Source organism: Lithobates pipiens, unplaced genomic scaffold (genome assembly GCF_037356315.1).
Source record: "Lithobates pipiens isolate NorthernLeopardFrog02 unplaced genomic scaffold, aLitPip1_a1.2 Scaffold_28, whole genome shotgun sequence".
NCBI classification, from domain to species: domain Eukaryota; kingdom Metazoa; phylum Chordata; class Amphibia; order Anura; family Ranidae; genus Lithobates; species Lithobates pipiens.
This window is the reverse complement of record NW_027507789.1, coordinates 165,105,630-165,177,718: the sequence shown is the minus strand read 5'-3', so window position 1 is coordinate 165,177,718 and position 72,089 is coordinate 165,105,630. Positions and strand designations below refer to the sequence as shown.

Genomic DNA, 72,089 nt, shown 5'->3' with positions numbered 1-72,089 from the left:
AACGGTTGGCGGCTGGCTTGTCAGAACTCATAGCCCGCCAACTACTGCCATATAAACTGGTGGACTCGGAGGCCTTTCGCAAATTTGTGGCCATTGGAACACCACAATGGAAGGTCCCAGGAAGGAAGTATTTCTCAGAGAAGGGCATCCCAGAGCTATATGGCCATGTTCAGCGGCAAGTGAATGTATCTCTGGCACACAGTGTCGGTGCCAAGATACATCTGACCACAGACACGTGGTCTAGCAAACACGGGCAGGGAAGGTATATCAGTTTTACTGCCCACTGGGTGAACCTTCTGACGGCCGTCAAGCATGTAACCCGTGGCACCCGTGTAGATTTGGTTTTACCGCCACGGATTGCATGCAGGCCTGACTCTTCTTCTCCTCCTCCTACTCCATCCTCCTCCCTCTCCTCCTCAGCTGCCTCCTCCTTTTCCGCTGCTAGCGTCTCTTCCACTGCACCGCCCAAGCTCCCCAGAACCTATTCCACATGCCAGGTGAGACGTTGCCATGCCGTGCTGCGTCTGTTGTGCCTGGAAGCAAAGAGCCACACTGGCCCGGCACTCCTTTCAGCTTTGCGTTCACAGGCAGATGAGTGGCTAACACCGCTCAATTTGACAGTTGGTAAAGTGGTGTGTGACAACGGTGCCAATCTGCTTAGCGCATTGAAACAGGGCAAAATCACGCACGTGCCGTGCATGGCACACGTCTTAAACTTGGTCGTGCAGCGATTCCTTGTCAAATACCCTGGGGTCCAGGACATCTTGCGGCAGGCAAGGAAAATCTCGGCCCATTTCAGAAGATCTTACACGGCCATGGCTCGCCTTGCTGACATTCAGCGGCGACACCATCTGCCGGTCAGACGTCTTATTTGCGATTGCCCGACGCGATGGAACTCAACCTTCTATATGCTTGATAGGCTGCTCCAGCAGAAACGTGCAGTTAACGTCTACCTGTATGAACTCTGCGAAAGAAACGGTTCTGGGGAGCTGGGTTTTTTTTCACCGCGCCAGTGGCTGCTCATGCGCGACACATGCAGACTTCTGCGGCCATTTGAGGAGATCACCAAACTGGTCAGTCGCAGCCATGGCGCCATCAGTGACATGGTACCTTATGCCTTCTTTCTGGAGCGTGCATTGCGTCGTGTCATTGATCAGGCTGTGGAGGAGCAGGAGCGGGAAGATGAGGAAGTCGCAATGCTGGATGAATTCCCAGGGGGGGCTACTCTATCTGAGACAAGTCAACAACAGGAGTCTGATGAGGAGTCAGAGGAGGATGGTGCCGGGGCGGATGAGCAGGAGCAAGAAGAGCATGCTTTAAACCTTTCTGGGATCCCTGTTGTGCGAGGATGGGGAGAGGAGAATGAAGAGGACGACATTATCCTGGATGATGAGCAGGAGCCAGGCCACCACACCGCTTCCACTTTAGTGCAAATGGGGGCCTTCATGCTCCAGTGTTTTAATAGGGACCCCCGTATAAAAAGCATGAGGGTCAAGGACCAGTACTGGGTGGCAACGTACTTAGACCCCCGGTACAAACACAAAATGGCGGAAATGTTACCGCCGTCGCAGAGGGCTGTCAGAATGCAGCACTTCCAGGCCTTGCTTCGAGAAATGCTGCATTCTGCTTTTGCGTGCGCTGGCAGAGGAGCAATTCCCACTCCCAGAGAAGGATTTGCGGGTACCAATCCAACAGCGCCTGCAAGAAGAGGCCGGTTTGAAGATGTGTTGGTGACTTCGGATATGAGGTCATTCTTTCAGCCGACCCATCGACAGGTGTCATCCGGATCCAGCATCAGGGAACGCCTAGACCGTCAGGTGTCCGACTACATTGGGTTAACGGCCGATGTGGACGCTCTGAGGAGTGATGAACCCCTAGACTACTGGGTGGGCAGGCTTGACCTCTGGCCAGAGCTTGCCCAATTTGCAATCGAACTGTTGGCTTGCCCCTCATCCAGTGTCCTGTCCGAAAGGACGTTCAGCGCAGCAGGGGGGATTGTGACCGATAAGCGTACTCGCCTAGCTCACCACAGTGTTAACTACCTCACATTTCTAAAAATGAATGAGGCATGGATCTCGGAGGAATTCAACACATGTGATCAGTAGACCATGTATATGTCTATAAACAATTTTTGGAATCAAGCACACAGACCTTCTTAATTCATTTGGCTCACTTCCCTGACCCAAAAAAGCACACCGTACTATATGCCCCTACCCTCCTCTTTGAAGAGGTTGAGCGGTGTCATATTTCTACTGGGGCTGCTTATTATGAGGGGTTCCCACCATCCCTGTGCTGTGCTGACTTCCTCCTGGGTGTTCTTATTATGAGGGGCTCCCACCATCCCTGTGCTGTGCTGACTTCCTCCTGGGGGTTCTTATTATGAGGGGATCACACCATCCCTGTGCTGTGCTGACTTCCTCCTGGGGCTGCTTACGGTGCTGCTGTCAGCGCTGTATGTCACGGAGCTGCTGTCAGCGCTGTATGTCACGGAGCTGCTGTCAGCGCTGTATGTCACGGAGCTGCTGTCAGCGCTGTATGTCACGGAGCTGCTGTCAGCGCTGTATGTCACGGAGCTGCTGTCAGCGCTGTATGTCACGGAGCTGCTGTCAGCGCTGTATGTCACGGAGCTGCTGTCAGCGCTGTATGTCACGGAGCTGCTGTCAGCGCTGTATGTCACGGAGCTGCTGTCAGCGCTGTATGTCACGGAGCTGCTGTCAGCGCTGTATGTCACGGAGCTGCTGTCAGCGCTGTATGTCACGGTGCTGCTGTCAGCGCTGTATGTCACGGAGCTGCTGTCAGCGCTGTATGTCACGGAGCTGCTGTCAGTGCTGTATGTCACGGAGCTGCTGTCAGCGCTGTATGTCACGGAGCTGCTGTCAGCGCTGTATGTCACGGAGCTGCTGTCAGCGCTGTATGTCACGGTGCTGCTGTCAGCGCTGTATGTCACGGAGCTGCTGTCAGCGCTGTATGTCACGGAGCTGCTGTCAGCGCTGTATGTCACGGAGCTGCTGTCAGCGCTGTATGTCACGGAGCTGCTGTCAGCGCTGTATGTCACGGAGCTGCTGTCAGCGCTGTATGTCACGGTGCTGCTGTCAGCGCTGTATGTCACGGAGCTGCTGTCAGCGCTGTATGTCACGGAGCTGCTGTCAGTGCTGTATGTCACGGAGCTGCTGTCAGCGCTGTATGTCACGGAGCTGCTGTCAGCGCTGTATGTCACGGAGCTGCTGTCAGCGCTGTATGTCACGGTGCTGCTGTCAGCGCTGTATGTCACGGAGCTGCTGTCAGCGCTGTATGTCACGGAGCTGCTGTCAGCGCTGTATGTCACGGAGCTGCTGTCAGCGCTGTATGTCACGGAGCTGCTGTCAGCGCTGTATGTCACGGAGCTGCTGTCAGCGCTGTATGTCACGGTGCTGATGTCAGTGCTCTGTATTACGGTGCTGCTGTCAGTGCTCTGTATCTCCTGCACCCTCTTGTTTGCCTACCCTGGTCCCTGACCTTCCCTCTCCTCCATTGCCTTCATTAGCTCCATAGTCCTGAATTGTCAGAACAATTTCCCAAATAAAAAAAAAATGCTTGTAGTTATCGATCCCAAATTCACCTCATACATGTATTATGCTATTGTCCAGGTGGTGGGACTACGTGCTACCCCCTAATAATTACCCCGTGGCCGCAAATTCGACCTAAAGGTTTGCGAAATTCGCCTCCCATTGAAGTCAATGGAGCCCGCGGCGAACGGTCGTTTTCGCGAACGTTTGTGTCCGTTCGCGTTTCGCGTTCGCGAAACGTCCCGTCGGAAGTTCGTCCATCACTAAAGATGACCCGGGTCACATAGCAATGATACATGGGTGAATGCTGCCCCTAGAGGCCAATACAGCAGAACGGACAGAAATACTTTGATTTGTCAAAAACCTAGATAGCCTGGCAATAGGTTTGGGTCTGGACTGTGTATGATTGAAGTTTAAAAGTGCACATAGAAGGGAAATCATTCCGTTTCTGCTCTTGGCTTGCTTGTCTGATGGCTCTCGTGCCGCATGGCTCTCTCTCTTGCCATTTTGAGCCCAGCTGACGAGACAATATCTAGAGGACAGTCTTTACGTTACGAATCTTTGATGTTCTTTTGTTATATGCTCTGTAATATTTTCCTTTAGTGTTTTTATGAGTTAGCATTTCCTATTTTCTTGGGAAATAAATAAGATGTTGTTTCACCAAGCAGTGTATTTTGTTTTCATAGCTAACCTTATATCATTGTACTATCAACAGTAACATTATCAGAGTTCTAATAGACTAGCTAACTATAGGAATAGACAAGTTAATACGTATATGGAATAAATAGAGGAAATCCCTATAAACTCGGGAAATATTTATTTCAAATATTAATTTCACTATGTCATTCATATTTAGATTAAATATACAAGTATATTTTTTTAAATAAAAATAATTCCGATCTACTGCTTATTAAATCAAAATGAAAGCCTTTTTTTATTAAATAACAAACATGTTATACTTACCTGCTTTTTGCAGTGGTTTTGCACAGAACACCTCCGATCCTTTTTTTCTTGGGTCCCCCGTCGGCACTCCTCCTTTCTGCCGGGTGCCCCCACAGCAAGCAGGTTGCTCTGGGGTCACCATATTAGGCATGCTCCCGAGCCACAGCTCTGTGTGTCCATTCACAAACGGAGCCATGGCTCAGCCCTGCCCCCTCCAACTCCTGATTGGCTTTTGGCAGTAGCGAGAGCCAGTGAGCCAATCAGGAGTTGGAGGGGGTAGGGCTGAGCCATGGCTCCGTTTGTGAATTTTGCTTGCTGTGTGGGCACCAGGTAGAAGGGAGGAGGGTTGGAGGAGTACAAGTCCCCAGAGAGGCAAGGCTCTCATGGACATTGCTGGATTGAGAAGGGGCTCAGGTAAGTATTAGGGGGGCTGCTGCACACAAAAGGTTTTTCACATCCAAGTATAGAATGCATGAAAAAACCTTCTGCCTTTACAACCACTTTAATCTTTAGTTATCCCTAACCAGACAAACTATTTCCTTCCGCTTCCGATTATTTTTTATTTCTAGTTTTTTAACCGTTAAAGGGTTTTCAGAAAAAACTGAAAAGGTGAGCTAACACTATACACCAGGGATATGTAATTAGCAGGCCTCCAGCTTTTGAAAAACTACAAGTACCATCATGCCTCTGGGTGTCATGCTTGTAGTTGCCATAGTCTTGCTATGCCTCATGGGACTAGTAGTTCTGCAACAGCTGGAGGTCCGCTAATTGCATATCCCTGCTATACACTATCCTCACTACCTCCTCTTGGTCCTCAGTGTACTTATCTCTGTGGATGATGAGCTGTCAGTAGGTGCAGCGCTCCAGAGATTTGAAACCCACACTCTTTTTCCTCTTCTCTGTGGAACTCTTCTGGGGAGTATCAGAGCGATACTTTGTATCGACGCTGATCAATCAAAATTTCTGATTTATCTTGGAAGCACTGCACAGAGAAGAGCGGGCTTTCGGATCCCCGGACCGCTGCACCGGTTGTGTGGGCAGTGACAGCTCATCACATACAGAGGTAAATACCCAGGTAACGGGATTACACTTACCGATAATCTTGTTTCCCCAACATCCAACCAAGAGACTCCTCCTCCCACCTTATTTGGAATGGGAAACACACAGAGAAGTTTAAGGCTGGGTTCACACTAGAGATTGCAGCGGGCTCACAGCAGGAGTCCGGTGCATCTCCATTCACCATTTCAGGTCCGATTTCTGCCCCAATTTTTGACTGAATTCAGACCTGAAACAGACCAAAAGACGCACCAGAGCTGCTGCAGAGATGTGTGAATCGGCTCCATAGAGAGACTCACAATCTCCTGCTCTGCAAATTGGATGCGGAGAAACACGCATCAAAATCACAATGGTGTGAACCTGGCCTTAAAGCCCAATCTCACAATCACCTCCTCAGCCTAGGTTCACACTGTAACGGTGCGGGAACCAGCGCGTGTCCAGGGCCGGGTCCCCCATCGCATCTCTCCTGCAGGCAGTTCACACTGCCCTCTGAACTGCTGTGGGTGTCAATACAATGTTAAATAACGGCCTCCTAGAATTCCGCTCTCGCGCGCACTCGAGAGTATCCGTGACCGCCGAGTCCTGCGGATCACGGTAAACGGCCGCTCATTGTGGCTGTTTACCACGTGATCACTCCGTCAAATGACGGACCGATCACTTGTAAATAAACCGGTGTCATGTTATGACGCCAGTTCCTCCCTCCCCTCTCTGTACCAATCGGTACAGCGGAGTGGGAAGAGATTGGTGTCAGCAGCGCTGTGGGCTGCATCTGCATTGCCCACATCGGTGCTCACCGAAATTTAACCCCTCAATTCCCTGCCAATACTCTGCAATACCCAATACCCTGCCAATACTCTGCAACACCCTGCCATTTTTTTATTTTATTTCAGGCTTCCCAGCCTAGAGGTGAGATGTGGGATCTTATTGACCCCATATCTCACTGTAAAGAGGACCTGTCATGCCATATCCCTATTACAAGGGATGTGTACATTCCTTGTAATAGGAATAAAAGTGATCAAAAAATTTATTTTTGGGGAAAAAAATGTCAAACTAAAATAAAGTAAAATGAACAATAAAAAAGAAAAAACTAAACTAACTTTAAAGCGCCCCTGTCCCCATGCAGAAGCGACCACATACGTAAGTCCCGCCCACATATGAAAACTGTGTTCAAACCACACGTGAGGTATCGCTGCGAATGTTAGAGTGAGAGCAATCATTTTGGCCCTAGACCTCCTCTGTAACTCAAAACATGTAACCAGTAAAAAAAAATGTAAAGCGCCGCCTATGGGGATTTTTAAGTAGCGACGTTTGGCGCCATTCCACGAGCGTGTGCAATTTTGAAGGGTGACATGTTATGCATCTATTTACTCAGCGTAACTTCATCTTTCACATTATGGAAAAACATTGGGCTAACTTTACTGTTTTTTTTTTTAAGCACAAAACTGTTTTTTTTCCAAAAAAATAAAATAAATGCCTTCGAAAAATTGCTGCGCAAATACCGTGCGGGATAAAAAGTTGCAATGACCACCATTGTATTCTCTAGGGTCTTTGCTAAAAAAAAAAAAAAAAACATATATAATGTTTTGGGGTTCTATGTAATTTTCTAACAAATGATGATTTTTAGGAGAGAAATGTCAGAATTGGCCTGGGTGCTCCAGAACACCTGATGGCGCTCCCTGCATGTTGGGCATGGATGTGGCCACGCTGTGTAAGTCTCACACATGTGGTATCGCCATACTCGGGAGTAATAGCAGAATGTGTTTTGGGGTGTAATTTGTGGTATGTATATGCTGTGTGTGAGAAATAACCTGATAATATGACAATTTTGTGAAAAAAAAAAATCTTGATTTTGCAAAGAATTGTAGGAAAAAATGACAACTTCAAAAAACTCATCATGCCTCTTACTAAATATCGTGGAATGTCTTCTTTCAAAAAAGGGGTAATTTGGGGGGTATTTGTACTTTTCTGGCATGTTAGGGTCTCAAGAAATGAGTCAGTCCTTTGGGTGTGATCGATTTTCAGATATTGGCACCATAGCTTGTGGACTCTATAACTTTCACAAAGACCAAAAAATATCCACCAATTTGTACTTATTTTTACTAAAGATATGTAGTAGTATAAATTTTGGCCAAAATTTATGAAGACAAATTACTAATCTGCTAAATTTTATAACAAACTAAGAAAATGCATTTTTATTTTTTACAGAATTTTCTGTCTTTTACTTTTATAGCACTAAAAATAAAAAAACCAGTGGTGATTAAATACCACCAAAAGAAAGCTCCATTTGTGTGAAAAAAAAAAAAAAAAGGACAAAAATTTCATATGGGTACAGTGTTGCATGACTGAGTAATTGTCATCCAAAATGTGAGAGCACCGAAAGCTGAAAATTGGTCTGGTTATTCAGGGTGTTTAAGTGCCCAGTGGTCAATACACCACTTACCTGGTGGAACTGTTATGACTGGAGGCTGCACTTGCACTTTAATTTAGCACGTTTCATGTTCTAAGCATTTCTTTGCACTTTATTTCTATATGAATAGTCTGTGTATCTATTAATTTTTCCTTCATAAATTGTTATAACATTTCAGAAGAATTTAGCACTAATTTAAATAACTTTATTACTGACACAATTGAGTATCATAATTGCACAGTGTTGTTATTCTTTATACTTGAAATAAGTTTGTCCGAGCGTGCATTTTTTTTACTTTTTGGACACAACTTTTCACAGATTGGTGAACCTCTGCCCATCTTTACTTCTGAGACTTTTGACTCTCTAGGATGCCCTTTTTATACTCAATCATGTTACTGAACTGTTGCAAATTACCCTAATTAGTTGCAAAAATCCTCCAGCTCTTCCTTGGTAGTACCACTTACCAGCCATTTGTTGCTCTGTCCCAACTTTTTTGAGACCTGTTGCTGCCATCAATATCAAAATGATGTTATTTTTATTTTTTTCTTAAAATGGTAAATGTTTTCAGTTTGAACATTTGATATGTTTTCTATTGTGAATAAAATAGGAGTTTGAGATTTGGAAATCATTGTATTCTGTTTTTATTTCGATTTTACACAGCATCCCAACTTTATGGGAATTGGGGTTCTCATGCAACGACCCAAGCCTAGTATAGGTCCCTTCCCACTGAAGACCAACTTAGCCCCTGTACACACAGTCGTAAATTCCGATGGAAAAGGTCCGATCGGACCATGTTGTCGGATAATCCAACCGTGTGTGGGCTATATCTGACTTTTTCCCGTTGGAATGTCCGACCAGCAGAGTTTGAGAGCTGGATATAAAATTTTTCAACAAACTGGATCCGATCAGACTTTGTCTGATCGTTTGTAGAGAATTCCGATCGGACAAAGTGCCACGCATGCTCAGATCAAATTACGAGATCAGAGCTATTGGTTACTAGCCGCAACGTATTCCCGTCGCAACGAATGAACGTCATCACGTTCTGAACGATCGGATTTTCCGACAACTTTGTCCGACCGTGTGTACGCAACACCAGTTTCAGACAAAATCCCTCGGAAAAAATCCGACGGATTTTGTTGTCGGAATGTCCGAACGTGTGTACAAGGGATTAGAGTTAGTAGTGATCCTGACAGCTATGCTATATATAATGTCATCACTCCCTGATCTGAATAGTCAAGTCCTGCGAGGACCAGAAAACACAGCCAACTGCAGGGGGGACACGAGTAATAAAAACTGAGAACTTGCACAGATTAGCTAACTGAAGAGTGGGCCAGAATTTCCATATACAACACAAATTCACCAGTAGTTGTAGAGGACTTGAGAAACTTCTATAAATTCACACCAGGGTAGAATCAGAAAAAACCTGTGCTTTGACTTGACAAACTTCCAGAAATTTAACTTAAGCCCAGTCTAAAAAAATCAGATGAACAATCACCTGCCTTTCCTCAATGTTTCACAGCAGGTTGAAACCAAGGAGGGTACTAACAGTAAGAAAATTTTCATATGTCAAAGTCTTTTTTTATGTTTTTATTTATGGTTAGTGATTATACTCAGTCTTTCCTATCCGATTTTTCATGTAAGAAAATGGTGCGAAAACAGTACATATAAACCAATTAAGGACCAGGCCTATTTTTTTTTAAATTTGGTTTAAAAGTTAAAGTCTTTTTTTTTTGCTAGAAAATTACTTAGAACCTCCAAACATTATATGTTACAAACGTAATTTTTGGGGAAAAAAATACACTTTTTTTTAACCAGTTCCCGACCAGCGCACGCCGATGTACGTTGGCAGAAATGGCACGGGCAGGCATATTGGCATACAGGTACGTCCAATCTTTAATGCCGCCCTGCGTGCTGGTCGGGACCCCCGTGAGTCCGGTCACGGGTTCCAGACTCTATCGCCGTGGGCATACCCGCGATCGTCTCATGGGGCGGCTGAACCGAGAGATGCCGTTTTAAACAGCATCTCCCCGTTCTGCCTAGCAACAAGTGATGCTGATCTCTGCTCCATGTGATTGGAGCAGAGATCAGTGTTCACTAAATGAAAGCCCAGCCCCCAACAGTTAGTAACACACCCCTACACTGCCAACCACTGGTTAACCCCTTCACTGCCAGTGTCATTTACACAGGAATCACTGCATTTGTATAGCAGTGATTGCTGTATAAATGACAATGGTCCCAAAAATGTCCGATGTGTCCGCCATAAAGTTGAAGTCACAATAAAAAATCGCTGATTGCCGCCATTACTAGTAAAAAAAAAAAAAAAAAAAAATTAATAAAAATGCCATAAAACTATCCCCTATTTTGTAAACGCTATAACTTTTGCGCAAACCAATCAATTGCTTATTGCGTTTGTTTTTTTACCAAAAATATGTAGAAGCATACGTATCGACTTAAACTGAGGGAAAAAAAATGTTTTTATATATATTTTTGGGGGATATTTATTATAACAAAAAGTAAAAAAAAAAAAAAATGTGTTTTTTTCTAAATTGACGCTCTATTTTTGTTTATAGCGCAAAAAATAAAAACTGCAGGGGTGATCAAATACCACCAAAAGAAAGCTCTATTTGTGGGAAAAACGGACGTCAATTTTGTTTGGTAGCCACGTCGCATGACCGCGCAATTGTCAGTTAAAGCGACGCAGTGCTGAATCGCAAGTGGTCTGGTGTTTGGCCAGCAAAATGGTCCGGATACAAAATAAAAAAAAAAAAAAAAAAGCTGGGATTTTAACCACTTCAATACCAGACACCTTTCTGCCCAGACCAATTTTCAGCGCTGTCGCACTTTGAATGACAACTGTGCGGTCATGCTACACTGTACCCAAACTAAATTTTTATCATTTTGTTCCCAGAAATAGTTTTCTTTTGGTGGTATTTGATCCCCTCTGGGATTTTTATCTTCTGCTAAACAAATAAAAAGACCGAAAATTTGGAAAAAAATAAGTTTTCTGGTTTCTGTTACAAAACTGTAAATAAGTTTTCTCCTTCACTGATAGGGCTGCAATGACGGGCACTAATGCTGTACAGATGGGCACTGATGTACACTAATGGATGGTAATGATGGGCATCACTGATTGGCAGGCATTATTGTTTGGCACTGAATGGCATCCCAGGTGGCAACTAGCAGTGGCCATCCCTGGTGGTCCAGTGTGGGCATCCTCAGGGGGGCTGCACTGATAATCACGCTCTCCTTCTTGCGTCTGAGAGACGCGAGTGAGGAAAAGCCGATCAACCATGATTGGACACAGCTGATCACGTGGTAAAGAGTCTCCGTCAGAGACTCTTTACCTAGATCGGAGCTGCGGTGTGTCAGACTGACACGATCGCTGCGATGTGCGCCCCGGGGGCGGGCAGCGGCTTGATATCCTGGCGACGTCATACGACGTCCGGTCAGGATATCACAACCACTTTGCAGACATCATATTGCCATATGTCGGGTGGCAAGTGGTTCAATGAAGGATGTGGCACACCACTGGAAACATTATCAGTACATGATCGCCTATTTATTAATCCACTTACAGACCAATCGCCAGTTTTATGGCAGCTGTTTGAAGGAGGATATTGTTATGGCAGCAGCTAGCTATCCATTTCTTCAGTGGGCGGTCCATTACAAGATAAACGTGGTCTCTGCGGCGGATTCGCCGCAAGATCATTTTTATCAGTGGTGGGAGAGGGGCCCTCCGCCACTTACCGGAGCCGTCGGCAGTGGCGGAGGCGATCGTGTCCTCTCAGTTATGGAGACAAGTGAGGGGGAGATGGCCACCCGTCTCTATACAATTGCTGGGTGGAAGCGACGTCAAAACGTCCATGATAACCTGTATATTTATGAATCAATAACCCCCTGGAGAAACTGCTGGGCAAAAACTAGGATATGAAGACAGGAGATTTGTAAAGGAGAGGAGGGTTGGGGGCAGGTCTAGGCATGTCTGTCTTAAAAGGATAGGCGGGATGGGGGTGGGGCTGGGCAAGAAAATGGTGGTTAGAATGAACAGTAGGCATGCCTATATAGAGAAGAGAGGCCCAATGCAGAATTCGGAAGCAAGGTTGTCCCTGAAGAACAGGAAGGAGCCGTTTGCCAAGCTTAGAAAGTCTAATCAAAGCTAGACAATCAACTATACAGAAAATTTATGTCAAAGAAAGATATTTTGCATATAATTACCATATTTATCGGCGTATAACATGCACCCCAAGTTTAGGAGGGAATTTTAAGGAAAAAAAAAAATTACATTAAAATGACCATCAATTCAGCCTCATCAGTGTCCATCATTGTAGCCTTGCCCAGTTTCCATCTGCAGCCTTCGCCCGTCTCTTCACAGCATTTCCCCGTTTTAAATTTGGTGCCGATGGAGAGGAGCGAGCGGAGCCAGGATACAGAAAGCAGAGCGTACTTCGGCTTTACTTGGCTCCTCTCGCAGTCCCGCCCACCTCCACTGATTGCGAGAGGAGCGAGCGCCGCTGACATACAGAAAGCAGAGTGTACTTTGGCTAGACTCAGCTCACAGTCAGGGGCGGGACTGCGAGAGGAGCCGAGACTAGCTGAAGTACATTCGGCTTTCTGTATGCGAGAGGAGCCAAATAAAGCGGTTTTGTGTATCTTGGCTCCGCTCGCTGGTTTCCTTACAATCCACGGGGGATGGCCGTATAACACGCACCTATGATTTTTCCCTGATTTTAAGGGGAAAAAAAAGTGTGTTATACGCTGATAAATACGGTAACTGAAAATTTTTCATTTTTGACTGGACTTCCACTTTAAAAAAAATGCAATCCACTCTCCTCAATAAACTAGCAAAAACAGAGGCATGACAGTAGGCGGGTTTAACGTTGTTGCCAGTGTCCATTTCTCCTGTAGGTGGCAGTGTAACCTGACATTTCAAGAATTCTTGTGTCAAAATGGATGATGAAGGCAAAAAGGTATTCACACCAGTGATAAAATTTGTACAACTCTTGATTATTGGAGAAAACCTCTCCAAACATTTTTATTAACTTGTATTTGCATTTCACAAAAAATACAGATTTCAATTTTTTGTTAAAAGAAAAAACACCTGCACAGAACAAAAATGATAAAAAATAATTATAAAGCCATCACAGTGTGTTTAGGTCAAAAACATTTTCAAGACAAAACTAAGATAAAAACAAAAAATACAATATTTGCTTGCACAGTGGCCTGTAATGCATTTCAGAGCCACAGGCCATGTACACAAGACACTCCAGCGGGGAAGCAGTTAACACTCAACTACAAGGCCACACTGACCCAGGGGGTTTAAAGTCAACCATTTGTTTTTCTTGGTATGGAGTTTGCAGTAGAGAACTGCAAAAAAAAAAATTATAAAAAGAAGTACCCATTTTCTTACACACTGACTGATTAGTGAAAATTGGAGCAAATAACGGAATAGACTAGTCCTAAGTGACCAATCGGGTACTTGCGTCCTTTCTCTAGGCTGCACTAAATGTAGAAAATCTATACTTCTCTCTGCACTATTCCTGTCTAGGAATTTCAGCACTATAGTAATCTTAATGTACTCAGACCACCTTAGAAAGGCTCTTCTAAGAATAACACTAGGCAAAAACACCAAAATGTTTATCTGCATTTTGGATTGAAAAAAACAACAAAAAAAACAAAACAAAATAGAGAACATGTGAAGGCAGATTCCAGGGCTGTCGTCAATATCCTTGCTGTAATACTAAGGGCCCATTCACACTGGTATGCGTGAATGCTTGCACATTGTATTAGTGCAACCTATTCACTAACTGGGCTCTCAACACATGAAATAAAACACCTTCACCGTTTTGACATTCACATCTGCGTGGGGTACACTATAATGTGGGTGCTTTTTTAGATTACCATAGCTGTGCATTGGAAAGCCAATCAAAATATATGGCAAGGCACACTACCATGTATTCAATTAATACACTTAAAAATAAAAGTAGAATTTAGCACTCTTACACTGAATGCATAGATGTAAATCCAGCCTAATATGGCCCATGTCATATCAACAGTCCTAATACTTGCTATACATGTGCTTGTTTTAGGTCTGTCACCACCAAGTCTTGAAAGGAGAGCAATGAGAACAGCCCTGGAGCAAGCACCTCCTAACACATCAGCAGCGGTAGTGCACAACTTTTCTATCACATCAGAACTAAACTCCCAGCTCCACCTTCCAGCATTGTGGCAGTTACATCCGCTGCCAGCCAGTCATCTTTTCCATGGGCTACCTCCAGGTGCTGGGTTTTCAGCCTTTCGATTGGCCAGTGGAGGATAACATCATTTCGAACATGCGCACGGGAGTCAGTCATTGCGGCACAACCAGAGTGTGCCAAGAATGTACATGCATACACAAAAGTATGCAATCAATAGACTGCAAGCAGACAGTAAATGTATAGTCGCACATTAGAGAAATAACATGTCTTCTGCAGTAAAGAACTGCCCGCAGAGTTTTTTTTATTAAAGTTAGGTTTAGTTCTGCTTTAAAGTAAAGGAAACTAAATGGAGAGAATTCCCTTCACTTCCTGTTTCATAGCCAAAACAGGAAGTTAAAGGAAACTGCTCCAAGGTTAGGAAATCCCTGGTTGTCACCAGAACTAGTGTTTCTACCAGAATATTTCCCCTCTGTTCTGGCGACAGCCCAAAATTTGGGAATGTCGGTAATTACAGACAATTAGGGAGGGTGAATCTCCCTAAATGGGACACAGATTGCAACAAAACAACTGACAAGTGTTCTAATCCCTCTTCACTGACCAAAATCAGTTTTGCCTTTAGTTATACTTTAAGGGCCTATGTCAACGGCATAAGTTTGAAAAGGTTCTTGGATTATTCAAAATTTAACAAGCGTATTTTACCCGCAGATGACCTCCCTTTGACCTGCTTCAAGTGGGTTGGCATTCCCATAGACTTGCATGGGAATGCAAAAAGCCATCTGATGCAAGCAAAAGCCATCAATACATTACCTTACAGTGGTGCAGCATTGAGCCAAGGTTTTCAGTAAAGACATTAGCTTTTACACAGAAATCCAGTTCAGTTGCCAGGTCCAGCTCAGGTCTCCAATGCTTCATCACTACCACAAAAGATTCTGTTAGATGGGGAGCAAGCTCAGAGAGGGAGGCAGTAAGTGTGTCTGTCAGGTTGGCTTGTAGCAAATAATATCCAGCATGAGAACCCCACACCTCCAAGCTTCATCTTTGGAGTAAGGTCCAAATGCGAGGTAACAATGTACCAATTGGCACATTGTTACAGATAGAACTTGTTTATTAGATTTCAATGACCCCCTTTCTAAAAGCACTAGCTAAGTCCTTGGACTGTTTCTGAAAACAATCTGAACCATCCATCAATTCTATGTACAGTCACTTTGGAGCAGCATGAGTCTTGCTCACCCTGCAAGGTACAGAACAAAGTATAAACAGCACATTGTTGGAAGTAAACCTTAAAAGGACTTGTTTGCCTTTACAGAAAATCTGTAAGGTGAACCCCCGGGGCCCACTGTGCTGGCGTCCAGCAATCTCCCGCTGTCAGACGCGGGGATGCAGCTTTACTGGTCAGGGGATTTAAAATCCCTGCAGCTTAATCTCCTATCCATACCTCTCAGCGTGTAGTTAGGAACCATTCAAATTGGTCATCACAAACCAATCAGACTCCATCTAGCCCAGTGGTTCTCAAGACCCACTAACAGGCCAGATTTTAAGTATTACCTTGAGGAGATGCAGACTAGAATACTGGAATCACTGAACAGCAAACGAGATCACCTGTCATGTATTTCAGTTATCTTGCAAACCTGGCCTGTTAGTGGGTCCTGAGAACAGGAGTTGAGAACCACTGATCTAGCCCAGCCTTGTCAGTGCTGGAGAAGAGAGAAATCCAGGAGGATTTCAAATCTCCAGACCGATGCAGTGCTGTCCCAGTGCCTGACAGCAGGGGATCACAGGACTCAGGTACAGCGACTACGGAGATGGGGAGAGGGTCCAGTGTAAGTTCACCTTGCAGATTTTCTATAAAAAGGTGAACATGCACTTTAACAGGGAATTATTTCCCCAAATGTGCAGAAACTCAAGAAAACTGGAAAAAAAAAAAAAAAAAGTCCAAAAACTATGAATCCTGTACAAATAGTAATCAGAAGACATAGTTTTTTTTTGTTTTTCAGTTACAGTCCGCTTCTCTTAAGTGCCAATTCACACCAGTGCGTTGATCTGCGTTGTAGCACAGCTGTAAAACAAAGATCAAAAAGGAAGGACATCTGAAAAACAATCATTGCCAATGTGCCTATTCACACCAAAACACTGCGCATGCATGTCAACGGACATTAAAAAGTCAAAAGAACATTAAAATAGATGTCAAAGCACGTTAAAAGATGGATGGCAATGTACATGCATTTTCAATACATTTTAGCGCAAGTCAGTGTGAATTGGCCCTAAATCATACACGGAAATTTTAACCACTTTCAATGAACTTTTGGTTTAAAAGATGGCGGAAAGTGTTAAGACAACCCAATGCCAACAGTGCTGATTTTTAGGAAAACTATTGCTGGTAAGTTGCCTTGACTCATTGGGGAAAACTGATAAAAAGTGTTTGAGGCAAAACTTTATCACAACTGGACTGCAACCAATCAGCTTTTAAAATGTTCATTTTCTAAGCTGTGTGGAAAAAATGAAAAATAGAAGCCGATTGTTTGCTATGGGAAATGGCACCAGCAGAGATGGAACTGGTCTCAGATGCTTTTTATTAATTCCTCCCATTAGGTCAATGCAGCTATTGGAAGCTAGTTGAAATGATTACAAAACGCCTACTGCTTGGCCAGCATTAGCCCACTCAAAAGTGAACTTCAGCATATCATAACAAGTCATCCACTGAGTAAATTCAGCAGCAAAATTTTCTGTACCCAAATTATAATTATAATCTTGGGTCTGGCCCTGAATTGCTCTGGTAGGAGCTTGCACTTGACTAGGGACAATCACCCCGTTCCAATGCTCTGGTGTCTACCCTTAAACAAGTGGAGGACATCATGGTCCAAAAGTGACAGTGGGCCTGTTGATTTGACATTCAGGCCAAAGCACGGTCATATGTGGATGGCCTTGTGCTTCCTCATGCCTGAAAGCCCTTAGTTAGAAAGTGCTCTAGTGGTGCTGGAGCATAGTTTGGCAAATATAAATGCCTTTGTGCTATCTGCAGAGAATATTACTTCGCTCAGAACAGGTAAAGTGACAGTGTCTCTTTAATGAGGTGAGCACCTAGTCATAAACAGGAAATATTTGGTTTTTCACTCAAAATACTTGGAGATTTAGTTTGGTAAAAGAAATACTTTGCCCCCCCTGCATTTATTTTTTTAATCAGCAGCACTTGTTTTCTACATCGCAGAACTGTACAAATTCAACAAGAAGGAGGCTCACAAAAACAAAATGGTTTCCTGTAACCATTCTGTCATGTAACATTATATAGGAAACGGTCTACCAAAGTACAGAAAAGTACACAGTAATATTGGTGAATGGCGAGACATATTCTGATGTACTGTAAAGTTGCATAAATCCGAATGGCCAGAAGGAGTTTTTTTCATAATAAAAACACTGGTCTGAAATCCAAAAGATGGAAAGGTGTGTCTTGTAAAAGGGAGCTCAGGAACTAGCCTTCTCTTGTCATCTTCAAGTTTCTATTTTCCTAGAAACAGCAATGTAAAATGTTGAGGATTACAATTACAGCCAAAACAGGTATACAGGAACAGTTTCATCATACTCCATCCACCCACCCCTGCCAAGCTGTACATTGTGTGATTACATATGTTTTTTTACCTACATGCAAGTTTTCCTGTTATAGTTTTGTTTAAGGCTTCACTGGAGCTCAAAATTAGAGAACAATTTACGAACACTTAATTTTTTCAGAAATAATGTAATCTTCATTGCACAACATTTGATGGAAATTTTGGTTGTGGCTATACCATGCTAATAGAACAGTGTTTTTCAAAATAAAGGCACTGCAAAAAAACAAAACAAAAAACAAACGTATTTTATAGAAAACACAATGATCAAAATTAGAGAACAGCGATGACTGTAGCACAACGAAAATTTCTAGGTTACAACGATCAACAATTAGTAGTAGGAAGTGTGTGTGTGTTTTTCTTGCTTTGAATGACTTCAGCACACCTCCGGCCACAGGACATCCCTAGTCTCTCATTCTGCTCGGATGTGATTTTTGTTCCACTCTTCTTCCAGTCTCTTCCACAGTTCGGTGACTGTAGTGGGTTTCTTGGCCATAACTGTCACCAAGGATTTTCCAGAGGTTTTCTATTGGGATTAGATCAGGACTCTGGGCTGGCCATTTCATTATTTCAATGTTTTCAGCTTCAAGGAACTGCTTTACCCATTTTGCTGTGTGTCAGGGGGCATTGCCGTGCATGAAAATTGCTGGCAGATTGGGTTATGAACACAGGGAAGGAACTACTTGTTGTCAAAGAAGGTTCTGATAAACATTTGCATTCACTCTGCCATGTAGCCATATAAGAGGCCCAACTCCTGCTGCAGAAAAGATCCCCCAAACCATGACACTTCCCCCTCCACCGCTCACTGACTTTACACTTTGGGTTCAGCTTTTCCGCAGTTTGATGAGGAACATAATATTTTCCATCGAACCCAAATAACCTAAACTTGCTTTCATCACTCAAAGTGACCTTTGGACCAGTTCTCCTCTGTCCACACAACATGCTCCCCAGATAAGGTTAGTCTAGCCCAGTGATGGCAAACCTTGGCACTCCAGATGTTTTGGAGCTACATTTCCCATAATGCTCATGCACTCTGCAGTGAGATGCAGTTCTAAAACATCTGGGGTGCCGAGGTTCACCATCAGCCTTTTGATTCTTTCTTCTAATGAGAGGTTCGGTCACTACAGAGTGGGCTTTCAATCCAAATTCCCTTAAACGCAGAGACACTGATGAGACAGATCCTTACTCTGTTCAGCACTGAACTGGCGAGCAATTTTTGCAGCAGCAATGTTGAACCAATTGCCCATTGAGATTATTCGCATTATCCTGTCCTCTCTTGCATTTGTCTTTCCTGGACGACCAGCCTTCTCGGGGGACTTGAATGAGTTTGTGACGTTGTAAATATGCAATATTCTACAAACCACAGATTTGGCACAAGCTTTTCTTGCTATGGCTAAAAGGGTCATCCATTTGGGCTTCATCTGAACAACCTTCTTCTGGAGAGTTAGGCTGCCAGTGAAATGGTATTTGTCAGATCATTAAAGAAATCAGCACAAGGTACCAGATTAACACCAATAACTGGGAGGTATCTAAAAGTGTTCTCTAATTTTGATTAATGTTCTTTTTCAAATATCACTAAAGTTTATTCTGTATTTCAAAACATATGCAACTCATGAAATAGGTTTAACAAAACTGCTCTTTTACTCCTGTTAAGATAATTTCAGATTGGACTATGCAGTGACCTTGAAATTTAGGAAACGGTAGGTTGTTCTCCAATTTTAAGCTCCAGCGTAATAACATTAGAGAAAAAAAAGAGGCGGGACCATGGAAGAAAAACTTGACGTACAAGAGGTATGGATGATCAAATGAAATTACTTTTTTCCAGGGCTACATAAATCTCCCTTTCAGGGCTTTTGAACATGCTGTCTGTAGCTGCTATTCTAGGGTATAGGGCAACTGTGTGCATAATAACAGTTTGCAGATAGGCACAGCAAGAATCAGTAGCTGAACTATGACTAGAGTATCTATGACAGCCTTGTCTCAGAGGAAGTAGGCTGCATGATGTAACCAGAAGACTGGTAACATCTAGTAGGGGAAGAGACTTGCTGAGGGGAACAGCACCAGAAGTATTGCATGCATTGCAGCAAAAACTGCATTTAAAAAAAAAAAATTATATATATATTTTTTTTAAATCAGAAAGAATTTGTTGAAAGAATAGTAAACATGTAGTTCAACAAATCAGGTTTCACATCAGATATTAGCATATAAAAGGTTCAACACATCATTATCACAATCCAGTAGTTCAAGGCAAAGTTGCAGTAGATCTCTACCAGTCCCTGCCTCCCTTCCCATTTTGCCCTTTTACTCTCACCCCCCTTTAACTAGCTTCCAACACTGTTAGATGTAAGGAGAAGTGTACTCAAAAAAACAAATAACAACGCTCATACATTTGAAATAGGGATCACTCATCTCGTCACGTAAACAGTCTGTCTAGTACCAACTCCACTGGGCTCAGGCCAGGAGTATCCAGCCATGGGGACCATAGGGTATTGAATTTTTCAGGACGACCCCGATGCTGGAAGATATATTTCTGCAACAGCAGGGTGTCCCCCATTTGAGTTATCCATTCTTTCAGAATGGGGGGCTCTGTCCCCCTCCAGTGTCTGAGGATGAGCTTACGTGCCTGGAATAGTGCTCTGGCTATTGCTTGCTTAGGGATGTGCTCAATTGAGAGATCGTCCACTATCCCCAAGATGCATGGCTTGGGGTCCATCGGCAAGCATGCTTTATTAATGGTAGTAACAACCCCAGTCCAATAAAGATGCAACTTGTGGCAGCGCCACAAGAGTAGAATAAGGTCGCCATGGTCTCTGGAACACCTAATGCATTCTGAGTTTTCTATGAGACCCATCCTGTGCAGTCTTGCAGGGGTAAAACGTACCCGCAGCACGATGTACAGTTGGGATAAGCGTTGCGCCACATTCAGAGAGCACATCTTAACCGCCTGCAGTGCCTCATCCCACTGTTCTTCCTCAAATACGCCCACGTCTCTTTCCCATAGGGGTGTTACTCTGGCAGGGAAGCTCTCTAGATGTTTAGATGAAAGCATGGCATAGCACTGAGATATGAATCCCTTGAAATGGGAGACCTCCGTCATGTAGTGGAAGATGGGGGCAGGAGATTGTATCCACAGAGTTTCCTCTGACTGGGCCCTAATCGCATGGTGTAATTGCATATATTGGAAGTACATAGACTGGGGAACGTTTAATTTAGCCTGTAAGGATGCAAAGAAATTCAGTTTGCCATCTGAAAAGATGAGTCATAAGTGTAATACCACACGGCAACGGTCGAAGTTCCTCAGAGTCCATTGTCCCATATGGGGCTAAAACCCGTAAATCCATTGACATCTTGCAGCTGCCTAGCCTTATTCCATATCTTCTGCATTAGCACATAGGTGGGAAAGAGTTTATTAGATTTATAAGATTAGGACAGTGCCTCCAGTCCCATAGCCACATTGTTTACTCCCATCACGTGACGCAGCAGTCATGGTTGGGTCTACCTAACCAGTCAGGCTTACCGACTCTACGGGCAAAGCCCGAGCAATGTGTTGCAGCTCAGCTGCCAGGCCAATCCCCCTCTCTCTAAGTTTTTGCAATTGCTCGAGCCTGACCCACGGACTCTTATTGAGCCAGATAAAAGATCTGAAGGGCGAATTCATGATCCGGAAGGTTTTAAGTGGGGCAACCATGGGTGTATTATGCAGGCTATAGAGGAGCTGTGGCATGAAACCCATTTTTATGAGGTTATTTTTCAAAATTTTTAATGATCTGTTAAAGTTCTTTTCCTGGAATTCTACTTTGAACCACTTCCCGGCCATGATTCTTCTATAGGCCGGGCGGGAAATTGTTCGTTATCCTGTGTTTACTACAAAGCTACTACTTGATTTAGCACTTATTACACAGTTATTGTGGCCTGACAGCGCTCTATTATACTGCTATTACAGAAGCAAGCATCCATGGAAGGAGTAGTCATACACAATGAAGATGAGACTCAGAAGCAGGTCCCAGGAGCTGATGAACTGACTGCCGGTAGCACAAAATGGTTTTCCAACAGAGAATTGTGGTGAAGCATGGTCAACGCTTCAGCCTCACACTAAAACTGGATGCTTTTTGATAAAACCCTGAGTGTATAAACTAAACTTCATGCTGGAATTAAACATTACTACAAAAAGTAACTACCCATTTACAAACATGAAGGAAAGTGGAAAGGTGTGTATGGGTTTGGGGAAATGTGGGACTCTTAGTCTGTTTTATTATGTATAATAAAATAATATTTTTATGAAAAATATGGCTTTTAGTGAACAACATGTAATCACAGATTATATTCTATGGTGAGTAAAGAAGTGAAGTAATAGGACCCATCCATCTTACCTCTGGTGGAGGTGGTTTGATAGTGACAGGCTGTGACGTCCGTCGGGGGGGGGAAGGTTTTGGCTGTACTTGCTGTTGTACGACAGGGTTATAATACGTCACTCCTCCATACACCTGTGACTGTGCCTAACACAAGAAAAAAACACCTTAACATAATCAGATCCCACTAAATATCATTACCTCATCTTTCACCTTTCTGAAACTACCTCTCCAAACTTTAGAGAAAGTTGATGTAAAAGCCTTTTTCTATCCACACTAATACAGTAACAAGATCTGAAAACTCTAGAACAGAGACACACACTGTTCACTGCCAGCTGCATCTTCATGTGTCTGAAAATGTTAACCTATATAATACAAAAAAGGGTCATTAGTCATTGACACACTGTTGAAAATAAACTGACTTTAGAAAAAAAAAAATGAATCAAAACCCAAATATAACTGAAACTTTTCTGCACAGTGCAGGGAAGGGCTAAAAGCTCTACCAAGTTTAAAGTGTTACTAAACCCAGGACCCTGCATTCACTATATCTGGTCTGCCACAGTACATGGAAATGCAATCATTTCAGTAAATATAAACTGCTAAATACCTTTTTGCATCAGCAGTATATAGCAGTCTTGTGATTTCTATCAGTGCCTGGTTAAAGCTTGTAGGGGGAGATTTAATACTCCCTGATTGTTCTGAGGCTGCAGGACCCCTGACCCTCTGTCTTGCCAGTGCGGATTGGCCTCGTGTTGATCACATGCACCCTCCCAAGAAAAAAAAAAAAAAAAAACTAGCAATAGAGGGGGGTTTTAGAGAATCAGAGAAGACAGGATCAAACAGCCTTTTTACACAATGCAGAAAATTAACCCCTTAGGTTCCACAGTGCATATAACAAGAATGCTTTACTGCATATACAGACTGATTTTTACTGTTGTGGGTTTAGTAACACTTTAACCTTTGTATGTGTCCCTGTTGGTGAGATTTCCCCTCATTTTAGGGGCTATTACACATGACCTGGAATGGATGTGATTGGAAAGCCCAAAACCTGGCAGAGGTTCTAACCCCCCCCCCATTAACCTACAGTATTGTAACCTATTGGGGAAGATTCCCTTCACTTCCTGTTCTGCAAAAACAAAAAAAGGAAGAGATTTCCTCAAATTGAGGAAATCACCCTTTTAGATCATCACCACCTAAAAAGTACCCACTGGAAGACCTCCCTTTAAATCGGTTCTTGTGACAGCTGTGAAAGTTTGGATCGTCCTTCATTTTTTGCGCTTTTGACCATGTCCACTGGCTAAAGATCTACACTTAGCAGGGATAGAATGGTAACTTTAGTGTCAGTTCAGGAGAAACTCACAAAATATCTAACATCAGAACACTGTCTACTTACTGCCTGAAGACAAAGGGTTGAATAATAAAAAAAAAAAACCCTGAAAATAATCTTTTAGTTCTTTGGGACTGCTAAATATAAAATTGAAAGCAGTTACAGCTGTTTGGTTAAAAAAAAAAAAAAAAAACTGAAAACAAATGCAAGTCACATTAGGCATAAGGCTGCAACATTTTTACACTTTAACCATTTGTACAAACAATTTCCAGTGATAAACACCTTCTCACCTGCGTATTGGGGTAGAGATGAGGTGGTGGTGGTGGGGGTAATGCACCTGGGGGATAAGGGTAGGCTGGGTTGCCAAAATTAATGACTCCAGGGGGAGCAGTGAAGTATGGTGGGGGCAGCAACTGTTGTGGGGGAGGCTGGCCTGGAGGAATGGAGACTGGTGCAGGGTAAAGGCTTGGGGTAGTCATAGGGGCGGGAGACTGGTGCGGGTGTAAACCTGAAATGAAAAATAATAAATAAAATAAACATTTATTTTTAATGTAGGCGTTTCAAAAAATGTATGAATTCTGACATAAGACAATTCTAAAGACTAGTTTTGTATTTTTTGTCTATGCTGGTTTTCTTTGGATATTCTGGTTTCCTCCCACAATTCAAAAATATACTTCATTCACTTATGACCAAATAGGCTTTAATATGTATAAACTGATAGGAACTCATAAGACTTGTAATGGCTCAACAGGGCAGCACAGCAGCTTAGTGGTTAGAACTTCTGCCTGGCAGCAATGGGTTCTCAGTTTGAATCCTGACCAAGACAATGAGGGTCATTTACTAAAGGAAAATCCACTTTGCACTACAAATACAAAGTACACTTGAAATTGCAATTGGAAGTGCAGTCGCTGTAGCTCCAAGGGGGACATGCAAGGAAAAAACAAAAAAACAAAAAAAAAAAAACAGCATTTTAGCTTGCACATGATTGGATAATAAAATCAGCAGAGTTTCTCCTCATTTCAGATCTACCCCTCAGATTTACAGTGACTGCACTTCCAAATGCACTTTGCACTTGTAGCGCAAAGCGGATTTGCCTTTCATAAAATAACCCCCAATGTCTGCTTAGATAGCTCTAAAAAGTTTGTATGTTCTCTCTGTCCTTGCCTGAAAACCTTCTGGGTACTCCAGTTTACTTACACACTTCAAAAAAACATGCTGATAAATTAATTGGTTCCCGTTACAAAACTGTTCCTAGTATGATATTCTACTGAGAACATTCAAGGCTGCTGCTTTACCATCTGTCCCAACAAAAGATAAAAATTGCTTTGAGTCCCTAGGTTAAAACAATAACGGATATTCGTAATTGTAGGATGCCATGGCACAGCTGATGGTTGAGGCAGAAAATAATTACTGCCCAGGTATGCACCGCCATAAACAGGAAATTACTACACATCCTATACACCAAAATCCCACTGTCATTTGATGGATTTAGATTAATGGCACTGAAAAGACATACAGTATATCCAACCTTAAAGTGTTTGTGAACTCACAAGTATAAATTCACTGCCAACCCCGCTATTATAGGCAGGCATAACACTGTATGTCTTTTATAAAAACGAGGCATGTAAATACCTTTTTAGAGCCATCTTCAGGCCAGTCACGTGCCTCATGGGCTGCTGTACAGCTCAAATACATGGCTTCTGGAGGAGGGACTGAGATCTCCCTCTGACTTCAGCTGGGAAGGTCACATGGGCGCTCACAGCCCCTCCTTCAGTAGCCCTGGAGACCAGCCCCAAGTCACATAACTGGCCTGAAATTCACTCTTACGGTGGTCGTGAACCCATAAAAAATAAAAATAAAAAAATAAATAAAACACACAACATCCTGCAAGACAAAAGGCATAATGAGCTAGTATGCATCGCGCATGTTGGCGCAAACGTATATGGTAAATATCTCCTAAACCATGCAGGTTTAGGAGATATTTACAGGCTTACCTGCAGGTACAAGTGGTGTAACAGGGTTTACAACCACTTTAAAAAGGCATTCTTATAAAAATCCTATTTTATCCTCTGTAGATTTATTTAACAGCTTACTTGTAAAATCCATCTCTTTTGAAGTACATCACGGGACAAGAAGCCATAGTAATCACTATGTGGGTTATAGTCCACCTTCAGGTGCTGGACACTGGCACACCCTAAACAGGAAGTTGCCTCCCTACATAACCCCTCCCACTACTGGGAGTGTGTTTTTTCGCCAGTGTCTAAGGTATTGGTCAAGAGTGATCATGTGCTGTGCCCCACTGGAACAATCCTTGCTGGGGCTAGCTATGCAGCCGGATCCATTCAAAGTATTTTTTTTTAATGATTTTTTTGAAAAATCCGTAAAACCATTTGAGAAACACTTCAAGCCATATACATAGTGTTATAATCTCATTACATTACATTGTTGTGTATACATTTTTTTTTTTTTTTAAATAAGCATCATTACATTGTTCTGCAGCCTACGTACTTATTTCCTTAAAGAAGGGGAATCAAAAAAACAAAAACAAGAAAAAACAGAAATAAGAGAAAAGGAAACCAAAAAGTGGGCGCAAAAAAAAAAAAAAAAAAAAAATAAAATAAAACACACCACTCAAAAAGGTTCACTCAGCTACTACCAGTGCCTCAACTCTCTCTCCTCTGTACTTCTGTAGCCTTTTTTTTTATTTTTTAACCCCACTAACCTTTTCATGATCCACCCCCCCCCCCCCCCCCCCCAGAATGTTCCTTGCAATAAAGTCCCGAGCATCACAACGATACACCATATATATTTACTACCAGTGTATTAGATATTCTTATTCCCAACTTATTTCTCTCTCATTTACCACTTACGGTCCCCCTCTCCGCTCCCTGCTATTATTCCCTGATCGTATCCACCTAGTCTTTGGTTATGCTCTCCCCACCCCCCCCCAGTATCCCCTTTAAGGAGGACATCCCATTTTATCTAACCAGGGCGTCCAGATTTTTAAGAATGTATCCAGGTTCCTCCATCTAATAAATGTCACATTTTCCCTCCATACTGTAGCGTCCATCACTTTATTCCATTCTTCTAAAGTCGGGGGTCTCACCGATTGCCAATTTTGGGCTATTATCTTTCGTGCTTGGAATAGGCCTCTAATTGCTGCGATTTTACTATTTACTGACACACTGTTGTCCTCTATCTTCCCCAACAGACAAATAGTACCGTTCAGGGCCAGTTTGAGCCCAAAGGTACAATTAATGTCCTCAAGTATCTCTGTCAAATACCCACATCATTTTGGACATCTCCACATCATGTGGATCACCTTTTCCTCTACACCTTGGGCATTTGTCATCGGGTCTATATCCATACGGGAAAAGTTTCTTTGGGGTATAGTAAGCTCTGTGTAACAAGAATAGTTGTGACATTTTCTGTGAGGGAGAAACTGACACCTGGGAACTCAGATTTAATATCCTTTTCCACTGTCCTGTTATTATTTCCCCCAGGACCTCTTCCCATCCCTTTTTGTTTTTGGCCAATCTTCCCACGTTGGTAAATTTGCTACATATCTGTTTGTATATCTCGGATATTAAACCCTTGGAAGATCCTGTCATGGCGATTTTTTGTATAAGAGGTACTTCCCACCATTCCACCCATTGTGTTTTTAAATGGGTGCTGAGGGCGTGTCTAATTTGAAGATATCGGTAGAATGACTTCAGGGTACTCCCTTCACATAGTTGCACGAGTTTTCCAATACTGCAAGCCTCCCACTCATTTTACCTATGGGGTTCAAATCTGTATTTGTTGTCCCAAATTGGAGTATATTCTGTTAACCCCATATAGCCCATTACTACCCCAACTGCCTGCCATACTTTTGTTACTAATTTTAATGTGGGGAGACCGGAGGATAGGTTATCTGCTTCCAGCAAGCTACTGTGCAGGGCTCCTTGCAACATCATTCGAACATTTTTTATTGCTCTCCCCTTGTATGTTACATCCCTTAAGATGCTGCAGTTGGGCAGCCAAAATATAGCTGCGTGGATGTGGCACTGTTGCTCCTCCCTCTTTTATTGGTAGCTGTAATATCTGTAAACTAATACGAGCCTGCCCCTTCTTACAGATTAGTTCCCGGAACAGTGTTTCAATTTTCTTGAACCATTCCATTCCGATCCAAACTGGGGAATTATGTAGCTGGTACAAAAAATAAAAAAATAAAGCGTATTTTTTAGGCCAAAATTAATGGTACCCGAGGCCTCGTGTCCGAAGAAACAAAGGTCTTTGCCTGTAAACGCTTCTCTTTTTTAGAGAGCTGGAGCCCAGGATCCAGTACTTTGGTATTTTAAGCCATAAAGTTTTACTGGCGGGGTGCTATTACAGCTCCAGGATTGTGGGTTCCCTGAGGGTCCCCTTTTCCGGAAGATTTGTTAATGGAACCCGGCGTAAAAGGGTGAAGATTGGGTCTGTTGGTTTTACCACAGAAAGCGCACGGGAAAGGTAAGTGGTTTTTTTAACCACTTTCAGACCGGACCATTTTGCTGGTCAAAGACCAGACCACTTTTTGCGACTGGCACTGCGTCGCTTTAACTGACAATTGCGCGGTCGTGCGACGTGGCTCCCAAACAAAATTGCCGTCCTTTTTTTCCCCACAAATAGAGCTTTCTTTTGGTGGTATTTGATCACCCCTGCGGTTTTAATTTTTTGCGCTATAAACAAAAATAGAGCGACAATTTTGAAAAAAAACGCATTATTTTTGACTTTTTGTTATAATAAATATCCCCCAAAAATACATATAAAAATTTTTTTTCCCTCAGTTTAGGCCGATACGTATTCTTCTACATTTTTTTTTTTCCAAAAAATAAAAAAATCGCAATAAGCGATTGATTGGTTTGCGCAAAAGTTATAGCGTTTACTAAATAGGGATAGTTTTATAGCATTTTTATTAATAATTTTTTATTATTTTTTTTTTACTAGTAATGGCGGCGATCAGAGATTTTTATTGTGACTGCGACATTGTGGGGGACCCATCGGACATTTTTGACACATTTTTGGGAACATTGTCATTTATACAGTAATCACTGCTATATAAATGCAGTGATTCCTGTGTAAATGACACTGGCAGTGAAGGGGTTAACCAGTGGGTGGCAGTGTAGGGGTTAAGTGTTCCTAGGGGTGTGTTACTAACTGTGGGGGGGGTTGGGCTTTCATTTAGTGAACACTGATCTCTGCTCCAATCACATGAAGCAGAGATCAGCGTCACTAGTTGCTAGGCAGAATGGAGAAATGCTGTTTACACGGCATTTCCTCCATTCAGCCGTCCCATGAGACGATTGCGGGTATGCCTGCGGCGATCGAGTCCGCGGGTCCCGCGACCGGACTCACAGGGGTCCCGACCAGCGCGGGAGCGCGCCGCCGGCGGCGCGCTCCTGGTGGCAGGGCAGCATTGAAGATTGGACGTACATGTACGCCAATATGCCTGCCCGTGCCATTCTGTCGACGTACATCGTCGTGCGCTGGTCGGGAAGTGGTTAAGGAATATTTTTAATTTCTTATGAAATGTCTCCTTTAAAAAAGTAAATGTCATGCCTAAGTGTCACCACTGGGGGCTGTATGAAGCATGTATCTACTCATGCTTTCCTCAGAGATCATGCTGTGTCACAGAACCAGCAGGCTTTTTTCCTCTGGCTAGCAGGCAGACCTCCGGTAAGTTTGGATGGGTCTGCTTCCACCAGACACCACCCCCCCGGCACCGGGGCTGAATTTGAACTCTCTCCCTCTCCGCGAGGCTGAGCATTGAGGGAGAGCTTGGGCCCGCGCTCGTAAACTCCTTTTAGAAAAAAGGGGGCGCGCAATGCGACGGAGGGGGCAGGCTTAATGCGGGAGCGTGTTTAAAAAAAACAACAAAAAAACACTCCATTTGTGCTGGCTGCAAAAAGTGTCAGAGGGACACAAGAGCAAAGAAGGACATGAAAGAGGTTGGTGACAGGCATTTCCTATTTGACACATTTACCATTTGCATCAGACTGAGCATTAATAGCAGCGGCTGACTATTGCTCAAGCAGTGGATGCAATTTCTTCTGGTAGTACCTCTGCTTTGTGCATCGGGCTAAGGTCAGAGAGAGAGACAGAGCAGAGAGCTTACAGTCAAGGAGGGGGGTGAGGGGGAAAGAGGAGAGCAGAGCAAGGCTGTGGATGACAAAGGGATGTATGCTGACCACGGTGGTTAGGCCTCAGCAGCCCTGATTATAGTGGTCAGTGCAGAGAAGGGGACACAGGAAGTGGCAGGATCAGCCAGGTTTTTTACAGTTTAGAGAGGGGCAGATTATGCAGCACAAGCACTGTGCTGTTTAAATTGGAGATCCCGTTCCCTTAAAAGCAGATTATATTTTTTGGGTTAACAAACACTTTAAAACCTATGTCATGATTTCTTTAAAACTGCAATAGACGCATACTTGTCTTTAATGTTATTGAATAAATGTGCACTTAACTTTCCTCCCTTTGTTACTTAAAACAAATCTATGCTGCAATACAGCCCCCCCAATCACCCTGACCATCCTACTTCAAGAAAGCCCCAAAATGGAAGCAATCTTTGCTCACAACAGGACATACAGTGGGAAAAAGAATTACTTGATCCCCTGCAGATTTTGCAGTTCAGTGAGTAAAATAACCATTAGATCCCCTACCAGCCAACAATAATTCTGGCTTCCACAGACTGGCTACAGTATGTTCTCACATGGTACACAGAATAGTCCTGTCAATTTAAGAAGGTGCTCCTAACCACAACTTGTTAAGTGTATAAAAGACACCTGTCCACAGAATCTTTCTTCCATTCAAATCTCACCATCATGGGCAAGACCAAAGAGCCGTCAAAAGATGTCAGGGACAATTTTGTAGGCCTGCACAAGGCTGGAATGGGCTACAAGACCATCAGCAAAAAGCTTGGTGAGAAGCAGTCAACTGTTGGAGTGATTATTCGCAAATGGAAGAAATACAAAATAACCATCAATCGCCCTTGGTCTGCAGCTCCGTCCAAGTTTTCGCCTCATGGGGTAAGGATGATCATGAGAAAAGTGAGGGCTCAGCCTAACAACTACACAGGAGGAGCTTGTCCAGTGTGCATGAAGCCTTTTAGGGCCATTTGTCCCTCATTCACAGTGTAACTTAAAGGCAGTAAATATCTTTAAACACTCAAATACTAAGTACCTGGGTGGGGAAGGTGCATTTCTTGCTGTACAATCATGCCCTGAGGGGGCAAAGGGGAAGAGCCATCAGTGTGAGCATATATTGGTCCTTGGAACTGGACTGGAAAAAATAATAATCAAAAAGAAATTAGTAAACCAAAGCTATTTTTCTGCAACAAATTAGAACAGAATACATCAGTGAGGCACTCACGTGGATCATAGTAATGACCTTCCATAAGGCTGATGTGCATGGGAGCGGGAGCAGGATCAGGAACCGGCCTCTGACGCTGGGAGGAATACCTCTTGACACGACCACTCTGAACACCCTACGTAGAAGGTAATAAATATATCCTCATCAATCTTATTACTGCCAACCAAAAGCAGCAGGGCACAGAACTACATATTTAGGCAACCTGTTTTATCTGCCAAAATAGCCATATAAAATACTGTTGAGCTAGTATCTCCCCCCCCCCCCCCCCATCTTCAAAACTGGGTAGCCATGCAAGCACCACAATTTTCTTTTTTCAACTTTTTGGGCATATTCGGAGTCACTAGCCTCTCATTCAACTTTCAATGACCAGTAAGAGGAAAGCCATTTCACTGTCCAACAAACATGTAGGTGACATATGATGCTGCCAACTTGAAACCATCCTGGCTTTGCATTTCTGCCAGAACTGTGTGAATCACAAGACTGGCTGAACAGAATGAGCTATTTTAGCAGGCAAATCAGTTCAAACATTTCATTCAATTCGACTCTTTGGCTGAGGGGGTTCCACTTTAAGTTTACCTTGCACTATTTTATTACATGAACATTTCCATATCCCCTCCTGTTTTTGGACAATTAAACATTGTGGTGACTGGTATAAGGTGTATACTTCCTATGTGGATGCTGGGGTATCATCCTGACATCTCAGTAAAATGGAAGTAGCTTGGGGAAGTTAAAAAACATTTTCAACATTACACAAGTCCAGTTTAATGTGACCAGTATGCTATGGATTCAGCATGTTCCATGAATGATAGAGGATTAAAGCGGACCCATAGACCTGCACTGAAGAGGGACAGGACAGTGCAATCACTGTGCATCACTACTAGCCAGGAAACAGGGCATGCGCATCACATTAAAGTGGAAGTACACGTAACCAATTTAAAGCGGTTGTATAGTCATTTTTTCAACTTTTACCTACAGGTAAGCCTATAATAAGGCTTACCTGTAGGTAAAAAAAAAAATATCTCCTAAACCGTACATATTCCCCTCGCAATGCACAGCTGACTGCAGCTGCGCATGCGCACAGGGGATTCTCGGCTGAAAGTCTGGCAGACGCGGAACCCTGCCAGAAAGAAATCTCCCACACGCATGCGCGGGAGTGACGATATCGCGGCTCCAGCCACTCAGTGCTGGAGCTGCGATACCCGGAAGATACGCCGAGGGAACATGTCAGCTCCCTCGGCATGGATCGGGCCAGATGTCGGGGCCTCGTTCTAAGGTAAGTATTTTTTAATAATGAGCTAGTAGGTGGTGCATACTAGCTCATTATGTCTTTTCCTTTGCAGGTTAAAAAAATAAATAAATAAAAAAACTTCAGCGGGTTTACTCCCGCTTTAAAGTGTTTGGGTAAAGTCTAAATTCCTGTCAAGATTTTACCTCTGTAAAATTATATGAAGACAACAAAGAACTTGCAGTAAATCAACCAAGCCATTCAGCGTCAATGGGAGTTACTTACCATTCCCTCCATGCGGCCATATTGTGGGGGTGCTCCAGGCATGTGAATGTGATTCGGAATACCTGTCAAAGTTGTTTAAAAATAATTACTTTATGAACACATGCTTAAAATTTGCTTTACACCCCCCCCCCCCCCCCCCCAATATTCCCCCCCCCCCACACACTGTAGGCATTAATTTTCTGCAGAGAACAAATGCTCAGTCTGATTCCACTAGAATCCTTTAACCATTTTAAAAAAAATTAAAAAGGCAAATACCTTGGCAGCATTTTGTTTTTTTTGTCCAATCAGGGAAATTTCACTTCCTGCCTTGGAGACATAATTGGACATAAGTGGAGAAGATTTGCCAATAGATACACTTTGGGTGTTGCCTAGTTCAACAATGTCAGATGTGTGCAGTAACCCAACTGAATGAATGAATGAAATACTTGTATAGAGCATAATGCGAACTGAATCGCCTCTAAGCGCCTCTTAGCCAACTCTAAGGAAATGCTTAGCAACAAATAAGCATGAGCCAACTGTCATGAAACACATTGCTCATGTCCATGTGTCAGCAGGGCCCTTTGCTGCAGATGTCTGGGTAGCAAAATCCTGACTATTAGGGCCCATTTACACCAGGGAATGGGTGCTATAATCTGTACAATGCATACTCACTGGTGTGTGTTGTGTAGGGGTGCTGTAATGTGTTAAAATGCATCGCACGTTCACTTTTTATTTTATTTTAAGTGGTTCTAAAGCCTAAACATTTTTTTACTTTAATGCAGACTTGCATTAAGGTAAGAAATGTTTAAGCATCGAATTGCCCCCCCCCTCCCCCATACTTATTTGAGCCCTCATTCGATCCAGATCTGTGTATGTCTGAAACTTTTCTCACCCCTCACTTCCATGTCTCACTGTGTTCGCTGGGGCACCAGGAGCCAGTGGCTTCCACTGCTGTCAATCAAAGCCAGTAACAAAATGAACACAGCAGTGAGCTTGGGAGAGAGCGTGCACGCATGTGTGCCCCCATGGAAAGCGGCTTCTTATGGGGAAGAGCCAGGAGCAGCGGCAGGGGACCTGCAAAAATGCAGTGTTGTTCCTACTTTTTCCAGTACACGCCAATACAAAGCCAAACGCATACGATGTGAATAAACCTTTACACATAAAACGAAACTTCAGTAATTTTTTCAATTCTCCACTTGTTTTAACTTTGGACAGTTTAGGGTTGTATACACACTCCTCTCCAATAAATGGGTCACTCTCAGCCCGGGGTGAGCCGCCTTAACTCTTCCCCTGCCAGAGAAATTATATCTGTCCCTTTTTGTTTTTTACCGGGGGACGAATAGCTGACACTTAACCTCATGGATACCATGGCACAGCTTATCCTTATAAGAATCTTTTATTTTTTTTTTTAAATCAGGTTTAGGATTTTGGCACCTTTTTGGGACAGTTGGAACGGACAGCTTTGCCTCCCACCGACAACTTAAAGTGGAACTTAAATTTTTTATTTTTTATTTTTTTTTACTTTCCACCTATTAAATCTTCTACCCTTGTTGTTTTAACTTTGGATACAGCCCACTTCCTGTTTGTCTGGTCATTAGCCTAGGCTTATGACATGCACAGCTCGCTGTCTCAAGCATTTGAGAGTTTGCCAGAAAGGGAGAGGGAATGAGTCATAAGAGGGCCAATCAGAGCTACAGAGCCGACGGTGTACCTCTGTGTATCTGTGTAGATTCCAGGAAGTGAAAAAGGAAGCAGCAGATTAAGCGGCCCACAGTTAAAGAGGAAGTAAACCCTAATGGGTTTACTTCCTCTTTGATTCCCTGCAAAGGTAAAGCATAATGGACTACTATGCATCGCATAGTAGTCCATTATGTGCCACTTACCTGACACAGGAGCCAGCGAAGTCCCCGCTGTCCCCTGTAGTCCGGAGCATCCATCTTCTCGGTGGGTCTCGCTGCTCCGCTGCTGTCATTCGGCGAAGCCGCGATGACGTCACTCCCGAGCATGCGCACGGGAGCTGCCACTCACGGCATATTGTCGTTGACAGCAGCGCGCTCAGTGCGCCACTGTCTACGGTGCATGCGCCGTAGACAGCGGTGCCTGTATTTTGCCAAATATCTCCTAAACTATGTAGGTTTAGGAGATATTTCTTGGACCTACAGGTAAGCCTTAATCTAGGCTTACCTGTAGGTCAAAGTGGTTTGTAAGGGTTTACAACCACTTTAAAATGGTTGCAGCCAGACTCAGTGGAGGGAGATTTTTGCAGCAAGTGCTATATATATATATATACACACACACACACACACACACACACACACACACACACACACACAGGTGTGAAAAACTTGTTGACATCGCAGGCTCGCTGGACATGTAAGTGTTCTTATTAAAAGTCAGCAGCTACAGTTTAAAAAAATAAATAAATAAAAACACCACGCATCGCAGCTAGAATGCCCCTTTAAATGATTTTAGCAAATGGCTGCAATCTAACAAAGTCAAAAATGTAAGAAATTACGTGGCAGACTGCAGCTCCTCTTAAGTAATGCAAGTATTCTAGTTTTCAACAAAAAAGTAAACCGGTCACAAACCAGGGCAATCCATACCAAATATATGATAGAAAAAAGATGCATAAGGCACAGCATTACTTTCTGTGTAAGCCACAACCCAGAAATCATATCAGCAGCTGAAGTTACACATACCACATTTCCCATAAAAGCTAGGCCTGGTACTGTCCACTCTAGTTTTCCAAGGCTAATGGTTAGTGAGCGAGAACCCCTAATTAAAGTGTATGTTACCCCAACATTTCATATTTTTTTAATGTGTGTCAGTTAACATGTACTTGTATTAAAGAGCCATTTTTTTTTTGCATTGCTTCCTGTGTGAAATAACTGGAGATCATGCCAGTCCCGATGTCCTATTTCAAACTGACCACTCCAGGCATGGAAGTACATCCCTCCCAATGTGGTCAGTTTGCTTTTTTTCATTCTACTTGGGAGCAGAGCCTCTCTGTACTCCAGTGGTCAAGCTTCTGGTAATCATTGGGAAGATCAATGTACAAGCTCTCCTTCTGCCCCCTGCTGAAACGCACACCTGCCCAGCTCTTCACTATTTCTGCCTCTGCATTTTACACCAGACTAAGTCTACTCTCTGTTTAAGCAGCTATTCCTGCCACAGACCACCAAGTTCAAAAACTCAAAACAGCCATCAGTAGTTATGTAGCATAGAGACTAGACTGTTATAAACATGTTAGACATTGTAAAATAAGCGGTTCATCATTTTCCCCATTATTGGACGTATTCGTTCGTATATATATGCATTGTGCTGGCAGTCTCACGTTCACAGTGGCTGGGTGTATGTATAGTGCTTTGCTCTCCAGTCTCCATACATAGACTTACTCCCACCAATGATCCTGGGGCTCTTTACTTTAACCACTTGCCGCCCGCCCTATAGGCAATTGACGGTGGCAAAGTGGTTTCATAATCCTGATCGGACGTCATATGACGTGATCAGGATTATGAGCCGCTGCGCGCCCCCGGGGGCGCGCATCGCGGCGATCGTTGTTGCGGGGTGTCAGTCTGACACCCGGCAACTACGATCTCGGTAAAGAGTCTCCGACGGAGACTCTTTACCACGTGATCAGCCGTGTCCAATCACGGCTGATCACAGTGTAAATGGGAAGAGCCGGTAATCGGCTTTTCCTCACTCGCGTCTGTCAGACGCGAGTAGAGGAGAGCCGATCGGCTGCTCCTCTGACAGGGGGGGTCTGTGCTGATCGATTATCAGCACAGCCCCCCCGAGGATGCCAACACTGGACCACCAGGGACGCCACCAGACCACCAGGGAAAAGGTAATCCTCCCTAGACCACCAGGGATGCCAGTCAGCACAATGGATGCCAATCAGTGCCCACAATGGGCATCACTGATTGGCATGCATTGTTTGGCACTGATTGGCATCCATTAGTACAGTATAACACCAATGCCGCCTATGAGTGCCCACCTGTGCCGCCTATGAGTGCCCACCTGTGCCGCCCATCCATGCCAATCCGTGCCAGCTATCAGTGCCAATTTGTGCCACCTATCAGTGTCCATCCGTGCCGCCCATCCGTGTCCATCAATGCCACCTCATCAGTGCCACTTCATTGGTGCCCATCAGTGCCGCCTTATCAGTGCCCATCAGTGTAGCCCCATCAGTGCCCATCAGTGAAGGAGAAAACGTACTTATTTACAAAGTTTTGAAACTGAAACAAAAAAAAAACTTTTTTTTTCAAAATTTTCGGTATTTTTATTTGTAGCGCAAAAAATAAAGACCGTAGAGGTGATCAAATACCACCAAAAGAAAGCTCTATTTGTGGGAAAAAATGATAAAAATTTCATTTGGGTACAGTGTAGCATGACCGCGCAATTGTCATTCAAAGTGCGACAGCGCTGAAAGCTCAAAATTGGTCTGGGCAGGAAGGTGTTTAAGTGCCTGGTATTGAAGTGGTTAACGTCCAACTGAAAGTTTCTTAAGGAAGCTCTTCTCAAATAGAGATCCATTTCAGGGTGCATGGTGGGTGCCAAAAATGGGTATCTGACTGGATTCATCTGATATTACCCTAAAACTCCTAATGGGTCTGGTCTTATTGAGTTCACCAGTAAAATACTGCACCCATGGCCTTACGCCGCAAGGCATACCATTTCCTGGGCTGCCCAGGCACTCCATGTTCGTTGGACTGTCACAATGCATGCACACATATACAGCAACTCAGAGGGACCAGCTGTCAAAATAGGCAGAGGATTGTGTGGCTGCACTGTGACTGGTGCTGCCAGTTTATGCTTGTGCTCCTTATAACCACTTAGTTTTGGAATATTGCTAGGCACATCTCTCCATTTCAATTATCATTTACTGAAGTGAATTGCAGTTTCCAAAATTTCAAGACAACTGCCAACATTCCAGTTCAGTTGGAAACACGCAGCTATATATCATATTAATAGAAATGGAAAACTGTGACCCATGTAAAAAAATAAAAACAAACACTTACGTGTTGAAACGTACGGCGATTGCCCAGGGGTCCAGTTCTGGTCTGCAATGTTGACCTGTGACATGTCCTGCTCTAGTCCAGTCAAACCCCCTTCTACAGGAGGTTCCCAGCCACCAGGTTTCACTACAGGTATGGATGGGGAAGGCTCTGGAACCACCTCAGTGGGCATCTGCGGTGGAGGGGGTGGAGGCAGTTCAGGGAATGTAGTGTCGTCTATGCTCTTTCCAGCCTCCCCAACTTTAATCCGACTTCTCCTGGCTCTAGAATAGGACTTTTTCTCCACAGGTCGATCAGGAGGTGGTGGCGATGGATCAGCTGGTTTCTCATTTGCTAGTTCAACTTTGTTAGGCATTCCCATTTCAGGGGGCTCTTCATCTGGTAGTTGTGGTGCTTGCTCTACACTCCGGGCTCTATAACCTCCATAATCCTGCCTTCGCTCAGAAGTAGGTGGTGGAGAAACAATGTCCTCTGGTGGGTAACTGACAGGACGATTCTCCTTGTACCCACCTGGCCGTGAGTAGGTCCTATTTGAAACAGGTCTATTGTTCCCAGGGGAATTGCGACTGTTGTAGGTTCGGGGTGGGGGGACAGAATCGGAATCATAATAACGGTTTGACTGCCTGATTGGCTTTTCCTCCTGGTCTTCCCTTCTGGAGGGGCTGGTGTATCTGAAATGAGAAGTTACAGTTTTTCACATACATGCACAGGAGTATACCAACTACTGGCACCAAGAAAATAAATCTCACAGCAGTCTACAGAACAGAAAAGGAAGCATCTGTCCTGCTTTGCACATCTTCAGCAGTGAAGATTTCTGGATTATTCTTTTCTGGATTTGATCGTCACCAGAAAGAATTTTCACTGGAAATCACAGGGTGTTGCATGTTCATACAGCAAGTGTAAACAGAGAAAAATAAAAATTAGTCTGTGGAGGATCAGCACCATTGAGGAAGCACAAGGCAACAGTAACAAGACTTTTTGTCATTCTTCACAACAAGCAAAACTGAAATTGTGTGCATACTGCTGCCTTCTCGATAGGCAGATAGGTAGATTTGAAGTGAAAGAACTTGGCAATGCAACAACAATTTTATTGTTTGCTGGCACGGTCTTCCTTTAAAAAGTAAAATATGGCGGGTTTTTTTTTTTTTGGAGAGACACATATGCAGGTTGCAAACAACCCTTAAATGGTTCATGAAAAAAAAAAAAAAAAAAAAAAAGGAAAAGCCAAATAAAAAGATCATGGATTATGACTATGTACACAGTTTAACTGCTTCTGGACCGCAACACGCATATATACTGCGGCAGGGTGGCCCCTTCAGTGCAAAATTACGTACCTGTACGCGCAAGTTCGTTTCCTGGGTCTGGGGTGTTCGCGCCACCGGCGACCAGCTCCCACTGCGATTACACACAGCGGGACTGTCAGGACCCGCCGATTGTTCCCAAGGCAGACAGAATAGTGGTCTGCCTATGTAAATAATGTGACAGAAGAGGACAGAAATCTTATGTTTCCCTGCCAGTGTCATTAGTATAGCTACAAAGCATATTATTCAGCACTGATCACTGTATTAGTGCCACTGGCCCCAAAAAAGTGGTGTCCGATTCGTTTGCCACAATGTCACAGTCCTGCTATAAGTCATTGATTGCCGCCTTTACTAGTAAAAAATTCCACAGAAATATCCTAGTTTGTACACACTATTTTTCTTTTTTTTTTTTTTTTTAACAAAAATATGTAGCAGAGTACATATTGGGCTAAATTAAAGAAGAGATTATATTTTTTACAATTTTTTTTTTTTTATTGGAAGTGTTTCATAGCAGAAATAAAAAAATAAAAAATAAAACACTTTTCATAACTGTCAGCCTTTTTATTTAGTGTGCAAAAAAAAAAAAAGGGGGGAGAAAGGGAGGAGAAAATAGGAGTTGATCAAATACCACCAAAAGAAAGCTCTATTTGTGGGAAAAAGGACATCAATTTTGTGTACTGACGTATAGCAAAAATGGCCTGGTCATGAAAGGGGGGGGGGGGGGGTGAAAAGAAAGGGTGAATACAATTGGGTAACACTGCTTTTTAGGACCACTGGGAAAGGAAAAAAAACAGGTGTTAGATCATTGTTTCTCAACCTTTTTTCGGCCAGGGCACCGTTTAAAATTATGGACAGTCTTGAGGAGCCACATCCTAAAATGTAAAAACTATTCTAATAGTTTTACAATAATGCAGCAATGTCAAAACACGTAGGACACCCAAAATTAGAGGCGATTCTTCCAAAGCCAATACACTTTTGCAAACTGGTACTGACTAGTATTGCAATGTTTCTCTACTTCCTCAGTTTTTCTGCATCACTTCGCTAATTAGACCCCAAAGCTGATGGAGAGAGGCAAGAGAGGGTCAAACAAGGCTGATATGCAGGCAGCGGACATCCTCCTCATCAAATGATGATGCCACTGGTCATCAGGAGGTTGGCAACTAGAAGGCTGTAATGGTGTACAATGAAAACCTGTGGCTTTGTGTAACCAAAAAGGCAGATTTCATCCACCCACCAGCCTGTATACAATTTTGGGGCAATTTTTTGGCATTTTGCCAAAGTACCCCTGAAGAAACATAAAAAGGTACCCTGGTTGAAAAAGGCTGTGTTAGATAATTAGGTCTCTCCGGTGCTCAGTGTATACATTTTGTTCTGAACTGAAAGGCTTAGTATAGACACCCTCTACTGCAATTTACAGCATTGAAACATTGCGTGCATCACTCATTACTTTCAAGGGCTTCACCATGCAGGAGAGTACTTAAAGTGTATGTATGTTAATTATAAAAGCCATTAATTAGGTATACAACACTTTTACAGTGACACATTTAATATTCAAACAGTGGCATTAGTATTTGGAGCATGCTTAGTCCAGTTTTCCTTCTACTACTTGTCAGTGAGGCTGTCTATCGTAAACACAAGCAAACAGTGAGGCGTAGGGGAGGAAGAATCCAAATACATATTTCCGGAACCAAAAGTTTCTATTTGTGATAGGAGGCATCCCTTGGATTATTTTACAGGTTTTTAAAGGTTTTTTTGGGGATAAAATAGATTCTGGTCCTTTAAAGCAGATTACACAGCAAAGTGCTTGTGCCATGTAATCTGCCCCCCTCTAAACTGTAAACCTCCCCCCTGCCCAAACCTACCATCTCTTGTATGCCCTTCTCTAAATAGACCACGATAACCAGGGTAGCTCCCCGCCCAGATCACCATGGTCAAAGTGCCTCCCCCTCTGTGATAGGCTGCCTGCTCTCCTCTCCTTTCCTCCCCTCCCCCCTCTCTGTAAGCACCCTCTCTGTCTCCAGCTCAGCCCCCACCACTATTTTAATATTAAAATATGAAATTTGTCACCGCCTCTCTATTAGAGGCTGGCATAGCACACGGTGTAAGCTTTATTTAAAAACAAGTGCTGTAAATACTGAACATCAGCTGTCATCAGGCCTGTCACGTGACTCACGGACGCTTTCCAGCACTGATGGGTGTCTAATGTGGAGGAGAGGAGTGGCCATGTGATCTCCCTCTGATGTCAGAGAGAAATCACGGCCTCTCCCACAGAAGACATCCCTCAGCTGGAAAGCATCCGCGAGTGATGAGACCAGCCTGAAGACAGCTGATATTCAGTATTTACAGCACTCGTTTTTAAATAAAACATACACCATGTGCTATGCCAGCCTCTAATAGAGGGGCTGGCATAGACTTAGAATAATGCACTAACACTTTAAGTCACCCTGCAGTTTATTAGTGATCAAATGAACACTAGTTATCTTTAAAGTGTTAATCTCCTTTAAAAATCTTTTTTTTCCACTATGGACAGAGTAAGAGAGGGCTATAACCTGTCTTTTTGCAACTTGTTTCCCATTGCAGAGATTTCCTTTCACTTCCTGTCCCATAGCCAAAACAGAAAGTGAGAGGAAAGCCCTCCAAAGTGAGGGAATCCCAGGGGGAAGAAGGAAGAAGAGGAACTCCCCAAACGGGCCACAGACAGCAAAAAACTCAGAAAGAGGTCCAATACCTTTCCACTCTGTCCAAAACTTATAAAAAATTGCCTTTAGTGAATTTTTTAAGTGCTCCCTAACATGTAACAGGAGGCCCTGGACATACCAGCACCCACAGATTGTAGTAAGAACATTACCTGTAGTTCCTACATAGGTAGTTATTTGGAAAACCTTCTACCTAAGTGTTAGAATACCTCAAGTGTTTTATTAAATAATTTACTATTTCCACAAAATTTTTATTATTTCATCTAATTCTAAAATCCTATTTGGATTCACCATAACAAGCAGAAGTACCACTTGAATGGTCATTGCCTAAATCTGGAATCAACAATTTATCAAGTTATGTGGACTGGAAGTACAGCTGTTTGTGCCATCCACAACACAGCAAGGAGAAATGGGCCAAGCTGCATTATGGAAGCAAGTACAATAAATGAATGCCCCTTTAGTCTAGCTCTGCTACGACAGCAAATGGCTGTAGAACCCTTAATTTATGTGTTGGTGTTTTCAATAACTTTAGGACTTTCATGGGGCTAAAAAGATTTAGGACCAAGGCAGAAAATGTAATGAACACATACCAGTACAAATGTTCAACACAGTTTAACACACAACAAAAATCACCAACCCCATGTCATTACAAAAAAAAAAAAAAAAAAAAAAAAAAAGTTATACCTTGGCTTTCTTGGTCGGCGTGTACGAATTTCCTCTGGGTTTTTGGAAGACCGAATATCATAACCGTACATGGCAATCAGTTCATCCCGAGACTTTGGAGCTTGCTCATCCTCCCGAAACCGATCATGTACCCATCGCCCCTCATCTTTCCACAACTTGCGTGGGTGGCGACCCTTTGGTCTAAAAGCAATACGCAAACTTATGAACTTTTCATTTGAAATATTAATGGAGGTCAAGTGGTTATAGGAGTATAGTGAGGGGAAAAATTATCCAGCACACCCCTAAGTGCCTTTCCAGTAATCCTATACAAAAGATGAGTAATAATTGCTGTCCAAATGCATAAATATATTGAGGAATGTAGATGGTATTTGCATACAAATTCTGAACCTTATGTTCATACCTCATCCTACTTGCTTCACATTGTTACACCCTGGTCTCTTTCCTCAACTAGATAATTATTAATTTATTACTGCAGTCTCACCTTACTTCCTCATCATTTGTGTGTCCACGTAGATCATGTTCAAAGAACAGACCCTTACGAGGGATGTAGGCAGGATTCTTCCTGTCTTCATCATCATCCAATTGCTTCTGAGTCTTCTTGGAGACCTTATTTTCATCAGGCTCGGTGCTCTCCTGGGAATGAGACAATGTTACTCACACTACAACTTCTAAGAAATGTAATTTTTATATATATATATATATATATATATATATATATATATATATATATATATATATATATATATATATATATATATATATATATATATATATATATATATATATATATATATATACACACATACACACACACACACACATATACATTATATATATATATACACATACATGAGACCCCAGCACCTGCTTCAGTGTAAGATTTAATTTGCACTGTGGTGATGTGCTGCAATCTCCTTATCGGAAGAAGAGAAAACAGGCATATAACCAGGATCCGTATAGCAGCACCAAGCACCAGGTGGATGGCTCCACACCGTGGTAACACTGATGGGGGAACTTACCTCTATCCCTTTTCACCAAACAGGACTCCAATCAAAGACATAGTTTTCCGTTTCACTATGCTTATTCACCCACTCATAAGGACAATACCACCTTTTCAACTGCAGCAGCTCTGCACTCTGCTTATTTTACCACGGCGTGGAGCCATCCACCTGGTGCTGCTATACAGATCCTGGTTATATGTCTGTTTTAGCTCTTCTTCTGATAAGGAGATTGAATTTACACTAGAGTGGTGTGCTGCAATCTCACACTGAAGCAGGCACTGGGGGCCCATCTCTTATGGACTTTTTTTTAGCACTACATGTGGACTTTTCAAGCATTTTAAAAACGTCTGAATTTATAAAAAAGAAATAAAACTGAAATATTATCACATGTACTTAAGTATTCAGACCCTTTACTCAGTATCTTGTTGAAGCACCTTTTGCAACAATTACAGCCTTGAGTCTTTTTGGGTATGACGTGACAAGCTTTGCACACTTGGATTGGGAGACAATCTGCCATCCTCGTTTGCAAATCCTCTCAAGCTCAGTCAGGTTGGATGGGGACCATCAGTCTCTCCAGAGATGCTCAATATTGTTCAAACCAGGGCTCTGGCTGGGCCATTCTAGGACATTCACAGAGCTGTCCCTAAGCCTCTCTTGTACAGTCTTGGCTGTGTGCTTAGGATTGTTGTCATGCTGGAAGGAAATCTTTGGCCCAGTCCGAGGTTCTGAGGTACAGGTTTTCACTGAGGATATCTCTGTACTTTACTTCATTCAAGCTTTCCCTTAAAGTGGATGTATACCCACTCTCATCCTTTCTAAACTACTGCCACAGTGGTTATCTATAAGGATATACATGCCTTCTGCATGTATCCCTACCTGTCAAATGTCTCCCCTCTGTCTGTTATGAGACCCGAAAAACTGCAGATTCTGTGGGTGAGTCTATTGTCTGGAGCTCTTTGGGTGGAGTCGTGATGGCAGTAGACTCCCCACCCACCTCTACACTTCCCTTGGCCAGGCATGGATATTTCTTTACACTGAATTTCTGCTGGTCTTGTGGATTATGCTCCATGATCATCAACATCCAGTCAAAACCCAGGAAAGTCACCACATGACTTCAGCATGCCCAATCATGCTGAGGTGTGGAGCAGCCAATCCTGGGAGATTGGAAGAAGAAAGGAGGAGGGGATCTGAAGTACACAGAATTACATATCTCATGCACTAGTGTGAGAGAGGCAATCACCTGTCACCCACAGCAAGGGTCAGAAGGACATCCATTTCTTTGTCTGACCATTTTTATATCACTGAAAAAAAGATAAGAGGACTGCTCAGAGCTGGATTAACTCTTTTTGTGGCAAGACTGGGCACAGATGACATGAAATCCTATACTGTAAAAGTTGCAAGCCTTAATTTAAAAACTTTTTTGGGGGTTTACATCCACTTTAACCCTGACCAGTCCCTGCTGCTGTAAAACACCCCCAACAGCATGATGCTGCCACCACCATGCTTCACTGTTGGGATGGTATCGTGCATGTAAAAAGTGGTGCCTGGTTTCCTCCAGATATAACATTTAGAGTTGAGACCAAGCAGTTCAATCTTGGATTCATCAGACCAGAGAATCTTGTTCCTCAGAGTCCTTTGGGTATTTTTTTGCAACCTCCAAGCAGGCTTTCATGCGTTTCTAGTCACTCTGCCATAAAACCCAAATCAGTGGGGGCTGCAGCGATGGTTGTCCTTCCTGAACTTTTTTCCATCTCTGCACAGGATCTCTGGAGTTCAGAGTGACCACCGGGGTTCTTTGTCACCTCTCTTACTAAGGCTCCCCAAATTGCTCAGTTTGGCTACCAGCTCTTGGAAGAGCCCTAGTTGTGGCAAACGTTTTCAGTTTCAGAATTATGCAGGCCACTCTGCTCTTAGCAACTTTCACTTTCAGAGGTGTATGCTTTTCCAAATCATGTCTCATCAATTTAATTTACCACAGGTGGACTCAAAATCAAGGTGCAGCAACATCTCAGCAATGAGCAAGAGAAATGGGAGGCACCTGATTTCAAGTATTGTTGCAAATGATCTGAGTACTGATGCCAATCTGATCTATTTCAGTTTTAACCACTTGGCGGCCAGCAACGTACCTGCACGTTGCCAGACTTCATGTGGTTACACTAGGTTGATGTTTGCAGCTGCAGGCATCATCCCGATACCATTTTTTTTTTTAAAGAGCAGACAGTTGGCTCTTGTAAAAGCAATCCTAGCAGCTAAAGCGAGCTTTTACAAGCAGTGGGAGGGGGCGTCACCCCCTCCCGCAGCTTTCCCACAATCTCCCGTCCCACCGGAGTCCTAGGCAACCAGATCTGCTTTGTTGGGCTCTACGATATAAGAACCCGAAAGGGATGACGTCAAATCTCTTCTGGGTTACCAGGATGTAAACCGTGGCAATTAAAAAAAAAAAAAACACATTTAAAACGCATTTGAGTACATCAACCTTGGTGTGATCAAATACTTTTAAGGGCAGAGGAGGTCTGCAAGATCCCAGATCTCTCCATAAAGAGTACTAGTCACATGCTTATTGCTGTCATAAGGATGTTTATATTCCTTGTGACAGCAATAAAAGTGATCAAGTAAAATGCCCCATACACACATTTGTAAAGGCGAATGCACACAAACAGCAATTGTCCCACACATTTTAGGCATCACTGCGAACCTCAGACCATGGGCAGTAAGCACCAGGCCTCCTGTGTAAATCTAATGTATTAACCTTAAAGGCTTTTAAAGCATTGCTTACGATTCTGAGCAGTTGCCTTTAAATAGATTTTCACTGCTCTCACCCCATCCAGACAATGCAGTGACTTTTCTTCCCTGGAACATGGTTTTGGAAAAAAATTATGGCAGGACAATATCTTGGTTCAGGTGAAAATCTGAAACAACTTTTGGCAAAAAAAAAATCTGGACAAGGGCGTAACACCACTCTGTCCTCATGTAAAATCAAATATGACTCTTTACAAGAGCAGCCTATTCCAAAACCCTTCTTGCGGAGGATATAGCAACCAAAAATACCAACCTCCTTGTCAGAAGGACTAAAACGGAATATGTTGCATCAGTTCAAATGGCTGTTTTTGTAACACAGACAAAACTAAGTTAAAGTCCCAAGGGTTCAAGGGAGGTTTGACTGGCGGATTAAGCCGCATTACCCCTTGCATCAAACCCCAGACTAAAGAATGTGTAGCAAGTGGTCTTTGAAAAAAGATGGACAACACTGAGACTTGGCCTTTAAAATCGTACTCAAAGCCAATTTCATCTCTACCCCCAATTGTAAAATGGCAAGAATTCTGCCTATGGTATATCTCCGAGGGTGCCAACCCTTGGATTCACACCAGGAAACAAACCCTCCAGACCACATTATATATATATATATATATATATATATATATATATATATATATATATATAGTTCTGCAAGCTGGCTTCCTAGCATTAATCAGGGTAGAGATAACTGACCTGGAAAGCCTACGTTTCTTCAGAATGTGGGTTTCAATAGCCAAGCCGTTAAATTTAGAGACCGTAAGGTAGGAAGGAATATTGGTCCCCGTGAGAGCAGATCAGGCCATAGTGGGAGGGACATGGGCCTCTGCATACCATGACCTTTTGGGCCATGCCGGTGCCACCAGAATTACCGGCTTTCTTTAAAGCTTGATCCTGCAAAAAGTCAAAACAGCAACTGAATAGGGGGTAATGCATAGATCAGTGAGAACTGATCCCATGGGGTCACCAACACATTCGTTCCGCATGCGAGTGGATCCCTTGTTCTGGCCATAAAGTTGACTAACTTCATGCTGAACCTGGACGCTAGAAGATCTATGTCCAGAGTCCCCCATCTTTGGCAAACAGCCCGAAAAATGTCAGGGTGAAGAGACCATTCCCCTGGGAATAACTGCTGGCAACTCAAATAGTGAGCCTGCCAATTCTCTAATCCTGGAATAAAGACTGACGATAGGCACAGAACATTCCTTTCTGCCCAAGTTAGAATATGGTTCACCTCTATCTGCGAGAGTCTTGGTGCCTCCTTGGTGATTGATATAGGCCACAGTTGCGGCATTGTCCGATTGGATCCAGACAGGACAATCCCGTAATCTGAAAGTCCAGGCCTTTAGAGCCAGACGTACTGCCCGAATCTCTAGGATATTGATGGGCAAGGTTCTTTTGGCCCTGGACAGTTGTCTTGTCTAGTACTGCTCCCCAGCCTTAAAGGCTGGCATCTGTTGTTGCCACTTTCCAGATAACTGGTCTGAAGGATTTTCCTTTCAGCAAATTCTGAGTTAGTAACCACCAACTGAGGCTTTGCGACACCCTTGGGGACAGCCGCATTGGCAAGTCTAAAGCTTGAATTGTTTAGTTCCAAGTGGACAGGATACGTTTTTGCAACAGTCTTAAATAGAACTGGGCATAGGGAAGTGCTTAGAATGAAACCACCATGGTTCCTAGCAACCTCATACAAAGGCGAATGGAGGGATCACCTTTTGACCTGACCATCCGCACCAGTTCTCTTTTGGAGTTGATCTTTGCCTGAGGCAAGAACACCTTTTCCTGGGCTGTGTATGATCAGACCCAAGTACTCCAGTCATTTTAGAAGTGTTAAGGAAGATTTCTCTAGGTTGAGAATCCAACCCAAACTTTCCAGGTAACTGGTTGTAATGCATACACTTTGCTCCAAAATGAGCCACCGACTGGTCTATTATCAACAGATTGTCAAGGCACGCTACGACTGTTATGCCCTGTGCCCTTAACCTGGCTAGAGGTGGGGCCAGCACTTGTGAATACCCAGGGTGCTGTGGCTAGCCTGAAGGGCAGGGCTACAAATTGCAAATGCTGTTGTTCTAACTTCAAACACAGAAAATTTTGGTGAGCGGGAAATATAGGAACATGCAGATATGCATCCCTGATGTCAATCGATGCCAGAAGTTATCCTCCTAGAAGGGTAGAAACTACTGACATGATTGTCTCCATGTGAAAGGAGCAGATCTTCAGAAACAGATTTAGATTTTTTAGATCTAGAATGGGTCTGACATCTCCATTTGGTTTTGGTACCATAATAATAAAAAAAAAAAAAAAAAAAAAATTTGAATAAAACCCCAAACCTTGCTCTGTGGGGATCTGCATGATCACCCCTTGAGATATTTACTTGGTCTAGTGCCTGAAACAGATTGTTTTTTCTCTGGATCTTTGGGAACGCTTGACCTCAGGAAACAAGATGTTTGAAAGCCCTGAAATTTCAGCTTGTAGCCCAGTGTTACCGTGAGGATGACCCATCGGTCCTGAATTTCTTCTTGCCTGACTTCTGAAAACTGCAGAAGTCTTCCCCCCACCTTGGTGAGGGGGGTTGCCTCTTCATGATGAGGCTTTAGGATTCTGCTTTGCAGGTTTCCGGCCCCAGGACTTCTTTTGAGCCTGGATCTGACCCTGAGGTTTTCTTCTAGACTGACGGTGGAGGCCGTCGCCACTGCCTAGAAGAAGAAGCCCCTGGAGCAGGGGAAAGAGCCAGTTTAAATGAAGGGAGTTTATACTTTCTTTTGACTGGCAAAAGAGTACTTTTCCCACTAGTTTGGATATATTTGTCCAAATAGTCACTTCCCATGAAAAAAGGAACCCAGTTAGGAGGTTTTTACATGGTGCTTCGGCTGGCCAAATTTTTTAACCCACAGGATTCTACGCATATGTGCAAGCATAAGTGTAAGGTGGGATGCCTGGTCAATAGAATATTTAATGACATCTATGGCAAAGCATAATGCTTTTGGTGGTTCAGCTGATTCCCGGGCTTGTTGTGCAGGAACCTCTTTAAAGGCCTGTCTAAATTGGTACTTTAGGGATTGAAATACGCCTACTGCAGTGACTACATGCTGAGTAACGGCACCTGCCAAGGAAAAAGTAGATTTTAATAGGGATTCCAACTGCTTATCTGTTGTATCCTTAAGCACTTGTGCACCGTCTACAGGACAAGTTAGGCTTTTATTCACACTGGAAATCACAGCATCAACTGCTAGTACTTTCCATCTCTTGGTGAATTTCTCCTCCACGGGATAGAAAACTGGAAATCTCTCAGGAGGAAGAAAATACTTATCCGAGTGATCCCATTCAGCAAAAATAAGCTATTTTAGTAATGCATGGACAGGAAACACATGCAGGGGCTGAGAAGGTTTTAAAGGAACCCAAGGAAGAAACCAAACTTTCAGGAGACTCCTTTAGGGGTAGCATGAAAGTGGAACGAACCATCTGTGTAAGAGTTTGTATCAGCAATTTCTCAGATTGTAAGGCTGAAAAAGGTTAATCTACCGTTGTATCCTCCACAGAGGAATGATAGTTTTTTTTCCTCCTGATCGCCTGAGGGTAACACCTCATCCTGTGCCCACTGTTCCCCTTGCAAAGGTTCTGAAGTGGGGGAGGGAGATCTAGCACACTTCCTATCCATTTGAATGGATAGAAAGCCGCTAATCTTCCTTCCAGACCCTGCAGGGTGAGGCAAAGGACATCTTCAGTCATGTATAGGGGGGCTGAGATGTGAGAAGCAGTTGCACCAATTTGTTCTAATGGCTCACCCTGGCTTGCCATAATTGGTAATTTAGGCGAGGATGACAGCGTAGAAATGCGACTCGAGATCCTAGCACCTGGGGGTGAAACCTTTAGTACCTTTTTGGCCTGTGGTGTCTTTTTGCAGGCATAGTCCTAAGCACAAAATCCGAGGCATTATACAATTGCACTTAATCGCTGAATATAGTTATGACAATAAAGCCGCTATAAAGTTCTGCCTAGTGCTGGGGAAAAAAAAAAAAAAAAAAAAAATGTCTTTCCTGTATCAGGAATGCCAGTTCCCTCACATGTCCCACAGCTCCTGTGTCCCTGTGTGCAGACTGCTTTGTTTCCTCCTCATCAGCCGAGGAGAGACTGTCCCCAGCTGTGGTTTTATTTGTCTTTGTCTGCCGTGCGTCCTTTGTGGATGCTCACAGTGCTGCGCTTAGGCATGACAACATTTTCTCCCTAATAGAAGAATACATAGGTGAACTTTTCAGTTACTACGTTTCTTCCCCTACCTTATCCCCGCCACAGGATTTTCTGAACAGACAACCCAACCTTCACCCATCACGGCGGGCTGCGTTTAGCAAACCTTCAAGGACCGGGTCCCTAGAAATCAGGGTTCCACTCCCTTGGACCTGTAAAAGCACCCCACCAGGAATGCTTTAGGTAATGTAGCAAGACCTAAGCCCTGGGTTCCCAGGGTGCAGCCCTACAAAGAGGCGTTACAGGAAAAGCCTCGTGCTCGGTCTATGGAGGCTATTTAAATCCAGCATGGATCCCTCATGGAGCTCCTCAGAGCACATCTTCACTCATGACCAACACCTTAGACACTGGCGAAAAAAACAATGTGCTCCTGGAAGGAGGAGGGGTTATATAGGGAGTGAACTTCCTGGATTGGGTATACCAGTGTCCATCACCTGAAGGTGGTCTATAACCCATTAATTACTTAAGGTTCTGTGTTCCATGATGTACGATAAAGAAAAATGAATTTAAAACAACTGTATTAGGTTGCAACATAACAAAACTGAAAAAAGTGAAGAGGATCTGAATACTTTATTACTGCACCGTCCATTAACAGAATTTATTTAAAGCAGAGCTCCACTTAAAAGGGGAAGTTAAGCTTTAAGTACTCCTCCCCTCTCCCACTTTTGGCATGTCATAATTTTTTTTTTTTATGGGGGCAGGTACCTAGTTTTGAAAAGGTACCCGTGCTCCCACTTCGGTTCTCCTCTCCTCCTCTGCAGTCATGTGGGACACGTCACAGGTCCCAGGTGACTGTTGGACAATTCAGGATACGCAGCACGACTCATGCATGTGCAGTGTGCACCTGGCTGTGAAGCTGCAAGCTGTCCCAGCCAGGTTGCCCACAGGTTAAATGCCAGGGAGAGAAGAGGGAGACAAGAGAAGGCTCGGCACATTACTGGATTGTGGGATAAGTGTGTGTGTGTTTATTAAAAGTCAGCAGCTACACTTTTTTAGTAGCTGCTGACTTAATATACATAGAAATGACTGGAGCTCTACTTTAAACAAGCAAAAATTACTGGGTAATATTTACCTCTCTTCCCATCTTAAAGAGAGAACAGGTAAGGAGTGGAAATATCTCCAGTGGGTCATTACCATTGTAATCTTTATTTACGCAAAATATGTTCCAAATAAAAGTTGGAGGACGTGTCAAATGGAGGCGCCATACCCAATCCACAAAATCTACACTTCAATGTATAAAGGAATACCGGTACTTTACTGTTACTTTTTGCTGTAAGATGCACTTATTGGCCCCAAAACTTTCTCTTTCATATTGGATACAGTAGGGAAGAGTTAAAAATCTAACGCAAAAAAATTTATTTATAAAATCTATAAAATTTAAAATCTGCATTATATTTTACCTGTCCATCTCCACTCTGACGCTCCCCTGTTACTGCTCCTTTTGTCTTAATTTTTTCCTCTTTTGTGGTGGTGGTGGCAGCGGTGGTGTTGGTGGTGGCGACAGTGGTGGTGGTCGTCTCGACAGCTGTGTTTTCTGGTTTTAGGGTAGCTTTGAGTGCTTCCTCCTCACTTAAGTGAGGCTCTTCCTCCTGAGGGGAAAACAGAAAAATATACTCATGTTTTCTTTTGCTCCCCTGTCGCTCTGCCAGGAGCTGAAGGTACTTCCGGGTATGGAAAGCATGCAACTTCCTTCACATCAAAGTGCTGGGCCAATCAGTGCATATCTTGGGACTTTAATTTTACATAAGATTTTGCTTTGGTGGTTTAACAGAGTTGCAGCAGAGCAAAGGCAGCCAAGTAAGCCTAGGTTCACACTGTAGCGATGCAAGAACCAGCGCAATCACAGTGCCGGTACCTGCATCGAATCTCTCCCACAGGCAGTTCACACTGCCCACTACGAACCGCTGCGGGTGTCAATACAATGTTAATGACACCTCCAGATCAGTTGACATGAGGGTCTGGTATGGATTTTGGGGAGGACTCCATGCATATATATTTTTTTTTTTTTTTTTTGGCGTGGGGTTTCCTTCAAAATCCATATCAGGAACACATTATCCATGCCTTCCCTCCTGTCAGAATGGGAATCTCTCTCATTTACATAGGCAGACTGCCATTCTGCCTCGCTGCTTGATGATTGGTGGGTGCTGGCATAAGTGGAGTCTGCGGTGCCCGTCACTAGGTTCCCGCTGTGTGCGATTACAGTGGGGGCAAGTCACCGGCAGCTCGCATGCACTCTTCCCACCAGGAAAAGCCAGATCATGTACATATACATGTGATCTGGCGCAGAATTTTACTGCTATAGGGCGGACCTTATGCAGTTAAGGATGCGGCGGCTGGCTTCCCGGCTCGCTCCTTAATCAGCTATTCAGTTTGTTACTGGAGAAAAAAAAAAAAAAAAAGGAAAAAATAAAATAAATAATAAAAAATAAAATAAAAAAAACACAAAAAGCAAAATGCATGTAAAAACCCATTAAAGTCTATTACACACAGAACGCAATCTGCAGAGTTTCTAATTCATATACAGTCAATCACAGCAACATGCAACTGTTGGAAATCACAATACAACTCTATAAAAGGAGGTTAATCCAACTAATAATGGGATATGTAACCCACCCTGGGTAATTTCCAATCAAGTTAAAAAGCCCCTGTATAGTTTAAGCCTTAGGGTGACCATAAATGGTCTGATAATCACAAGTGATTGTCCCAGATTCCACAAAACAGAAAATATTCAATTAAACTAAAGCAAAAGTGGAGTAAATGCACAATTTAGCCAAATTAGGCATAATCTAATACAGCCACTAATTGCTTGCTACCACTTCATCTGCTCTTCTTTTGTAAATTAGCCCTAAAGGCTCTTTCACACAGAGCCCATCTGCTCCGTTTAGCAAGAGATCCATGAGCAGATCCCCTACTGAACTGGAGCTATATGGGATGGATGGCAGGTTTTTGACATCTGTGCCCATTTAGTTTGTGTCCAGAAGACACAGATGTAGAGGCCACCTCTGATTAGTCACGTTTAGGTTACGAGTGTAAACAAACAAACACAAGTCAGTTTACATCAGCTTGCCCACAGTTGCATGGAGCCTCCAATCAGGTCCACCAAATAAACGGACAGGTGGACATGATCAGAAAGCCCATATAAAAGGGTCCTATAAAACTGGAAGTGTTCTAAGCAATCACAAATGTCCTTGTAGCATAGTCAACACTGCAGCTGCAGGAGCTAATCGTAAATATAAGGAATTTCAGGGCAATGTATGAAATTGTCAGGCCTTACAATGTGAATGTTTACTGCAGTGGGCCTCAACTGAAATTGACATTTATGAAGCGTTATAGGATTGAGGCAGCCAAGGCCTTAAGGCATGGAGCTAGAACTGAAAAGCATTTTGAAACCATGCCAATGTCTGCCCTCTCCTGCTAAGGTATGTCCCATCTATCCCATGTGTAAAAAAACTGTCAGGAGCAACACATCTGCCAGAGAGATATAGGCCACATAAAGCAGACTTGACCAGTTTTGAATAGGCTGACTTTCAGACTATAATAAAAGCAGATTCAATGATTTACAAGCATAAATAGACCTCTTAACGACTATTAGTTTTAGGATACTTACTTCAGACTCCTCAGCACTTTCATAGTCTGACAACACAGCTGTAGGTAAAGAAGACAGGAAAAAAATAAATAAGAAGCCATACACATAACTGTACAATGCTGCAAGCTAGTTCCACATTTTCATGCTGGGTAACATCTCAATAGCGCTGCAGCTGTAGAGCTGGCTGACTGTGAAGCCAAACTCTCGCTTGTCCCAAAAACAAACACACAAAAGGGCAATCACACAAGATGAATGGAGTCTTGTCCATTCATACAACCACTGTCTAATTCGGACTCTAGCCATGCAGCACAATAACTAGCAAGCAACAGCCAGCGTGCTTGGAAAAAAATGAGGGCCAGTTGTTGAACATTGCAATTGAGCAGTTCATGCAAGGAAACCTAAGGCCTCATTGACACGGGACGCACTGAAGAATATGTGCATACTCACACGGGGATGCACAGGTGTTCGTTCATCCCGATGCAGGCAGTCCTGTTGATGTCAATGCTGCTTCCAATTTGACATTCATGCATGTGCACAGCCCAGAATGCAAATGGTAAGCAGGGCATTCTCTTTAGTACGTCCTATGTGAATGAGGCCTAAAACATCTTGCAACTGAAGAAATTTTGCATTGAGTGGTAAAAAATAAATAAATCCACTGAGTTGATGTTAGAGATTTTTATTTTTTTTTGTTACTTATGCAATATGGCAAAAGCTCGCCAGAGACCGGAACACTAAATGTGCAGGGCAAATCCTCACCTGCTTTGTATTTGTCACTCTCTCGCTGGCCGGATCAGCGAGGTATTGCCATCTTGCTGCCCAAAATGTTGTTAGAGTGGGTAGCAAGAGATAAATGCCACCCACGCAAAGAGGGAAGTTTTTTTTTACCAGTCAACAATATCCTATATATTCATTCTGCCACTGGCAGGTTTGCACCAACAGCAGGAGTGCAGGTTTGATATGGGCATAAAAAGTGGTAGTAAGAATGTATTTTCATAGAATAACACAGACTGAAGAATTCACAAATCGCTATACCAAAAATCATGATCAAACAAAAGAAACCATTTCCAAACATAGTTAAAAAAAAGTAACACGTACCATGCACTCAGCACACACTCCAGAATCCTGCATTACATAGAAAATTGGACTTCAAATACCTGTGGAACATGCACTTACCATCACCATCGCCATCGCCAATACCATCTTCACTTTCCTTTAAAATAAAAAAATAAAAGAAAAATTAATAAAGAAAAATGCAATCCCGTGCCCATATAGGTTTGGTGTATTTGCTGTTAAACTCTTATAGTTTACAATAATAACTTCACCACCAGATCATTACTGTAGCTTTTATTCCTATATGTTCTGACAGGTGCTAAAATATTTAGATTTCAGCAGTCTAAAAACGTCTGCACGTTTGGAACTAAACAGTGTAAACCTTTGTAAGTAGAGGTGTAGGGTTTAAAGCTAAACACAATAGTTGTACGTATGGATAATGAAAATTGCATGTTGACCCCTTCATGCCGACCGTATGCAAATATGTGGCCTCGGCTTGAAGGGGCTGTACCAGGGTGATGCCACCAGGAGGCCCGAGCAACCAGCCAACATGCCCACCGGCTGGCTGAAGACCCGAACGTAGCCATAATCTGCTTCCATTGGGTCTTGGTATTAGTAACCCGGAAGCAGTGTCATGACCGCTTCCAGGTTTACTCGGCTGCTGATGGCGCCAATTAAAAAAAAAAAAAAATCCCTAGTATTCCAAATGCAGATTTTGGCAATTTGAATACTTTTAAGTGCAAAGGAGGGATTTGGGGGGTCTTACTATGGTCACAAGGGATGTTTATGAAGATTTAAAGTTTAAACTTCAAGAATGCATGGATTTTTTTCCAAGCTTGTGTTTATCATCACATGCTTTAACTTCATGCATCAAACCGCCATGAAAAACACTTAATTTTTTTAAATGAAGTATTTATTGTAACTAGTACAATCACTTCCCTATCCCTGATGTTTTCACACATGTGATCAAGTCTCTGAAGAAATAGACATTGCTGATCTTCTATGAAGAGCACAAAAACACAATTAAATCAAAAAGTCAGAGGAAAGATACAAAACATGCACTACGAGGCCCTGTACACACAGACTGTCAGTTTCAGATTGTAATTGCAAGTCTGAAAAGCAGCATATTCAGCAGAACTCACAAAGCATTTCACAAGCTCAGGCTAGAACTACGCTGGTGATTAAACCTATAATAGCGAGAGATGCAACTGCTTATCGACAGTAACCTCATTTTAAGCACATTAAAAGCAAAGTACACCTTTCACAAAAAAATAAAAATGAATGCACATATATTTGTAGCAGAAAATGTACATGTTCGTTTTTTCAACAAGAGCCTGCAAGGCATTGCACCCACATTACAAGGCTGGGCTTCTGCAGCCTCTTTCTCCAGCTCCTTGTTTGCACCGAGGTATGGACCATCATTTAAAGAGCTGGGCGCCAATCTACTATCAGTGTGGAGATCACCTTTTGTTCTATTGAGAACTACAAAACCTCCTGCTGTGGTGCCAGATAGGACTTGTAGTTCATTCATTCACAGATTGCAAATTTCAAAAACCGGCAGCTGCTGCAGAGAAGAACCCCGTCACACTATCACAGGGGAGGGGTAGTTTGGGGGTCATTCAGATTTTTCATATTTACATCCTCAATAGGACTGTAAGCTGTAATCATGTTTACGATAAAACCATCGCATACCTAGAACGACAGCACAACCATTCATTAGGGATGCACCAATACTGACCAAAGGAAATCTAGTGGGCAGTTTAATAAAAATTGTATAACTCGCATTAAGTACATATCTGGTCAAATGCAAAATCTGCATAGTGTCCCCATCCTGCCGATGATAGCAAATCATGGCCACTGGAGGTGCTCACAGGGCTGGAGGAGATTTAGAGGCGGTCCACCCACAAGCCGACATCACTGCTGCCCTATACCCACAGGGGTCCCAGAAGCACCTCCAGTGGCCATGATTTTCTATCATCGGCAGGACTGGGACACTAAGCAGATTTTACATTTGACCAAATATGTACTTAATGTGAGTTCTAACATTTTAATAAACCACCCACGTGCTTCCTTTTCTACAAACACACATACGGTGGGGGAAAATGCATGCAATTCAGAAAGGAATCGCACCACATTCCTGTTCAAATCGCATTTCCCATTTAGTTTGTACTGATGCAAATTGCAGTGCAAAGTATTGGTACTCTGTATAGGGGAGTACTTGACCGAAAGTATGGGTAAAAAAATAAATAAATAAAAAAAACAGTATTGGTGCAACCCTATGGAAGGCTATATGCTGCCTGGGCACTTGCATTTATGTTGAACAGACTTGGCCAACCCTTTGCAAGGACCCTAAAAAGGTAACCAAATTCAGCCCAAAATACAATACTGGCAGTGTTGGTGTCCATGTCACAACATCTAGTTCTCTCACACTCTACACAGACACCTCGCTTCTTTATTTTCAGTACACTGGTACTAAACAGAAAACATATTTCTATTGTAATGCACATAAAGCCACACATTATACCCATATCTCACTCCACTTCTGTAAGTGCAGAACATAAACTATTGATAATGAAGAGGCTAGGGCTCTCCCATACTGCAGACAATAGATCTCTGCAAACAACATTGCATCCCACATGTCTAGTGTTGGGTACAGCAAATGCATGCCTATAGAGGAATGGCACTTCCCCCGTTTAGTGGGCCTCTACATTCTGTGTGCTTTGATTGGGCAGCCTGTGCAAACAGCACAGAGTAACACACCCCCCTCCCCTTCATTCCTCTGCACACAAGGCTTCTACAACTACACTGTGCAGTTCATTTACTAAAACTGGTGTGCACAGCAACCAATCAGCTTCTAACTTTAGCTTGTTCAATTAAGCTTTGACAAAAACAAAAGTGGTAGCTGATTGGTTGCCAAGCACAGCTGCACCAGATTTTGCACTCTCCAGCTTTAGTAAACATGGTATCTTGGGCTGCAGCTAACGATTATTTTCATAATCGATTAGTTGGCCGATCATTGTTTCGATTAATAACCTTAAGTGCTCATGCACCCGGACGTTTTAAAAAACTGGCTGCAAAGCTAGCTCCGACGCCTGGAAAAATCGGTGTTAAAAACGCGTTTTTTTACCGCGTTTTGCATTGGCGTTTTTTAGCTTTAGCGTTAAGTAGCGTTTTTTTAAGAAACACATCTCTTGGCTATAGCACTCAGAAAACAAAGAAAATATGTTACGCGTTTGTGCGCGTTTTCCCGCGATTCACGTTTTTACAGCTCTAGCTCCGCGCCACGGAACGCACTGGTCCTGGGTTTTTTTTACAGCTTAAAAATGCCTATGCCATTTGCAGCTCAAAAATGCCTAGGTGGGCATGAAGCCATAGACTAACATGGACAGGCGTTTTTAAGCTGCAAAAAACGCTCAAAAAAAGCAGCTGTAAAAACGTCCGTGTGCATGAGGCCTAAAAAAAAAAAAAAAAAAAAAAAAAAAAAAAAAAGTGGGTCAATTGATGTTCATTTTTAACCACAGTAGTGGGAAAATTTGGAAATAGAAAACTTCTCGGTCAAAGGAGTTTTCAGACCGTGTATGTGGTTTTTGTTTTAGAAATGAAGTGAAAATTTCAAACAAAATTCTTTCATTCAGCAAACATACAAATATTTTTCATCTGAATATTCTCACCTGAAAATGTATAAGGCTCGGTAGACGCCTATGCAGTTTTTGTTTTTGATCCGTTTCTGCAGTGCTTTTTGCTGTTCGTTTTGATTTTTGCGCACGTGATTTTACTGCAATTTGCATTTTTTTGGGCAGATTAAAAAACACTAATTTCTGCAAAAACGCATTACATTCTTTACTGACCCTTACCAAAGATGCAGCGGCTGAAAAAAGCACAGATATGAAGGTGTCCCATAGGAAACCATGTAAATGAACTGTAGTACGAAAAAGCACCAATAAACACATAGATGTGAACCAAGCCTAAGACGTTTAGTAACATAATGGGATTAAAAATACTAAAATTAGCCCTTTATAGTACAAAAAAGCAGATAATCACTACTGGAAGGGGTTCATTTTTTTACTGTAGAACAGTGAAAGTAATATTTACAGTAGTGATTATATTTTTGTACTATAAAGGGCTCATTTTAGGTTTTTAATCCCATTATGTTACTATTTTCATAATTTGATTAGTTGTTTCAGCTCTAATGGTATCCTATGTGTGCTTCCATCTGACAACCTGTCCACCTCCTGAAGAGGCAATGCCACTCAGCTTGTAAACTTTCTCAACACTGCAGAAGTTATCTGGGAGGTGCATGAACAAACATACTTCCCAGAATAAGTTATTCTGAGTAAGTTCACCTTTAAAGCGGAACTCTGTGACAAGCATGTATTCTTGATAGAGGTCGACCGATATATCGGCCGACATTTGCCATTTTTAAATTAATCGGCATCGGCCGATTGTGCTGATAAAAAGCCGATTTAGAACAGCGGGACTTTGAAATGACTTCTGTAATAGAAGTCAGTGTAAGTTGCTGAGTCATCATAGAAATGTCTTTCCTCCTCTCTGGGCAGGCTGCCAAGAAAAGAACAAAATGATACAATGTTTACACTTGAATGAATGAAATCATCTCAGTGTGTAGAAGTTCTCAGTTTAACCATTTAAAGACTAAATCTTTTCTGACACTTGTTGCTTACAAGTAAAAATCCTGTATTTTCTGCCAGAAATTCACTTAGACCCCCCAAAAATTATATATATTTTTTTAGCAGAGGGAATAAAATAGCGGTTGTTGCAATATTTTATGTCACGGCATTTGCACAGAGGTCTTTCAAATGCATTTTTTTGGGAAAAAAATACACTATTTAAAAAATAAAAATAAAAAAAAACAGTAAAGTTAGCCCATTTTTTTTTTCGTCCAAAAGTTTTGACTACCTATTTTTGTTTAATATATAGGTTTTTTTTTTTTTTTTTTATCTAAATCATACATACAAGTAAACTGATTGGAGGTTTGTTTTGTTTAATAAATGTTTAAATGTAAGAAATTTTCTGTATCACTTATGAAGACTGCTTTCACACTGGAGCGGGCAGGCGTTGATGGTAAAACGCAAGTTTTAGCGGCTCTTTACCATCATTTTAGCGGTGCTATTTGGCTGCTAGTGGGGCACATATAACCCAGCTAGCGGCCAAGGAAGAGGTTAAATGCGCCCATGAAGCACTGCTGCCAAATCGCATTGCATGCGCTTCGGCAGTGGTGCCCATTCATATCAATGGGCAGGAGTGGTGGAGGAGCGGTATCTACCACTCCAAACGTGCTGCTTGCGGGACTTTTTTTTTTTTAAGATCCTGCCAGCGCATCGCCTCAGTGTGAAAGCACTCTGTCTTTCACACAGACTGCAGGGGAGCCATTTTGCAGGCACTTTACAGGCGCTATTTTTAGCCCAAAAGCGCCTGAAAAACGCCCCAGTGGGAAAGGTGTGATCAAGGGGGATGAAAAATAAATAAAATAAAAAAGGAAAAAAATAAATAAATAAAATCGGCCTAACATATCAGCCCAAAAAAAAAAAAAAAAAAAAAAAAAAAAAAAAAAAAAAAAATCGGCATCATATATCGGCTATCGGCCTCCATGATTTCTAAATATCGGCATCGGAATCGGCCAGAGAAAAACCCATATCGGTCGACCTCTAATTCTTGAATCCAGTGTGACACTGCTTTCGTGTGGAAGCTTCCTGTAATAAAGACTGGTCACTGCTGCTCTCCTTGTGCACTGCGATTGGTCTCGTCTCCTCCACCTCCTGTTGGTGGTCTATGGTGGGTGGAGCCTGCCAGGCTCCTCCCACAAATAATGTGCAGTAATGCCGCCACGACTACTTTTACAAGCTAATAGCAGGGTTTCCAAAGGCAACTGGTGCACACAAAATGGATTTATAATAGGGTTGCACCGATACCAGTATCGCTACGGATATCGAGCATTTGCACGAGTACTTGTACTCAGGGGTCAAGTCCTTGGAAAAAAGTGTGGGAACTCCCACCCAAGATCCACTCCCCCACCAAAAAAAAAACAAAAACGATACGCTCATATGCATGAACGCTTCAAATGTGGTATTTTTCATCCAATTTTCGTATTGTGTGTATGAAGCTTAACTGTTAGTACATAAAAAAAAAAAATCTCTGAATAATCAGCATTCATTCAATTGTTCTTCCAGGCGAATGTGAACATCATGTTCTGATCTTTATTGGGGAATGTTATTTTGTATATAGAGTGTTTATGTGGGGAGTTTACACTTTTCATTGAACAGAGTTTGGATAACACAGGGTTAAACAGACAGGTGATAAATTAACTGCACATTATCTGGACAGAATGTTTGGGGAGATAGTGATGTGTTCCTGCTTAGGAGATGTATGTTAGCTTGGGGGGCTGCAAACTCTGCAGGGCTCCAACAAACTCGCTGCTATTCCAACCTAAGCTATTTCCACATAAACTTCCCTCCTGGCATTAAACTTTGTGCTCAGCTTACCACCCACACTGATGTTCCTCCCTCAGCTCACCTCTCTCCCCGCATGTCCTGTGAGCAGAATAGCTGATCTACCCGTCAGCTAGCTGTGATTGACAGGTAGATAGAAGCGCAAGCTGCCATGGGGCCCCCTACTGGCAATGCCTAAATGGTCAGGTGTGTGGCACTTACTATTGCAAGCTGTGTCGGCAGCTGCTGGTGTAGCACCTACCACACAGCTCGCATACTTCCAAGTCTTGCAGGACACGGCTGCTAATGGGAACAGAGTTCCTGTTGGGGAAAAAGTACAGGAACTCTGTTCCCTCGCAGGACTTGAGCCCTGCTTGTACTCATGCAAATGCTCTGATGCTGGTATGGTGGTGGGGGCAGTTATGAGCATTAATCTCCCTGCATGGCTTTAAATAAAGCAGCTGACAGACGCTTCTCCTCCACTCCCTCCTGGTTTATTGACAGCTATACAGGGAGATTGATGCTTATAACTGCCCCCACCGCCGCACCAGTCACCCCCGACTGTCCCCCAGGTTCTCCTCCAGCTCCCCGGGTCCCCTCCCCCTTGTCCCAGATCTGTCAGGATGAAGAAACCTGTAAATATGTAATTTACTAGCTCGCCTTCAACTTTAGCCCTTGTAGGACCACACAAGACCCACCACAGGGAGGCTTTTTTTTTCTCATTACAGAATTAGCCTCTCTTGCTCTGTGTCCTGACAAAGATCAAACCTCACGGGCTGCTTGAAGCTACTGCTCCATTCTTCCAGGTTTCCATGTTATAGAGATTACACCCCCCTCCGTACACCAAACACACACTCAGGGTTGATCAATACATAGTCCAAATTTGCAATGCCCTGAATGAAAACTGCAGTAAACCCATAGCAGGCCTAGGGATGAGCTTGGGTTCAGTCCAAATCCGCAAGGAAGCGATCACTCCCGCTCAAATCAACTGTGGCCAGGGCAATCCCTGCCCCCCCCCCTCTTTCATGTACACAAGGGGACGAGAATGCTTGGGAAATTACCTAACCTGTCATTGTACAAATAAGTAAAGGTGCACCGAATGGAAAATTTTGGTGCCAAAACCAAACATGCAGGATGCACTTACAGTGGTGTGAAAAAGTGTTTGCCCCCTTCCTCATTTCCTGTTCCTTTGCATGTTTGTCACACTTAAGTGTTTCGGAACATCAAACCAATTTAAACAATAGTCAAGGACAACACAAGTAAACACAAAATGCAATTTGTAAATGAAGGTGTTTATTATTAAAGGTGAAAAAAAATCCAAACCATCATGGCCCTGTGTGAAAAAGTGATTGCCCCCTAAACCTAATAACTGGTTGGGCCACCCTTAGCAGCAACAACTGCAACCAAGCGTTTGCGATAACGTGCAATGAGGCTTTTACAGCGTCCTGGAGGAATTTTGTCCCACTCATCTTTGCAGAATTGTCCTAATTCAGTTACATTAGAGGGTTTTCGAGCATGAGCGGCCTTTTTAAGTTCATACCACAACATCTCAATAGGATTCAGGTCAGGACTTTGGCTAGGCCACTCCAAAGTCTTCATTTTGTTTTTCTTCAGCCATTCGGTGGTGGACTTGCTGGTGTGTTTAGGATCATTGTCCTGCTGCAGAACCCAAGTTCGTTTCAGCTTGAGTACACGAACAGATGGTCGGACATTCTCCTTCAGGATCTCTTGGTAGACAGCAGAATTCATAGTTCCTTTTTTCACGGCAAGTCTTCCAGGTCCTGAAGCAGCAAAACAGCCCCAGACCATCACACTACCACCACCATATTTTACTGTTGGTATAATGTTCTTTTTATGAAATGCAGTGTTCCTTCTACGCCAGATATACTTGGACACACACCTTCCAAAAAGAGTTCCACTTTTGTCTCATCGGTCCACAGAATGTTGTCCCAAAAGTCTTGGGGATCATCAAGATGTGTTGTGGAGAAATTGAGATGAGCTTTGATGTTCTTTTTGCTCAGCAGTGGTTTTCTCCTTGGAACTCTGCCATGCAGGCCATTTTTGCCCAGTCTTTTCCTGATGGTGGAGGCATGAATGCTGACCTTAACTGAGGCAAGTGAGGCCTGCAGTTCCTTGGACGTTGTTGTGGGGTCTTTTGTGACCTCTTGGATGAGTCGTCGCTGCGCTCTTGGGGTAATTTTGGGCGGCCGGCCACTCCTGGGAAGGTTCACCACTGTTCCATGTCTTCGCCATTTGTGGATAATGGCTCTCACTGTGGTTCGCTGGATTCCCAAAGCTTTGGAAATGGCTTTATAACCCTTTCCAGACTGATAGATCTCAATTACTTTCTTTCTCAATTGTTCCTGAATTTCTTTGGGTCTCGGCATGATGTGTAGCTTTTAAGGATCTTCTGGTGGACCTTACTGTGTCAAGCAGCTCCTATTTAAGTGATGCCTTGATTGTGAACAGGTGTGGCAATAATAAGGCCTGGGTGTGGCTAGAGAAATTGAACTCAGGTGTGGACAACCACAGTTATAGTATGTTTTAACAAGGGGGGCAATCACTTTTTCACACAGGGCCATGATGGTTTGGATTTTTTTTCACCTTTAATAATAAACACCTTCATTTACAAATTGCATTTTGTGTTTACTTGTGTTGTCCTTGACTATTGTTTAAATTGGTTTGATGTTCCGAAACACTTAAGTGTGACAAACATGCAAAGGAACAGGAAATGAGGAAGGGGGCAAACACTTTTTCACACCACTGTAGCTGAAAATTACAGTTTTTAAAAAATATTTATATAAAATTGTATTATATTCAGCTTTTTAAATTAATATCAATTTAAATTAAAACAAAATTTATCTTTGAATAAAAATTATATCCCCGCACCAACCTAATATATAAAATAAATACTGCTGCAAACACTGAAGGAAACCTCAGAACCCAAATATAAATATAGAATCAAAATAGTGCTGCACTGCAAAATAAAGTGATAAAGTGCTCAGTGTTAGACTTAAAAGAGACAATTCCTGTGACTGAGCACTTTATTTTGCATATTTGCACATTTTACAGCGCAGGACTATTTTGATTTTATATTAAAATGTATTGTTGCCTATCATTGGCCTTTAGTGCAAGAAAAATGCAGTCTCTGACCATCTCTTGCATCATGTCTGCAATCTCTTAAACACATTGCTATCATGTCTGCACCTCTAGAAGACATGATACAGCAGATGTTCAGAGACTGCAGACATAGTACAAGAGATCAATGAAGCCTCGCCAGTGCAGTCAGTATCAAGGTCCTGCTTCCTATGATACACCCCCGCAACGTGCGGCAGCGGGGCAGACCGCCCCATTTCGATGCCATTATCGGCACCTTTTTTTCTTCTGGCCGAATGCAAAAAAAAAAACACAAATTTCAGTGCACCTCCACAAATAAGACATGGCCATATTAGGTCAGACGTCAGGAGAATGCTCGCCCCTTTGTGTACATGCAGCTGTGGGGACGGAGAATGACCAGACTGCAGTTGACTGAACGCTTCCTTCTGGGTATGGATGGAACCGGCAAGGAAGCGATCAATCCCGACCCAAACAGCTTTTTGTGCACATGCCGCTGTGGGGAAAGCCTTGGCAGAAGATGTGCATGACATCACTGCTCTTATATGGCCATATGGTCTTGTTTAGTCAATCGAAGTCTCCATCATCTATCAGTGTGCTGTGTAATATTACCATCTGAATGAGACCAAGTGATGAAGAAACACAGCACTCCCACCACTCGGCACTGTTGGCCCCACAACTACGAGGACCCTGCTGTCATCCTATGTCCTCCTCCTCCTCTAATCCCACTGACAACTGAGCCAGAAGGTATTGGTTTAAAGTATCAGTGCATTTTCACGAGTACATATACTTGTGTGAATGCCTAGGAATTGGTGCAACCCTAATGTAGATGTTCCTTTTACACAAGCCAGTTATCGGCTCTCCTCACGCTGTCAGCATGAGGAATGGAATGCTGATAACCTACTTGTGTTCACATCGTGATCAGCTGACATTGGACACAGTGACCACAAAAGGCTGTCATATGGCGTCCTCCCAGAACTGGCCAGCCGCAGTGTAGCCCTCAGTTGACTATAACGCAGACAGCAAGCTGACAACGTCACCAGCACCCCCACCAATTGTTTCCGTGCAGCTGTGTGCGCGGGGAATGCTGGTGACATCATTGACCTAATACGGTCACATGGTCTTATTGGTCGTTGACACTGATGTGGCCATATTAGGTAAAGATCACAGGCATCCTCGCCCCTTCGTGTATATGTGGCTATGGGGTGCAGGGAATGCCCTGGCTGCAGGTAGGTGCCGGGGGTACCTTCTTTCCAAACTCATCCCTAAGGCTCCACTCACACCTGTGCGTCACAATTGCACATTTCTCCTGGCATTTATAGAACCGCATCAGGTTTGCTGCATCGTTTATTGTAACTGACATTCGCAGCAAGCTGACATGCACTCTTTTGCGTGTAGAAATTTGCAAACACTGTAAAATGATTGGTGTAAAAAATATATATATATATATGCATGCAAAACTGAACGTGTAAAAAAGCTCCATGATTTACCTGGCTGTGTGTAGGGTAGAGGTACCCTCATTGAAATGAATGGGGTGCCCCATGTGTGTTGTGAGTAAAAAGCTAGGTGTGAATGGGGCCCAATAGCAGCCAATCAGAAGCCAGGGCAGTTGCTATGGCTACTGCACCCAGTGACTAGTCCCAGCTGTCTGTACATCCTCCTCACACTGCAGAGACAAGAACACTCTGTGCAGTATCCCTAGTAACCAATCAGAGCCTGCCTTACACTGGTGTGGTCTCAGTAAGCTGGGTTCTGATAGGCTGCTAGGGGTGGCTGCACTCTGCTCCGCTCTATAAGGTAGGTAGGGGTGTGGCAGTAAGTGGTCGGCATGCGCCCCCCATCCCAGTACAGTGCCGGCCTTTGCACACTTACACACTCGGACTTGTCTCCCTCTCTGACAGGAACCACGACCTCTCGGGGCTCACTTTTCCCCGGTAGGGCTGGCTTCTCCTCGGAGCCCGCGCTCTCGCTGCCGGACTCTTCTTCCTCCTCCTCGCTGTCCTGGGACGCGCGTCTCCTCCGCCGCCTCCTGTCCGCCATGTCGGTTAGGAGAGAATCCGCTGGGCTGCGCTGAAAACTACACTTCCCGGCGTGCAGCGCGCCCCTCCGTAGAGATGACTGGTGGAGGGGACTACAATTCCCAGAGTGCCATGCGCCGAACCAATCCGTGAGGTGGCTTGTGCACAGCTTCCGGTGTTTGGTCAGATTAGGCGACCCGTCAGAATTTGAAACGGAAGTGGCGTGCTGTTGGACGATGAGGTAATTTCCAAGGGCGGAGCATGCGCTGTGTGGGCGTGTTGGTGTCTCCGCATTGTGTGCTAGGTAGTCCATCCCATTTTCACAACAAAGGGCGCCATCTTGTGGCCTGTTTCCAGTATGACATACTCATTACCAATGATTGACACAAAACTTTCCAATGACTAAAAGTAGAACCAAAGGGAAAACCTTTATTTTTTTTTTATATAGTAAGGGAGGGTTTTAACCCCTGTCAGTTTCTTTGTGCCATTGGGGAGATTTCCTGTCACTTCCTATCTTATAGCCAAAACAGGAAGTGAGAGGAAATCCATTCAAAGTACATGAGTACCTGTTGTCACCAGAACTAGTGTCCCCATTGAACCATTTCAACACTATTTCTGTTCTGGTGACAACCCAAAATCTTCTTTAGCCAGTTCAGCCCTGGAAGGGTTACCCCTCTACATGACCAGGCCTTTTTTTTGCGATACAGCACTGCGTTACTTTAACTGACAATTGCGCAGTCATAACACACTGTACCCAAATAAATGTTATGTCATTTTTTCCCCACAAATAGAGCTTTCTTTTGGTGGTATTTGATCACCTCTGAATTTTTTTTTTTTTTTTGCACTATAAACAAAAAAAGTACAACAATTTTGAAAAAAACAAAACAATATTTTGTACTTTCTGCTATAAAACACATCTAATAAAAAAATTGAAAAAATCTAATTTATTCATCAGTTTAGGCCAATATGTATTCTGCTACATATTTTTGGTAAAAAAAAAAAATCCCAAGCTATACCGTCTACAAACTATGGTATGTTTTTATGGATTTTTTTTTACTACTCCTCCAGAGTGACCCCTTAGTTCCTCCTCCAGAGTGACCCCTTAGTTCCTCCTCCAGAGTGACCCCTTAGTTCCTCCTCCGGAGTGACCCCTTAGTTCCTCCCCCGGAGTGACCCCTTAGTTCCACCTCCAGAGTGACCCCTTAGTTCCACCTCCAGAGTGACCCCTTAGTTCCACCTCCAGAGTGACCCCTTAGTTCCACCTCCAGAGTGACCCCTTAGTTCCACCTCCAGAGTGACCCCTTAGTTCCACCTCCAGAGTGACCCTTTAGTTCCGCTTCCAGAGTGACCTTGAGGAGATGCAGACTAGAATACTGCAATCACTGAGCAGAAAATGATATCACCTGTCATGTATTTCAGTTATCTTGCAAACCTGGCCTGTTAGTGGGCATCTGAGGACAGGGTTGATGACCACTGCTTTACATCCTCCAGGGTGCCCCTTTAGTACAGTAATACTAAAGGAGGCACTCTGGAGGAGGATGTAAGGTGGCACTCTGAAGGAGGAGGTAAGAGGGCATTTTGAAGGAGAATGTAAGGAGGGACTCTGAAGGAGGATGTAAAGTGGCTCTCTGGTGGATTTTAAGGGGCACTCTGAAGGACAGGTTAATTTGGTCAGTTAGCAGACTGGTTGGTAAGTTGAGCTATGGTATGTTCTGTCTTTGTTTTTCATTTGTCAGCCCTTCCATGTGCTCCTTGCTGTGAAGGCCAGTTATAGGTGGGGGCAGGGACCTTTTGGTTGTTACTGGTGTATAATATGGTCCAGGAGCGCACTGTACACCTTTGCTGCCACTGTGCTCTTGCTGGGTGTGCAGTGTGCTCCTGGTCCTTTAAGGGGGATTGGGCTTCCTCCATGGTCCACCTGCCCCTCATCTATCCATTAATGCATGTGTTTCCATTGTGGAGACGCTTATAAATATAAATTCATTAGCGTTAGGACTGCAAGCATAGAAAAGGGTGCCGTGAAGAGGTCTGGCAGCTTATGCATGCGTTTGCAAACGTGTGCTAACTAAACCCCTGTTTTTAACGCAGGTTAATTTGGTCAGTTAGCAGACTGGTTGGTAAGTTGAGCTATGGTATGTTCTGTCTTTGTTTTTCATGCACTCTGAAGGATCTAAGGGGGCACTCTGGAAGTACTGAGTTAGTACCGCCAGAGCACCCCCTTAGATCCTCCAGAGTGCCCCCTTAGTACCACTCTGGAAGATGCAAGCGGGCACTCTGGAGTTACAGATGTAAGGGAGGCACGCTGAAGGATGTAAGGGGGCCCTTTAGAGACACTGATGTAAGATGAAATGATGTAGGGGGGCATGCTGGAGGATGTAAGCTGGGACTCTGGGGAGAGGTATGTAAGGGGGACTCTGATTTATAGGGGGGTGCTGTGGACTTGGATGTAAGGGAGGACTCTGATGGGAATGTAGAACTCATCCTGACTGTTGCACTCCATATGTTGTTTTGTTTGTTACATATTCCTGACCCTGCACTCTATTATGTTGTACATAGACCTGACCAAGGTGTTAATTGTCTCAACAGTTGCTTTATTAATGAAAAAAAGTCATTGGGGGTTGGCAACACTTGACAGGAGGGAAGGGCGCCGGGCTGGGGGGGGGGGGGGGGGCGATGGGTGCCGGGAATGTCAGGGGGGCCCTTCATGGGTTCTTGTACTGGGGTCCTGAAGGTTCTAGTTATGCCACTGACGCCTTGGCTGTGTCTAAATGATGGCAGGGAATTGATTTTTTTATAGGATTTGCTCAGAATGTTAGATGCATGGAGCAAGAGGAAGGCCGGGTCGTTTGGAATTGGACATTCCATAAATTTTTGTGCTACTTGTTAGACTGCTGTCAGGTCACCTTGAGGCGAGGTGACAGATGCACACCGTAGTAATCAGGAGTGCAGCGCAAGGTTGTGGACCCTACGGCTGACTGCTGTGGATGGGAGACAGGTCCCACCAGGGTTAGAGCGTAGGATTCCCTGGGGCGCGGAGTCTAAGAGCCAGCAGGTGTTCACCAGAGCCTCGAGTGGTGAGGATGGACTTGGCTGCAACTGGCTCCAGGTCGCGACCCCCAGGGTCCCCCAGCTCACACCCACAGTAGGCAACAGGAGGATAGGGATGGTGAGGGACAAAGCCAAGGTCGGGGCCACAAGCAGACAAGAATAGTCGGGGACACGCCAAAAGGTCAGGATCACAGGCAAACAGGGATAGTCAAAGACACGCTAAAGTCGGTAATGGAAACCAGTAGAAGATTACACGGCAGGTAACAGGAAGCTAAACACACAAAGGAATACACAATGGTTGATCAGCACTGATGGCCTGCAGTGCACAGGTTAATATAGGGCTCCCTGATAGGGCCTGGGGTGGAGCCATGCTTAGAGGAGAGGTATAAAAACCACCAGGTGGAAGTGGCTGGCATCTTAGTCTGAAGACATGAGGGGAGGTAAGCAAACACAGGAAGATCACTGCATAACCATGACAGTACCCTCCCTCTTACGAGGCCTCCCCTCCCCCGCCTGGGTCCAGGCTTAAAGGGAAACTCCAGATGGAACCTCCTTAACAGACAGGGAGCAAAGACCTCAGATGCAGTGATCCAAGACCTCTCCTAAGGACCCAACCCTTTCCAAAGCACGAGGTATTTAAGAATGCCTTTACGGAGCCGGGAATCCAAAACTTGACTAACCTCGTATTTTTGATTATCCTCAGAGACCCAAACAGAGGTAGGGAGAGGACGAGAGGACTTGAGGACTAAAGGCTTTTTAGGAATGGGTAAGGGCATGAGAAGATCAGGAGTCTGAGCAGGGACCCCCACACCCTTAAAGATGAGCTGGGCATTCATAACAGGACCACCAGACTGGGCAGAGGTCAGTGGATCCCTGAGGTCAGGTTGGTTAGAAAGTGACATGTCACAAGAGTCAAGCTGGATAGCTGCAACACAAACAGAATGCAGAGAACCCTGAGAAAAAGATTGAAAACCCCTCCTGGCTGAATGAGGTATTCTATCCAAAGGATGGATTGAGCCTCTTAAACGGGTTTGAACGGACATAGTAGCAGTAGGGTGAGGCCAGGTCACCGAAGGTGCTGAACAAGAAGCAGGAAGCTCATTGGGCATGGGCTGGACTGGCATAACTGGTGCAGAGGTTGACTAAATAGTATTGTCAGGTGTAGCGACCATCTCAATCGCATCACAGGGCATAGCAACTGTGGAACTTGCAGACAAGTTAGCCTGGCTGTGCGTCCAAGGGAGATTAGGGACAGGCAAAGGTAAATGGTTATGCGAACTGGAGTGAATGATCGACTCAGGTTCATAGGTGGGCCCCTCATCCAGAGTACCACATGACCTAGAGAGTGCATCAGTCCGACTATTGCAGGATGCATCCCAGAGATCGCTATACACGGCGGGAAGAGCAGAAGATACTGGGATGGTAGTAACAGGAAGTCTCTCCTTTGGGGTACCCTTGAGTAGGCAGGAAGAGGAACAGGAGGAACCCCAAGCCAGGATCTGTCCAGAAGACCAGTCAACGTGTGGAGAATGGAGCCGTAACCAAGGAAGACCTAACATGATAGGAGATGAAGCCTTAGGTAAGACAAGGAAAGATATCCACTCCTGGTGGAGTGTCCCTACTGACATCTTAACAGGAAGAGTCTGAAAGCGGATAGGGCCCCCTGGGAGAACAGTGCCATCAATCGCCAAGACCACCAATGGTGTTGTAAGGGGCAAAAGGGTAAGTCTCATGGAGGATGCAGTTTCCCAATCCATGAAATTGGCAGCGGCTCCGGAATCCAGATGTGCTGAGACCGAACGAGAGGAAACACCGACATGAAGCAACACAGAAAGGAGAAGACAAGAAGGTGAAAGTGATATTTCAGGGTCTAATACTCCACCTTCCAGATGTATTAGCCCTGAGCGTTTTTCCGGACGAAGAGAACAAGTGTCACGGAAATGACCTTTGGCCCCACAATAGAGGCATAGGCCCAGAGTTCTGCGCCTAGCGCGTTCTTCGGGAGGTAATTTAGTCCAGCCCAACTGCATAGGTTCCTCAGTAGGCAGGGGGTGTTCCTCGGATCGCAGAGAAGGGACTGGGGGCTCAGGCTGCCTAAAGAACAGGGAGTGCTGGCGTCTTTTTTCCAGGGCTCTCTCCTGAAAGCGAATATCGATCTGGTTACACAAGGTGATGACACTGTCCAGATCAGCAGGAAGGGATCTTCCTGCTAATTCATCCTTCACTCTATCAGAGAGGCCATGTAAAAAGGTTGCAACTAGGGCCTCATTATTCCAGCTCAATTCAGCTATGAGGATACGGAACTGAAGAGCATACTGTCCCACAGACGCGGACTCTTGACGGAGACGTAAAAGAGCGCTAGCCACTGAGGGGACACGACCCGGTTCCTCGAAGATATTCCGAAAAAGTTTCAAGAAATCAGACAGGCTAGAAACCACTGGACCATTCAGTTCCCACAGAGGGGCGGCCCAAGCTAACGCCTCGCCGGACAGGAGGGATATGATATATGCGACTTTTGCCCGATCGGACAGGAAGTTTTGGGGCTGAAGTTCAAAATGAATAGTGCACTGGCTAAGGAACCCCCTGCAAGCCTTGGAGTCCCCAGAGAAACGGACCGGAGCTGGTAGTTGTAATGAATGTGTGGCTGCGACTGATGCGATAGGTGCAGCAGCAGATAGCGGTTGCGGTTGTTGAACTGGGGGGTCCTGATGAGGCCTGAGCCTGTTCAAAACGGGATGCCAAATCCTGAAGGAATTGCATCATCTGGGTCTGATGCGATTCTTGGGTCTCAAGTC

General features: G+C 43.7%; 1 protein-coding gene across 2 annotated transcripts; it reads right to left on the bottom strand.

Annotated features, from left to right (window-relative positions):
* Positions 1-12,950: 12,950 nt before the first annotated feature.
* On the bottom strand, positions 12,951-66,367 carry CASC3 (CASC3 exon junction complex subunit). Of its 2 annotated transcripts, XM_077459831.1 has the most exons (14): positions 66,101-66,367; positions 54,795-54,831; positions 53,643-53,680; positions 51,436-51,624; positions 42,475-42,626; positions 41,994-42,173; positions 37,316-37,983; positions 32,316-32,377; positions 30,806-30,920; positions 30,617-30,715; positions 23,710-23,927; positions 22,320-22,457; positions 22,114-22,239; positions 12,951-17,646 (listed from the first exon to the last, which is right to left on the bottom strand). In XM_077459831.1, the coding sequence occupies exons 1-14, from the start codon at positions 66,266-66,268 to the stop codon at positions 17,611-17,613; spliced, it is 2,226 nt and encodes a 741-aa protein (XP_077315957.1). In that variant the 5' UTR covers positions 66,269-66,367; the 3' UTR covers positions 12,951-17,610. The 2 variants fall into 2 exon arrangements, with proteins under 2 accessions (XP_077315957.1, XP_077315958.1); XM_077459832.1 differs by lacking the exon at positions 22,320-22,457 and having other exon boundaries at positions 66,101-66,358.
* Positions 66,368-72,089: the final 5,722 nt, after the last annotated feature.

What these genes read in the sequence shown, in the direction of transcription:
- CASC3 (XM_077459831.1), bottom strand. Translation starts at nt 66,268, where the DNA reads ATGGCGGACAGGAGGCGGCGGAGGAGACGCGCGTCCCAGGACAGCGAG. An exon ending in TGGCGATGGCGATGGTGATG is followed by an intron (nt 53,681 to 54,794) that starts GTAAGTGCATGT and finishes CTTTACCTACAG; the next exon opens with CTGTGTTGTCAGACTATGAA. An exon ending in ATCGCCGTACGTTTCAACAC is followed by an intron (nt 32,378 to 37,315) that starts GTAAGTGTTTGT and finishes CAACTTTGACAG; the next exon opens with GTATTCCGAATCACATTCAC.